Source organism: Vigna umbellata, chromosome 6 (genome assembly GCF_029865625.1).
Source record: "Vigna umbellata cultivar VRB3 chromosome 6, Vumbellata_1.0, whole genome shotgun sequence".
Taxonomy (NCBI): Eukaryota; Viridiplantae; Streptophyta; class Magnoliopsida; order Fabales; family Fabaceae; genus Vigna; species Vigna umbellata.
The window spans coordinates 34,818,893-34,890,981 of record NC_142170.1 but is presented as its reverse complement, the minus strand read 5'-3'; the positions used below and the strand labels follow the sequence as shown (position 1 = coordinate 34,890,981).

Here is a 72,089-nt window from a genome sequence, read left to right as displayed (position 1 = left end):
CTTGTGGTTCACCCATTTCTTCAAGTATTCTTCTTAGCCATATTGCTTGACTTGTGGTTTCAGCAGCTGCTACATACTCTGCTTCTGCTGTTGATTGTGCCACGGTTGCTTGCTTCTTTGATGCCCAAGATAAAATACCCGATCCTAGTGAGAAAGCATATCCTGACGTACTTTTCATGTCATCCATTGATCCTGCCCAATCACTATCTGTGTAGCCAATCATCCTTGAGTTACTCATGGTTTTGTACCATATACCAAACTCCTTTGTGCCTTGTAGATATCTTAAAATTCTTTTTCCTACTCCATAATGAATTTGACTTGGCTTTTGCATGAATCTTGATAGAAGACTTGTAGCATACATAATGTCTGGTCGTGTGGCTGTGAGATAGAGAAGACTTCCAATTAAGCTTCTGTAGCATGATGCATCTACCTCTTGTGCTCCATCATCTTTTTGTAGCTTCTCGTTTACCACCAATGGAGTAGTGACAGGTTTACAACCATTCATCTTGAACTTCTTTAATAGAGCTTCAATATATTTCTTTTGAGAGATAAATATACCTTCCTTTTCTTGTTTCACCTCTATACCGAGGAAATAGTTCATGAAGCCAAGGTCAGTCATTTCAAATGTCTTCATCATGTCTTCTTTAAATTCTATCATCATCTCTATATTGTTTCCTGTATAGATAAGATCATCGACATATATAGAGACAATGAGATGGTACTGACCTTGTGCCTTAATATATAGTGTTGGCTCACTCTTGCTCCTCCTGAATCCATGATCGATGAAGTATTTATCAATCTTGCTATACCATGCTCGAGGAGCTTGCTTCAGGCCATATAATGCTTTTTTAAGTCTTAGTACTTTGCCTTCATTGCCTTCGTTGATGAAGCCCTGTGGTTGTTCAACATAAATCTCTTCTTCGAGCACCCCATTTAGAAAGGCTGACTTGACATCCAATTGATAGATGTTCCATCCTTTTTGTGCTGCAAGAGCTATTAAAACTCTAATTGTATCTAAGCGAGCAACTGGAGCAAATGTCTCATTGTAGTCTATTCCTGGTTGCTGTGAGTAGCCTTTGGCAACCAATCTTGCTTTATGCTTTTGTATAGTTCCATCAGGATTGAGCTTTGTTTTATATATCCATTTGACTCCAATGATGTCTTTTCCATGAGGGCAATTTACGAGTTCCCAAGTGTTATTCTTCTCAATCATTTTAATCTCTTCTTCCATAGCCTTGACCCATACTTCTTGCTTTGATGCTTCTTCATAACAGTTAGGCTCAATCACGGCCATATTGCAAGTTTCATATATGTCTACCAAAGATCTTACTCTTCTTGGACTAGATTCAGGTGAAGAATCTTGTTGTGGAGGTGAAGAAAGCGTACCTAAATTTTCTTCCTCTTCTTGAGTTTCTTCTTGAGATTGATGCACTGGAAGTAGAATGTTGCTTTTAACAACTTTTTCTTCTTCCCAATTCCAAGAAGCATTTTCATCAACTTCAACATCTCGACTGATGATGAGCTTTTTAGTTTGTAGGTTGTAAACTCGATAGCCTTTTGACTGTGTGCTATATCCCAAAAATATTCCTCGTATAGTTTTGTCTTCAAGCTTGTGCCTCCTTTGATCAGGAACATGTATGTAGCAGATAGATCCAAATACTCGTAGGTGTTTAGCCGATGGCTTTCTCCCACTCCAAGCTTCAATAGGAGTCTTGTCTTGGACTGCTTTAGTTGGACATCTGTTTAGAATATAAACTGCAGTGTAAACTGCTTCAGCCCAAAAAGTGTTAGGCATACTTTTCTCTTTCAGCATTGATCTTGCCATCTCCATAACTGTGCGATTCTTTCTCTCTGACACGCCATTTTGTTGTGGAGTATATGCAACTGTAAGTTGTCGCTCTATGCCTTCATCTTCACAGAATTTGTCAAACTCGTGAGATGTGTACTCCTTGCCACGATCACTTCTAAGTACTTTTAGCTGTTTTCCACTTTGCTTCTCAACAAGGGCCTTGAATTTCTTGAATACTCCAAAAACTTCTGACTTTGCCTTTAAGAAATATACCCATGTCATTCTAGAGAAGTCATCAATGAAGAGGATGAAATACCTGTTGTTATGATGTGAAGGTGTTCTCATCGGTCCGCAAACATCGGTATGAATTAACTCCAATAAGTCTTTTGCTCTCCATGCTTTGTCTGTCGAGAATGGTAATCGATGTTGTTTTCCGAGGAGACATCCTTCACATGATTCATTATTCTCCTTCAAGCATGGAAGATCTCTCATCATGTTTTTCGTATATAGAAGTTTTAAGGCATGTGTGTTGAAGTGGCCAAATCTCCTATGCCAAAGCCATGAGTCATCAACTTCTACCTTCATGGCAATATTAGTTCCAGGTTTGAAGCTTATAGGAAAGCTTCTATTTCTCTTCTCCATTTTTACTTGGCCAATTTCTATCATTTTATTGTCATAAATTTTGCATGTATCTTTCTCAAAATGAAGAGAATATCCATTCTCCATCATTTGGCCAATACTTAAAAGATTTTCTTTAAGATTTGGAACTAGTAAAACATCCTTGATGAATTTTGTACCTTTCTTTGTCTCCACCATGACAGTTCCTTTGCCTCGAGACTCCACTGTGGTGCCATTTCCTAGCCGAACTTTGACATTGACAGATTTATCAATGTCTTTGAAGATACTTTGATCTTTTGCCATGTGATTACTGCATCCACTATCCAAGTACCAACTTTCTTCTCTACCAGAAGATTCTTGATTGGCGTAGAATAAGAGTTTCTCTTGATTATCTTCTTCTACAAAGTTTGCTTTATGCTTATTTTTATTACGACAATACTTTTCTATGTGACCAAATTTCTTGCAATAGTGGCATTGAGGTTTTCCATGATGCCAACAATCTTTTTCCAAGTGACTTGTCTTTTTACATATGTCACATGGAGGATATTTTTCTTGACGAGTCTTCGAGAAGCTTCTAGGATTTTCTTTATTTCTAGAAATTTCTTCTCTACTTTTATTTCCTTCATATTCTTTATTCTGAGACCGTAATTTTAGTTTTGATTGAAAGGCATTTTCAACCGAGTCTTCTTCATGCCTTTTCAATCTTTGTTCATAAGCTTCAAGAGAGCCCATTAGTTGTGTGACTGACAATGTAGCCAAATCTTTTGTTTGTTCAATCGCGGTTGCGATTGCATCATACTTTTGGGGAATAGAAATTAAAATTTTCTCAACGATCTTTTTGTCAAGAATATTTTCCCCATAGGCTCTCATCTGACTAACTATTTCTTTTATTCTAGAATAGTAGTCTTTAATGGTCTCAGATTCTTTCATTCTTAATAATTCAAACTCTCGTCTTAGAGAATGAAGTTTAATATTGCGTACCTCGTCACTTCCTTGAAACTCCTCTTGTATTGTGTTCCAAGCTTGTTTTGCACTTGTAGCACCAATTATCCTTGGAAAAATTGTGTCATCAACTGCTTGTTGAAGAACAAATAAAGCCCTTGAATCTTTCTGCTTGTTTTCTTTCAACTCCTTCTTTTGAGCTGTAGTAAGAGTGGAAGTGTCTTCTGGAATAGGGAATCCTTCTTCTATGATGTCCCATAAATCTTGAGAACGGAAGAATGTCTTCATTTTGACACTCCAGAAATCATAACTTTCTCCTTTGAAAATAGGTACTGGAATTGATGATGTTTGATTAGTAGTAGCCATTGTTGAGAATATATTTGGGAGTAGTAGAATGAGTTATAGCTTTGTTTGAGGTAGTTGAAAATTTTATCTACGCCCAGTAGATGACCGAACGTAGCTCTGGTACCACTGTTAGTATTTTGAAGGTTGTGAAAGGAGTAGTTGATGTGGTAGAGAAAATGTAGAGATAGTAGAATGTAGAAGTAGTAGTTGAAAGAAGTGTTGTAGTTGTCTTTAGTTGTAGTAGATGTTAGCTCATACAAATGGTAGATGTTGGCTTCATACAAAATGATAGATGTTGGCTACATCTTTAAATGGTAGAGTTCATGGGTATTTATAGACCCATAGATTATTCTAGAACATACTAGCCACAACTTATGTGGAATGTTCTAGATTTTTACCTATGTAGAATATTCTTAATTTTTCTTCCTATCTTAGGTTTTTCTAAAATATTCTAGAACTTGTATTACATTTCAATTCTTCTATTTAAGGAGCTTCTATATTCTTCTAGAATTTGCATTACACTTTAATAATGATGGAGGATGTAGCAACCATGTGATGCTCGTTGAAGCAACGATGAAGATGTCCGTCATTGTGGAGGATGTTTGTACGATGCAACGGCCAGTGAACCACTACAGGAAGGCCATTGAAGCACCGGATGAAGCTGGAGGTTGCAGGGTTGTAGATTAGGACCAAGAAGGAGCGTGTGTATCGTAAATGAGAATGAAGATGAAGAACAAAGTGGTTGAAAGATGAAAACAAGTTTTGAAGCTGAAGAAGATGAAAACAAGTTTTGAAGTTGAAGAAGATGAAAAACAGTGATTTGTTGGAGACGTATTTGGTTCTCACAATACCCATATTCGGTTCCAATCTTAAGAGGAATTTACATACAAGCTGTATTCGGTTCTCACTTGGTTTTATTGGATTCCATCATTACTCAGAACCTGCATATTCGGTTCCCAACCATGGACCACTTTATGCACAGTAAAAACAACACAGTGGGATCTTATTTCAGCTATTGCAAATTATGCCATGGCATGGTCTTAATTGACGTGGGAAAGGGTCGCTTTCACTGTGTGTTCTTGTGTTGTGAGAGTGATGCAAGGCAAGGAGATCCATTTGAGATGAGCTGACAGAGACACCTTTCTCTTTACCGTTCACACTTTTCTCTGCCAATCTCCTAACAAATCCTCTTTCCATGATTATTTTTGAGTTTGTGTGTTTCTATCCTTCAATGCCTTGTTGTTTATTATTTGGAAGGAGTTATCTTTCTTTGCCCTTTTGAAAAGGAATAAAAACAGAGCGAGAATCATCTCTTCCAGATTCATGCAGTGGCTCCAATTAATCCTTCACCACCAGGGTTTTGTTTTTGTTTCTTTATGGATTGTTGTTTTCTTTTCTTTTCTTTTTTTATTTTATTATCTATCTTGTTGTAAATATTTCGTATGTTTAATGTTTAGATGAAGGAAAGTAGAGGATTGAAAGAAATAAAAATGAAATTATTTAAATATATGAGTCTTGTAAGTTATCCATACAGGGGTGGATGTCATCTTACTACAATTTTTTTAATAACATTGATTTTAAAGCAACATATTTTTTTATAAAAATTATAAATATTAAATTTAACTTCAATAACAAATAAAAACATACTACTTACTCATAAATTATACTACAAAAATAATAAATAAATTCATACTACTTGGTATAAACTTATATTACAAAGAAATACTACATTTAAAAATAAATTCATTTTACTAAATTATAATTTTGTTATTTTTTAAAAATTATTTTTAATTAATATTTTTAATTTTTTACTCTTTATAAACATTTTTACAATTAAATATAACATTAACAAATAACATTTTATATTACTAGGGGCATTTTGGTAATCTTAAATTTCTACTAATTAAACAATTTTTTTAAATCTGTCACATCAATCAAATCCTACACTAATTCTCACAAAACTTACTTTCAAATCTACTCTCAATTACTCACAAATCCACTCAAAAAAACAACAAAAATATTACCCTCAAATCCATTCAAATCATCTCCCCCAAATCATCTTCTCCAAATCACCTCTAAAGAACAAAGCCTTAAAGCTCTTTATCATAGGAACTAGAGTGAGCCTGAGACTTTGTCAATATGTTAATTGATTTTTTTTTTGCTTGTTTCTACTTATTCTTTATAATAGATGATGGTGTGTTTGCAAAAAACACTTTCACGTCCAAGTTCTTTTGGTGTTTTAGATAATAATTAATGATGTAATAATGAATGTAAATTATTTATCTCGATGACATTGTATTATTTATAAGGTAATTATGATGTTTATGGACCCTCACCTATATGGACCAAGGTGAGTCTAGTGACCCATTTATCTTTGATGTAGATTATGCCAAGTTAAGTAATAGCCTGCTAGTATAAAGTAGAATAGACTGGCTTGTGGCAGAGTACAAATAGTGCGACTTATGACTAGGTAGGAAGAAGTCGACTTGTGGACAGGTAAGAACAAACCGACTTGTGGCCAGATAGGAATAGGCCGACATGTGGTCGGGCATGAAGAGGTTGGCTTGTGGCTGGGTATAAAGAGATAGACTTATGGCCAGATACAAAGAGGTCGACTTGTGGTCGAGTATGAAGAAGTCGACTTGTGTTCAGGTATGAAGAGGTCGACTTGTGACCAGGTATGAAGAGGTCGAGAGTTGGACGGGTAGGAAGAAGCTGACTTATGGATGAGTAACATAGCCCGTGCATAGTATACCAGTTCCCTAGTCTTCTCATGATTGGAAGACATGTGAAGAACTTCAGTAAATTCAGTAAAATAATTGTAGTTGGTCGTTAGTTGACTTATGAAACATGATACCAATAGTAGGTACAACCATCCTATATAACAGATAAAATGCAAAGAAAAGCAAAGAAAATTGTATCTTTACACGGTCTATGGTAGCCAATCACAAGGCAACCTCTTCCTACTCGACCACAAGCCGCCCTCTTCATACCCTGCCACAAGCCGACCTTTTTTTGTCCTGTCACAAGTCAAACTCTTCATAACTGGCCAAGAGTCGACTTCTTCATATTTGGCCACAACCTCTTCCCATATGGCCACAAGCCGACCTATCCTACCCGAGTACAAGTCGACTTGTTTGTACCCAGCCCCAAGTCAACGTGTTATACTTTAGTAGTATGTTATTTTTTAACTTTGTATAATTTGCATTAAAGATAAATGGACCACTAGGCCCACTCTAACCCATAAGATGAGAGCCTGCAAACGTCATAATGATTAGTGCTCTCAAAATGGGTTGTAACCCGTGAGCCGACCGGGCTCACCATGGGTTTGAGCCGGATTGGGTTTGAAAAAAATGTAATGTTTTTATGCGGGTTAGTTCCAACCCGGCTCACTTAGAACTCGACTAACTCGGGTTGAACCCGTGGTGAGCCGGGTTGGCTCACCAATCCACCTAATTTAATTTAATTATTTATTATTTTGTGTTTCAATATTATTAGTTAACATTTTTTTTATTATATTGTAGATGAGGATAAAAAAGAAGATGTTTCAAGAGAGAAAAATATTATAGATTTAACTATTCAAGACTCTAATATTATAAATGGACATATGATACAAAAATTATTGATCTTAAAAACTTATTTGTTCGCCTTTTGTGCTTGTTTTTGGATTACACTTAGATGATATGATATATATATATATATATATATATATATATATATATATATATATATATATATTTTGAATTGTCTTTTGAATTGAATATCATTTTAGAGTGAAATTTATTTAGATTTAAATTAAAAAAAATTAAAAAAATTTTATTTTAAAAAAAACTTATAATTAAGTGAGTCGATGAGCTAACCCGTTTAATCTACCAACCTGTGGTGGGTCGAGCCGGATTCGAATTTTTTCAGCTCGCTAATAAATGAGTCGAGTTGGGTTGACTCACTAAGTGACCAACCCGTGGTGGGTCGGGTTGGATCGGACTGGATTACCCGTTTTGACCACTCTAATAATGATCCTATAAATAGTACAACAATCAAAGTAAGTAATTTACATTCATTAATAAAACATTAATTGCTATTTGATGTACTCAACTAACTTGGGCGTTAAAGTATCTTTTGATAAACACACCTTGGCTTATAAGATTATTACTAAAGATATTAATTTTCTTTGTTTTTCTTTGTATTTAGTCTGTTGCATAAGATGATTGTCTAGTACCTACTACCAGTATTATGTTTCATAAGTTAACTGACAATCAACTATAACTATTTTATTAAATTTACCGAAATTCTTCCCCTGCCTTCTAGTCATTAGAAGACTGAAGACTGGTATAGATTTTAGAATATTTCTAATCAACTTTTAATTCCACGTATACCTACTACACTTAAAAGGTTTTAGTTGTTCAAAATTAAAATATAATAAATATCTTGTTAATTATTATAATAATTTCTAATCTAAGAACATTATTATTATTATTATTATTATTATTATTATTATTATTATTATTATTATTATTATTATTATTATTATTATTATTATTAAATTTTTTATAAAAAAGTTCTATTGACAATTCTAAAATAAGAGCATTAGAAATGTGTTATTTTTAAGTAAGTTGAATAATCATATTCTTATATAGATAATTTATATATGTAATTTAATAAACAATATATATAATAATCTTTATTCAATAAAGACCATTATACATATATTTATTTTTCTGGTGTCTTATCTTAATAATAATTATTTGGATAACATTATGAAAGATTTTTGTCACATTTCATAAAAGACAATAATTATATGATTTTAATTAACGAGGGGCCTTATCACATTAATTTACTTTTCACAAACATAAAATATGGCAATGAAAGAATAAAACACAATCTTATCGATGCAAACATGATAGATTGGATCCTAGGGATTCCTCATATTCCTAATGGCATTAATATTGTACCAAATATTTCAGGAATTATACATTTTCCCTCTGATTATTTTCTCAAACATGTTGTATAACTTCCTTTATTTACAATTCAACCTACTCAAATTTTGACTTTTAAGTGGTTATTTTAATGGCGGTTGTTTTCAACCAAGCCTTTCATTTGCAATTTTAATTCTACTAAAATTTCTTGCAAGATCAATAATGTAGGTGATAATTATTTCACATTGTAGATTTGGACACCTTTCTTTTGAAGAACTTACTATAATGCAAAACAATTTCCTTTCATTTCTTGAAATAATAATTTAATTTGTAACAATTTGTATATGGAAAAAAGACCATAAAATACAATCATTCAACAAGTCACTAAAATAAACTTTTATATTTGTAAAGAAAAAAAAAAGAATGAATGACAATATAAAGAATAATATTAAATGAGTCACTAGTAAAAAAAAGCCCTTTTTAACACGTTATATATACCCCGGTTTTACTAAAACCGAAGCATATAAAAACGCGGTGGTATTTTTGTAAATATTGTGTAGCTATATGCCCCGGTTGTATATTAACCGATGCCTATAAACTTTACTGTCTCGAGTAAAAGGCGAACCGAGGTAATTTCCTGTGACTGAAAGACTTTAGGCACCGGTTAAAATTTGACCGAGGTAATACTCTGAAATTAGGCACCGGTTTAAATTTAACCGAGGCAATACCCTAGGTTAAAAAACCAATTTCTCTTTGGCACTCTGCACTCTCGCCCTCTGCCTCTCACCCTCTCGCCCTCTTCCCTCTTCCCTCTTCCCTCTCGTCCTCTCCCCTCTCGGCCTCTCGCCTCTCGCCCCTCGCCACTCGCCCTCTCGCCCTCTCCCCTCTCGCCCTCTCGCCTCTCGCCCTCTCGCCTCTCGCCTCTCGCCTCTCGCCCATCGCCCTCTCGCCCTTTCCCCTCTCGCCCTCTCGCCTCTTGCTCTCTAGCCTCCAGTTTCTCTTCTCCACCAAACCCCAACCTCAGGGCACGCCGCAAGCCGTCGTTCAACCCTTGCCGCAAGCCGCGTTCATCCCTTGCCGCAAGTCGCCGTTCATCGTCACGGTAAGCCTTCTGCCCTCAAACATTCATAGATCTAAACCCTCTATTAGGGTTTCTTCTCCTTTTCACCATTTCCCTTCGATTCCACCGATTAAAACCTTGTTTTCACCGTTAGAAACATTTTCCACCGATTAAACTTTGATTTACACCGATCAATGGGTCCAGAATAAGTTTCCTTTTTCTTCTAGGGTTTCTAGGGCGGAAGAGGGCTTTAAGGGCGGCGACGGCGGCAGTGGATGGAGGCTGTTGTTGTTGGGGTCGAGGAGGACGAGGCGTTTGCAGAGGCATGCGGGACAGAAGCTGGTGAAGGCTTCGTCGGGGTGGCGGGGCAGAGGCGTTTGCAGAGAAACTTGGCTTTCTGTTTCACCATGTGCGAAGAGGAAAAAATTTGGCTTCTCTGACTTTCTGTTTCATCCATCTCTGAGTTTTTTCTGAGTTTTTCTGAGTTTTTTCTGTTGCTGTAATATTGCATCTGAGAATGTAATTCTACTGCATCTGTAGAGACAATTTTCACATTATGTTGTAATATTGTTTCTTGTTTGATTCTGTTATGAAATTCTTGATTGTTTTGTTTTAGATTTTTGAATGAATGAATGAATCAAGTTTGGCGTGACAGAGTGAATGAATTTTGTTATCTAACTTCTTTCATTTTTAACGTTTTCAATCTGGGATTCTGGGTTTGAAAATAGAATTAAAAAAAAATCCTACTACCTCGGTTTAGGTTCTAACCGAGGCCATAGAGACCGAAAAAATAACCCGGTTTAGAACCGAGGTAAAAAGGTTATCACTTTTTACCTCGTCTGAATATGCCTCGGTTCAAAAACCGGTGTCTATCAGTGAAATTAACCGGTGCCGTATCGTTTACCTGTACTAGTGAGTGTAAAAAGTTTTTGGTTGTGAAAATATTATTTTCTTTTTTATGTTGTCAAACCAAGAAAACTTCCTTATCCTTGATTAACAATAATTCTAAACATATATATTTATTTATTTAATACATGTCTAAGTGGAGTAAATAGTCTGAACTAAGTCACACCTATTGTATTATTAAAGATGTATTTTAAAAGGTAAATATGAGTCTTGATATACATATGTTACAAAACTTATTAATTACGCATGAAGAACATTGGTCCTCCGATCTAAATACAACTTTAGTCAAAGGCTTCATAGAGATGTTATCCTATGCAAGTACATCCCTGTGTTCAATTTTCAAAACATCATGGAGCACTTCTTGAAGATGTAATCTCTTATCTCACTTCACTTACTCCGTATAACATTCAAGTTGCTCATCGTGTTCTCATATTAAAGGTTCTCCAAGGAAACTTCTCTTTTTTAGCTAAACATTAAACTTCACCACTTAGATTCGACTAAATGCATTCATCTAAGAGTTTGGTTATGAGTCTTAAATATTATTTAATAAATACTATATTTTATAATGTTTAATGATAATAAAAACATAACATCTAGGTGGCATATGAAGTTGAATAGTTTTTTTTCTAATGATACAATTAATTATTAAATATTTTTAGATGGTAATAATTAAATTTTATTTTTTTATACATAATATATATTTTCTGACATTTAATCAATTATTGTGAATCATATTTCCATTTGCCATTATAAAACGAGTTTTTTCTTATGACAATTAATTTCTTGCTGTAAGTTAATTTATCTTTTCTAACATTTAATTTAATTAATTTGTACTATATCCATTCCATGAATCAAATATGAATATATCTAATTAAAAACAGCATTAAATGCGAAATATATCTACAAAACCAACCAAAAAATAAAAATTAATGAAGCTTGTGAATTTTGAAACAAATTTTAACACTTTTTCAACAACTCTTAACAAATTCATGATATATTAATAAAATTCAGTTGTGATATGTTGACTTTGTTAGAATTTTATTGTTATTTAAGAGTAGTTATTTCTTTATTATTTCCTTGATTGTAGCCATAATTAAATCATGGGCAGTTTTTTAGTTTCTTTGTCTTTATAAATAGCCAAGTTATTTCATTTAATAATATAAAAATAAGCTTTTATAGCTAATTGCATACCTCATTTGTCTAACATTTAACATTGGTACCAGAGCTCAAGGCGTAATACTTAAACACTTAAAGAGCTAAAACAATATCCAACCATGACATTATATTCCAAATTTAATGGAGATTATGATCATTGGTTTATGCTTATGGAAAATTTGATTAGATTAAAAGAAAACTAGAACGTGGTGAAGCAAGGCTGTGAGGAGATTAAGCCCTCTTGAAATCCCTTATAGACACAAAACAAAGATCGTTGGAGGAGAAAAATTAAAAGACTTGAGAGTAAAGAATTAAAATTTCCAATCTATTGATAAAAATATTTTGAAAATGATAACCAACAAAGTCATTTCCAAAGCTTTATGGGATTCAATGAAACAAAAATATCAAAGTAACGCTCTTGTTCAAAATGCTCAACTTTATGGAATGAGTGTGTCATGACTACATTTCTAGAGTTATGATAACTACAAATGATATAAGAAGTGTCAGGAAATCATAGAGGATGGACAGATTGTGGAAAAAATCCTACGTACCTTGTTTGATAAATACAATTATATTGTAGTTTCATTGAAGAATCAAAAGATATCAACAAGATGATCGTGGATGAGTTACATAGCTCGTTACTGGTGGATGAACACAAAGTGAAACAAAAGGAGGTGACTGAACAAGCCTTGAAGGTTGTCGGAAAAAGCTTCAATCCCTAAGTTGATGATCGTCGTAGTAGTAGAGGGCATGGTGGATATAGGGGTAGAGGTAGACGATGCGGTAGAGGAAGAACATTTGATAAATTCATAATTGAATGCTATCGGTGTCATAAGTTGGGACATTTCCAATATGAATGTCCTAGCTATGCCAATTATGCAGAACACACAAAGTTAGTCGAGGGCTAAGAGATGTTGCTTATGTCATATGTGGAAATGCAACATTTCAATCAAGATCACGTGTGGTTCCTGGATTCGAGATGTAGCAATCGTGTGAGTGGAGATAGAAAATGGTTCAACGAGTTAAATCAATCCTTCAGACACGTGTTAAGCTAGGAAACGACTCCAAATAGGAGGTGATGGGAAAATGATATGTTGAAATGAAAATAAATGGACAAATTGTTGTGATCACTTATGTATTTTATATCCCTGATCTCAAATCCAATATTCTTAGTATTGGTAAACTTCTAGAGAGAAATTTGTCAATATTAATTCAGGATGGTTGTTATAGTATCTATCATGAAAACAAAGGCCTAATCATGCAAACTATGATATCTACGAATCGTATGTTTGTGCTTTTAGTATTAATTTCTCTTGTATCTATTAATACATCATTAGCTCTTAATGTGATATCTAAGTATGGTGTTTGGAGGCTCTTAGAGAGATAAGGCCAACACTAGAGGAAGGCTACTAGAGGGACCTCATTAGATGCTATAGTATTGTGATCTAAGTTAAGTATTATGGCTCAAAATGGGTAGCATAACATTACTCATAACACCTCTATTTATAGGCTAAGAGTGTCTCCTAAAACCCCTAAAATACAAAAACTTTGCATGCTTTCTCTTCCAAGGCTCACTATGCCAAGAAAGTGACCCTCTAAAGAGTGGACAAGTGTCCACAAATCCTCTCCACTTAGGGAAGGACATATGGCCACTAACTAAGGAGAATCTTCTTCATTCCTAGAGTGTCATGTGACTACTACTAAAGTCAAATCCTCTCTAATGAAAATATGACACATGGCACATACATACCACATGGTTTGGACGACCAAGCTAAGGAAAAACCTTACACTACTTAAGCCTTAATACAAGCCTAAAGATACCTACACTACTTGGCCAAAATACATGGCCTAAATTATTCTTCAACCTCCTTGATGGTCCAAGTGAATAAGAGCTTGACTTCACCTTCTAATGGTGGCTCTTCTTGCAAAATCTTGGTCATGCTTCTTGTGATAGGACCATTAGCTAGGAGTTTGCCATCAGTAAAGGTATATGTTTTGCTTCATGCATGTTAATAAACATCTGGAGTTGTTTAATGCAATTAAGATAGCTTAACATGACACTTGCTTTTACTTTTGCAAAACATTGATGTGGGGCTTAATGTTTCTGTTTCAAGACTGATGTTCCAATAGTCATTTGAAAATTTTCTATTTTAGGGTTGTTCGTAACCTAACAATGATTTAAAGCTGTGAACTCTTTTTTTTGGATAAATAACCTAACTTTTGGGATCAAGTGACATTAATATTTAATAGGAGATTTTAACAATCATGTCACTAGTGCATAAAAACTTTTTTATATCTATTAAAAAGGGTTTTTTATACTTATTTTGGAACCGATATATAAGTAGGGGATATAGAAAATATTGACTTTTTATACCGGTTCCAGAATCAGTATATAAAGTCTCTTTTATACCAGTTAAAGGTATGAGTGACATAGAAAAATTCGTCCATAGTTCTTTTTCCTCTCTCACTAGCCAAAATCAAAGCAACCACATTTAAACCACCATTAGCCATCGTAATCCACCATGCTAGTGACCTTGTGCCTTGCCTCAACGCAACCACCACTACGACGCAAATTGTCGAACCTCCTTGTTGCCTCGTTAGAGAAGAAAATTTAAAGATTTGCCACCAAAAAACATCACTGAACATGCATCGTGAGCCAACAAACACGAGCATCCCCTCTATAGATTGCGCAAACCATGGTGACCCTAAATCGCATCTCCATCACAACGCATATAAGATTTCCAAGATGTAAAACATCATGTAGGTGTAAATTGTGTCTCTCTCCATTGCATATATGAAACTACAATCAATCATGAACACCATCGCATACGTTACCTGAAAAAGCAAAACCACACTAGAAAAGATTCATATTCAAATAGTTTTGGCGACGACATGTGCGAAAGATGGTCAAACGTGGCAGAAGAAAGGAGAGAAACAATCGTCAGTAGTGATGTCGCCAACATGTTGGAGTTTTGAATGAAGAGCACATAATTACAATGGTTGTCCAGGTCATGGTGGGCAGCGTTAGTGAAAGCGAAGCTAGAGCGGCAACAGGGATGGGATCGTTCTATCTCATGGAAGAAGAAAGTCGAAGAGCAGCAATTGGGATGTGGTTGTTTTGTCTCATGAAAGCTAGAGTGCACCTGATGAGTGCATATTTATGCCTTCCTTTAGCCTTTAATATTGGATTCTTAATTGATTTTTGTACTTTAATAGAATATTTTAATTAGGATTTGTTATAATTGGGTTTATTTAGCATGTGATACAAAAATCATGTTAAAAATAATTTTTTAGTTGCAAAAATGTTCTTTGGATATTTTGATGTGTTAGTGCAGCTGCAACTAAGTTGAGCTCATTGAGGTGTGAAAATAAATTGACTAAAGTTTCATGACACTATAAAGATAAATCCAAGAATGGCAAATAATAAAAACCATAAGAAGTCAATCCAAGCATAACATGAGAAAGTGAAGAAATTTGGCTAAGCCAAGAAAAAGAAACATGCAACAAAAATTGGATCTTGCGATTTTCTCTATTTTTTCTATTAAAAGAGCTTTGATAATTGATAAATTCTTAAGAAATTTTATTCGATATTGTTAAATAATTACTTTATTTAACTATATCAATAAATATCAAAAGATAATATTTACCAAATCTTTTCTAATCTAGCATATATCTTCTCGAATATTTTTAGATCTCCACGACAATCAAATATCTTTTAAAGATATTAGATTATTTAGAAGATAATTGGAGGAGATTACATTATCATAAAGAAGATTACAACAACAAAAAAGCCTAAAACAAAGCCCAATCCAATTTCTATGTAAAGAGACTTAGGGAAACAAATTAGGGGAGGTGAGGAACCCTTTGGGGGTTGAAATTTCGTCCACCCTCTCTTCTCTCATGTTCTCCACCCTCTCTTCTTCTATTTTCATGTTATTTCAACATTCCATGGAGTGCTAAGTCTCTAGGGTTGACTGTGCTGTAATTTCTTAATTAGATTATGAGGTTAGATGAATAAATTTGTTTGTTCTTTTGGTTCTTGTTGTGATTTACTTTTATTTATGTCTTTTGCTTCTTAATCAAGTAAAAATAATCATTTTTACATTATTGTTAGAATCGCTGCAACGGAATTATTAGCGTGGAACAAACCAAGAGGGGGGGTGAATTGGTTATATACTTTTATTGTGCCTTTTATTATTTTTCTCTTAATTTTTCTTACTGGGCAGATAATTAAATATAAATGACAGAGTAAGGGAAAGAGAAAAATTGCACAGGTGATTTTATCCTGGTTCAGATCACTCGGATCCTACGTCCAGTCGCTTATCTCAAACAAGATAAACCTTTTTCACTAACACAAAACAGTTACAAATATTAATCACAAAGAAAAACAATTTGTAAGAGTTTAGAAATACCACCTCTCTTGAAACCACAAGAGACGAACTTACACTTCCTTTGAATCTTCACAAAGGATGACCACCTCCTTCGAATGCTTCACGAAGGATGATTCTCTTCCAGGCACTTCCTCGGATACACCAAGGATGAACAAGCTATTCCTCTGTCACCGCAGTAGCACTTCAGGACTTTGCAGACAAGAGTTTCCTTAGCTTCAACAATCTCACAGAGTTCTCAAAGAGTTCAGAGATGTTTTTCACAAGGGAAGAGTTGTTTTTGAGATAAAGAGTGAGCCATCTTATAGACTCAGCCTAATACCCTTCCATTCTTCGAAAACGGGCCATCTAACGCATTTAATCGATTAACACAAGTATTAATCGATTAAAATGAGTACAACGGCTAGTTTTTCAAATCTGAAACCCCCAACGGCTAGTGTTAATCGATTATTCTCAGGAATAATCGATTAACTAATCGATTATTATTAGCTTTAATCGATTATTACAGGGGCAATTGGGTTTTCAGTGCCAGCCTCGTTTTAATCGATTAAAACTGGGTTTAATCGATTAAAACAGCTTGTGGATGATTCTCAACAGTAAATAAATCAAATATAAATTACAAGAATCAACCCTAATACATATTTGAGCACAATTACATCAACTTTGATTATTATAAAAGCTTTATAAAATACAGAGATCTTCAATTTGTCTTTATGGATCTTGACTTGTGCAAATCTGTTCATCATCAAAACTTCATCTTTGATTTTTGCTAACAATTATAGCAATTTAGCATGGTGTCAAATCTACCTAACATATCAGTCACATAAGTCCAAGGGTTTTTAACTTTAATTGAGAATTTAGTTTGATTAAAGTTAGAAACTTTCATATAATTAAATGTGTGTTTTCCAATAATTGAGAATGTACTTTGATTAATGGTAAATTTTTTAACAAGAATTAATCAAGAATGTACTTTGGTTAATTATCTTTTTACTTGATATAAGAGGTAAAAGAATAGAAATGATTAATATTTAATTGAGAATATACTTTGGTTAAATTTACTATGATTAATCTACAAAGTTCTTACTTTTAATGGAGAATGTACTTTGGTTAAGAGTGAGAACGCCAACAAATTAATTAAGAATTTACATTGATTAATTTGAAAATCTAAAATAATATTTAATTGAACAATAATCTTTAGATAACCAATGATAAATCCTATTTTGAAAAAGGAGTGAAATCAACCTATTTTCTTTATCATTGTTTTTTTTTATCTTTTTAAATCTCTTTATAAATTTCTTTCTTTCTATCTTTTGTTACTTCGTTCTTTAATCTTTTCTTTATCTTTATCTTCTTTATTATTTTACTAACCTTTTTGTATAGTTTTTATAAGAACTAATTTGTTAAGAATCAATTTCGTATTTGTTGGGAGATGACTTATGGTTGAATTTACCCTTTCTATTTTGTTGGCTACTATCTTAGCAATATTGAAATTGCTATAGTTTAGTAGTATTAATTTGATCGCGTTATTAGCACCACTACAAAGGATGAATTGGAAAACACTTTTTATACCATTTATAATTAAAATCGGTATAGAAATTTTTCTTGTTTATTACAAAGATGTGGTCGCGTCAACTTTTTATACAAGTTATAATTAGAATCAATATAGAAAGTTTTCTTATTTATTACAAAAATGTCACCACATCCACTTTCTATATTGGTTATAATTATAGTTGGTATAAAATATTTTCTTCTTATTACGAAAATGTGACTGCATCCACTTTTTATACCTATTATAACTACAAAGAGTATAAAAAGTGCTATCTTATTGAAAGTTATGTCATCTATACCTGATAGATTATAACAAATATATGTTAAAAAACGTGACTTAACGCTCTAAAAAAATTGGCATTGCACACACGGTCACTACACACATAATGCAAAATATTTCTCCCTAATAAAAAAAACTTGATGCACTCACATGCTAAAATATATTTCTCGGATAAACCTACGGAGGTACTTTTCATTAATCCAAGAGTGGCTTTAAATAGCCTTAACTCTAACAGGGGTCGTGGGCCTTTTACAAAGTAATATTAATAACTTTCAGCAAATATAATATCCTATGAATTCTAAACTGCCCAGAGTTTTCCTAATAAAAGCAAAAGATAGATTTCACTACTAGAATAATAACCAAAATATTAAATGCACAATATAATTAAAAACTAACAAAATTACATTTATATCCCTAAATTTTTAAAGTTTATCTAACAAAACTCCCCATAAACTTTAAAATCATCCTTTCTTCATCCCGATCAACTTTTTTAATTTATGAAACGATGTTGGCAACTTTAAATTCTTCATCTTCTGCACCTGTCAACATACATATTATATGTACCTCATTAGTGGAATTATAAAGGTCATTTAGACTCCGAAATTTTGGTCTTATAGGATCGTCTTCTTCTTCATGATGTTCATCCACCCTTTCATCCTTGATCTCCGGACACTCGGTATTGTCATTCGAGTCCTCTCCCCTAGAAATCATGCTTTCTGAAGGCTTTTCCTTCAAGTCAACCCACTTCTATTCATTATTTTTATTTACTTGGACATCTCAGCTTACCAGAATTTTGCATGAGACTGGGTTATACAACTTGTAAGCTTTTGCCTGTTCATCACAGCCAATGAAAACACACCTCTTGCTTTTGTCATCAAGTTTCGTTTTGAGTTGACTTGGGACATGTCCATAAGCTATGCTTCCGAAAACTCTAAAATGTTTGACACTTGGCTTTCTTCCACTCCATGTTTCCCGTGGTGTCATTCCATCCAACTTTGAATGTGGGCACCTATTTTGTACATATATAACACACTGCACAGCCTTTTCTCGAAACTCTTTTGGCAAATTTTTCCCTTTAAGCATGGTTCGAACCATATCAAGAATAGTCTATTCTTCCTCTCTACAACACTATTTTGTTGACGTGAATATGGAGTTGTAAGAAAACGCCTTATCCCCTGCTCTTCACAATACTCCTTAAAGTTTGCTTATGTGAATTCACCTCCCCTGTCAGATCTTAACGGTTTAATTTTCTTATTAGTTTCCTTTTCCACCATTAGTCTGAACATCTTAAATGCCCCTAGTGCTTCTGACTTCTCCTGTAAAAAATACACTCAAGCTTTTCTAGAGAAAACATTTATAAATGAGATGAAATACCTTTTACCACTGAATGAGCTAAGAGTAATAGGTCCACATAGGTTAGTGTGTACCAATTCGAGTTGCTCTTTTGCCTTTTACATGGTCGAGTTTGGAAACTTCGTTCTTGACTGTTTTCCAAGCAAGCATTCTTCACAAAACTTCTTCTCAAATTCTATAACAGGTCCTTGAGAGCTCAGCCAAGCTTCCAAAGTTAAGGTGTCCAAACCGAAAGCACCATATCATTGCTTCATCTTTCATGTCTACCTTCAAACACATCTCCTACAAAATCTGCAACTCCAATTTAAACATTCGATTTTTCTTCCTTCTTACCCTGGTTACAAGATGACCATTTTTCTCCTTCGAATACTTGGTCCTTTATTAAAATTGAGTTACCTTTTTCCAACAATTGACCCACACTTAAAATATTATTCTTCAGCTTAGGAACATAGTAAACATCTCTAATCTCTCCAACTCTTTCATCCTTCTACATATGTCGGATTGTTCCACGCCCCTTCACGACCACTCTGGAGTCATCTCCGAAAGACACAAATTCGACCTCCACCTTGGTGAGTTCATTAAAGAGAGATTCATCTCCACACATGTGATTGGTTGTTCCAGTATCTATATACCATACTGAGTGGGTAGAAATCTCCTCACCTTTTTTATTTCAAGCATGGTCCAACATCCGAACTCTGAGATCTTTGACATCAACAAAATTCCCATCTTTTCTTCATCTTATTCTTTGTAAGAAGGTTTCTCTCACTTTTCTTCTCGGCTCGACAAAATTTTGTAATGTGACCGAGCTTACCACAGTTGTAGCCCTTCCTTGATCTACATTCATTTGCATAGTGACCGTGATTGCCACAGTTAAAACACTCCACTTCTAACTGATATCCTCGATCTTTCCCTTGTCCTCGGTAATGCCAATTCTACTGACGAGTTTGCTCTTAATTGCCTCGACCACGTCCACCTCGTCCTCGTCCTCCTCGTCCTCTGCCTCTAGGACCTCCACTCTGATTATTCCAAGTTTCGTTCGATCGTTCTTGATCGTCGGATTCCCTCTTTTTCTTCCTCAATTCGTGGGCTTTTAATGATCTAACTAACTCCTCCACAGTGAGAGTTGATAAATCCTTTGTTTCTTCAATAGTGACCACAATACTTTCAAAATCATCCGTCAAATTTCTCAAGATCTTTTTCACAACCCGGTTAGGAGGAACCTCTTCTCCGTTCATTCCGAGTTGGTTGGCCATCTTCTGCACTCGAGTTATAAACTCGACAACTTCCTCCTTTTCATCCATCTCCACATGTTCAAACTCTCTTCTGAGAGCTTGTACTCGGATATGCTTCACGCGAGTATCTCCTTTGTATGCCACCTTCAGAATTTCCCATGCTTCTTTTGCTGACTTTGCATTAGCTATTTTCTCGAATCCATATTCATCCACTACATTATACAGAAAGTACAAAGTCGATCTGTCTTTCACTCGTGTCCTTTTCAATGCAATAATCTGGTTCACTATCTGATACTCATCATCTACGGATTCATTGTACCCCTCCTCCACTATGTCCCATACATCTTGGGATCCAAGAAGAACCTTCATCTGCAAAGACCAATTGTCGTAATTGATCTTTTCCGACAATTGTGGCATACTCATTCCGTTGAATACATTTGTCATCTCTCTCACAAAAAAAACTCAAACACTCACTTTTTCCCTCACGGTGTTTGACTTTCATCTCTCTATTTTTTTCTCTCTCGGTACTCAAAAAGTTGGTACTACACACACGACCACTACACACATAGTGCAAAATATTTCTCTCTAATAAAAAAAAACCTGATGCACTGACACGCTAAAATATATTTCTCGGATAAACTTGCGGTGATACTTTTCATTAATCCAAGAGTGACTTTAAATAGCCTTAACTCTAAGGCTTTGTTCACTTGGAGGAGATGATTTAGGGGGAGTGAGTGGATGGATTTGAGGATATTTGAGGGCAAATTTTTTGTTGTTTATTTGAATGGATTTGGAGGTAAGTAAGAGTGAATTTAGAAGTAAAGTTTGTGAGAATTAGTGTAGGATTTGATTGATGTGACAGATAAAAAAAATATTCAATTGATAGAAATTAAAGATTACTAAAATGTCCCTAGTTATAAAATTAATATAAAATTATAATTATTAATGTTATATATAATTATAAAAATATTTAAAAAGAAAAAAGAAAAAAAATAATTTTAAAATGTAAAAAATGAGTATTTTTGTAAATTGAAATAATTATTTTTAAAATATAATATTTTTTAATATAATTTACCACCTCAAAAGAAAATATAGGTTAAAAATTCAAAGACCAACGAGTCAAAAGCATACAACAAAGTAGGAGGCAAAGAAAAGATGTATAGAATCATTGATTCTATATGCAGTTTTTCCCTGTTAATGGAGAAGAATGGGTCCTCGAGAGTGATCGAGAGGGACCTTGAACTGGTGATCACGTAATTGGAGTTCGGCATGGAGTACCAGTCGCCGGTAAAGTGCTCCGGTGAGAATCCCACGCTCTCTCAAACCTAGAAAGGCCCGTACAAAATTATTAAAAAAAAATGAATTGAAGATAGTTTTAAAACACAAGGTAATAATGCTTACAAATAGTGCAACCGAAATTGCATCCTCTAGCTTCGTCACATATGATGGCGCCTCCACCAAGAAGTTTGCAACACAAATGTGCTATAAGAAAACCGAAAACATACCACTCTAGGACGAAATACAGCGTGTAACGTGAAGCCAAACTGTAAGGGAATCGAATACAGAAAAAATAGAACCGAATACATAATGTTTTTACTCTAGGGAATCGAATACAAACACAGGGAACCGAATACAAATCCCTTTGTATTTGTTTGTACCGTAGGAACTGAATATAGATGTTGTGTAATCGAATACGCCTCTGTTTTTCTTCATCTTCAACCACTCCTCTTCATCTTCTGTTCAAGCACTTTGGAATTAGTTATTTTTACATTAGAATTGAATATGTTATTTGCACATTATATTTGGACGTGGTATTATAAGATAAGTCAAGGAAAAATGTGACTTTTTAAACACAATCCCTCTAAATCTCAGCACATTAGCGAGTGATGAAAAAGTTATTCATCCCGCAAATCACTTCAAATCAGTCTGCACATATCTTTTAAAACGAACATGCAAATCAGTTTAAATCTTCGCTCGTAAAACTGATTGAACAGTTAAATCTCTTCATGTGAACACAATCAACAAGACCGTAGGCCTTTCATAAAGTAATATTAACAACTTTTAGCAAATATAATATCCTATGAATTCTAAACTGCATACAACTTTTCTAATAAAAACTAAAGATAGATTTGACTACTATAATAATAAGGTTTAATGTTTCGGTAGGTCCCTATTTTCGTCCAGAATCTCAAATAGATCCATTCTTATTCGGTGTCTCAATTGGGTCCTTATTTTTGTAAAATTGAAGCAATTAAAGGCTTGCCGTCAAATTGGAGAAATGACCGTTTAAGATTGGGTTACGTGGCATGGTCAGTGTATTGTTTAATCAGACGTGGCATTTGTTTAATCAGATGTGGCATTAAAAAGAAGTTTGAATTGTATTTTGTATTAAAAAATGGATTGCAAAGAGGGAAAATCAGATTTACATAAGGGCAAACTGGGCAAACCCCTTTTCTTCTTCGATTGGAAGTGCAATTTCTTCAACACCATCAACCTGCGCAACAAAAAAATCTGCAGTCTCTAGTATGGCTAGAGCCACATGACTCTGGAAGCAAGGTTCAGTTTTCTTCTAAATACCCCAATGAGTGGCATAAATCCTATCCAACATACACAATCCATGAAATTCGTCCTCAATTGCTTTCAATACCAACACTGAACTGAATTCAATCTTCCATGGTTCCATATCTTCTACAAGTGAGGTACCAACTCACCCTCTTCATCACTCTCAAGCTCATTTTTCACCTGCATCAAAAACCCCGAAGCTACCATTGTTATCTCATGCAGACACCATCGAATTGAAGCTGGTTCTTCACCGCAACCCTCATAAAGAAAAGGCTATCTCCAGTAGTAGGAAGATGAGGTGTGACAGATTGAGGCGGAGAATTGTGGTGGGAGGTGGTGGCGTGGTGTGTCGAACATCCTGAGTGAAGAGAGCAATTCGACAATGACTAACGGTGGGAGAGGAGACTAGTCCTCACGACTTCGACCGGTTATTGAGGATGGTGCCGGCGGTGTCGATCCTAGTTCGTGCCGGTGACGTTGCAGGGAGAGACAAGATTTCTCTCTCGCGTGGAAAAAGGAGGACGAAGTTTGGGCTGCTCCGTCCAGCGTGGGTGGCATCATCGGTGACGCTCTTGGCCAGTAAAAGGAAGGCGCGATGGAGGGTAGGGGCTGCCGCGTTGGAGGTTGAAGGAAGATGCCTTCCTTTCTTTCCCTTTTCGTGCATATCCCTTAGGATTTTAGGGTTTTGAAGAAGAAAAGGGGTTTTCCCTTAAGAAAATCTTATTTCCCCCCTTTGTAATCCATTTTTTAATACAAAATACAATTCAAACTTCTTTTTAATGTCACGTCTGATTAAATAATACACTAACCATGCCATGTAACCCAATCTTAAATGACCGTTTTTCCAATTTAATGGCAAACCTCTAATTGTTTAAATTTTACAAAAATAAAGACTCAATTGATACACCAAAGAAGAAAGGACCTATTTGAGATTCTTGATAAAAATAGGACCTACCGAAACATTAAACATAATAATAATAACCAAAACATTAGACGCAAAGTATAACTAAAAACTAACAAAATTACAATTATATCCCTAAATTTTTAAAGTTTATCTAACAATATAAATATAAACAGTTCTTAAATGTTTTCTAAATTTAAATAACAATTTGTTTCTGTTCTTGGCTTACCATACAACACCAGATTTGGTATTGTTCATGCATTTTGCTTAGGAAAATGACACTTGAACAACCATTTTTGACAACATTTAGACACGCGCACACGTGTCAAGATCTGAGTGGTCCATTTTCATTTAATTTTTCCAACTGGACCACTCAGATTTTGACACGTGTGCGCGTATCTAAATGTTGTCAAAAATGGTTGTTCAAGTATCATTTTCCTTTTGCTTATGGCTGAGGTTCCCGTTCTCGTGGATTGTGGTATGATTAATCACATGTACTGAAACTGTAAAAATATAACTCAGGTTTATGGAAGATCGTGACAGAAAGTTGTACCAATTACAATCTTTATTTTCTAAATGATTTTGAATCTTTGATGTTTTTAAATTTATTTATGGTCTATTAAACTTTAGATTTAATATTCATCTAAATTTATTCTTTTCATTTGTAATTTCAATACATGGTCCTGTACTCAGGTTAAATATGGAAGCTTTATTTTAGGACCAATTTTTTCACAAGTGCTTCATCAGTTACCCAAATGGGGTTGCTTTTATTATATGATACTCTTTTGTTATTTTTATTGTTATACATGCTTTGTGTTGATCCTAATTTTTGTGTCTTGTTCTCTCATTATCATTGACAGGAATATGATTTCTGAGAAGGCAAAACTATTCTTTTTGTGTGTTTAGTTGATTGATGAAGGGTAAAAAGTTTGTGTGATAAATAGAGCAATGTAATTAGAACATGAAACTATACAAAATTGTTTACTGTAATAGTTGATGTAATAAGATAATATTTTGTGGTTAGGAAAAGCAATGTAATTAGAACATGAAAATTAGATTTTTTGTCATAAGGGTGTAATTGTAAATTACCGAACTGAATATTTTGTGTGGGTGTTTTTATTACTATTTTATACCGTAGGTATATTTTTTTATCATTTGTATTTTATTTTATCTATTATTTTATTTATTACTAATTATTTATTACAGTTACGTATAAATATATATTTTTAATTTCAGTAATTATTTAATTTTAATATTTTTATTACATATATGTGTTTACTAGAGTTTTATATAGTAGATATATTTTTAATTTCAACAAACTACTACCGTTTTAATTAATTTTAATTATATTTTCTATTATTTGTAATTTTTTATTTTAATATGAAATATACAATTAATTACTTTTATTACAATTTTACATCATAAATATATTTTAAATTTTAATAACTGTTACACTTTTCTTTAAATACAATACTATTTTATTATAAATATATTATCATCAAAACAAATTCAAACTTATTTCTTCAAGTTTAATTATATTATTTTTCTTAAAAAAATGAAAATAAAATTAGGAAAAAGAACACCCTATGTGTATGCAAGGGTTAGAAGAGTTTATCGCTAGACAAATTAATTAAAAAACATTATACATCGTTTATACAATATTTAATATAAAAAAATATAAGAAGTCATTCTATCCACTTATTAGATTAATACATTATAAATATATATATATATATATATATATATATATATATATATATATATAATAATAATAATAATAAAGGAATATAGTAATATCTCATATATAATTAAGTTAGTCTAATTAGACGAGTGTGTTATTAGCTCAGTATGACAACATTAACTATACAAATTTATTTATATATTGATTGAACGAATGTTAGACAAATTATTTTATATATTAAGTAAATAAATCTAACAATGCATAAGTCTAACATTACTCATTACTCTATTCTATATAATATTTTTTAAAATTATTTTGCATAATCTATCTATGAATTTTTAAATTAATTATTCTTTTATACTTTTCTGCATCTTCTAATCTTTCTATTTTTTTAAATAGTGTACTAATTTTATATATTTTACTCTTTACATTTTTTTAATCGTCTAACTTTTTGTACTTTTTCTAGCATTCTCTAATATTTTTATTATTAAAATATTTATTATTTTTTTCTTTACTTTAAATCTCTTTTAATATCATTATTAAAAAAGCTCACAATCACACGAGCATGCCCGAGTTTTGTTAGATTTGGTTGGATGTATAATGTTAAATTTTAAGGAGGTAGTCATTGAACAATTTATTTGTTAGAGAATAAATGTTTTTTTTATTTGGTTATTATTCATCCTAATATTAGATTATAATTAATATGATCGATTGTATGATTAAATATATATTCTCCAATACATATTTTCTGACAATGTCAACAGTTTAAGGATAACAGATACATTTAACTCTAAATTTTACTATCCACAAATCTATTTATAACAATAAAATTGATTTTTTTTTTCATATTATAAAAATCTTAATCTAAATACTATATCTATAATTATACATAATTACCCCCGCATCATCATAAACTATTAACATTATATTAAATGTAAACTTGTAGAAAAATCTCAATTATTTTGACAGTGTCCATAATTAAAATTGAAGCCTGTAATAAGGGAGGGATAAGGAAGCAAGGAAAGATATGTTAGTAGTAGCAGGGGAGGTGGGACATATTTTCACTAGTCGTTTTGCTTAGGTGCCAATGCGTTTTGGTGTGTGATTGCTTTGTGATCCGATCAGAGCAGCGGAAGGAAAGAAGGAAGGTAACAATGGCGAGTAGGTACTGGGCAGTGTCTCTTCCCGTCCACAACTCCGCATCTCAACTGTGGAACCAAATTCAAGAACGAATCTCCAAACATTCCTTCGACACTCCTCTCTACCGAGTAATATACATACTCTCTCTCTCTCTCTCTCTCTCTCTCTCGTTCTCTCGCGATTTTTTAGCATCTTATATTCTTTGTTCGCAGTTCAATATCCCTAACCTCCGCGTTGGAACCCTAGATTCTCTGCTCTCTCTCAGTGATGACCTCGCCAAGGTAACTCAACAATCTGCCGAAACTCTATTTTTGCTCTGATCTCGCTTCTCGATTTGCTCAACTGCTTCATCTGGTATGTTTAAGTCGAACAATTTCGTGGAAGGAGTGACGCACAAGATCAGGCGCCAGATTGAGGAGCTCGAGAGAGTTTCTGGTGTGGACAGTGGCGGCCTCACCGTTGACGGTGTCCCCGTGGATTCCTACTTGACTAGGTTTTGCTTCCCTTTTGTTGCACCATTTGCAATCAATCTCTGATTTGTGATTGTTCTTGTTTGTTCGAGTCGCATTTGTTTATTTTTGTGTTTTTTTATTGGTCCAGGTTTGTTTGGGATGAAGCCAAGTACCCCACCATGTCGCCTTTGAAGGAGATCGTGGATGGTATTCACAGTCAAGTGGCAAAGATTGAGGATGATCTCAAGGTTTGTTAGATTTGTGCCCTTTTTTGGAAGCAGTTATATAGACCTTATTTTGACTTATAGTGTGAGCACTTGTATAATATTTGGTAGAGCACTTGAAAATAGCTTATGATGTTACACGATAGCTTGTAAAATCATCCTATAGCCTACATATAAAGCAGTTTAACCTCTTTTGTTCTTCAATTATAATACGACCTTAGGATATGGGCAATTTAGCACATGGTGGCTCTTTTTTTTTTTTTTTTTTTTTTTTGTTGTTATTGCTGGCCTTTGTATCGCTGAATCATTCCATGTTTATAGTGGCATAGCGACTAGTGAGTTATAATAACTTTTTTGCTTAACTTACGGATAACTTGGGTTTTGGAGATTGGTTGGTATGTTTGTGGTTGTTCTCCATGTATACGGTAGTTAATAGCGTGCCTTCGGAAAGCTTGTTATTAGTGCAGGATTGTTTTTCCTATTTAAATTTGTGCTTAGGGAGAGGGGAGGAGGGGTTCTCTTTGCTTAAATTAAGAATTGGTGTTAAGGCAGGACAAACTTGACTACTCTGAATTAAAAGGTCTTTGTTATAATTGTACAAATAAGGTGCACATTCTTTGTAACCACGACTATCTAGATTATGTATGTATTAGTCGGAACATATTTATTTATTTCCGTATCATATTTATCAAAGGATATCAAATCTTCTTTATTTTTTATATTAATTCTATTTTATCAATATAAATAATTTTAGTTCGATGTCTTTATCTTTCCTATAGCTTAAATATCTAAGCTTTTTCAAAATTGTATTGGCTCGCAAACCCATTATCTCTTGAGGATTTTATTTGGTGAACCTTTCACATGTTTGTGCACACTATTCTAGCATCGTAGTCGACGATTTTTCTTGTAACCTCCATCTTCTCACTCTCATAACTCTGCAACTCCCATTGAAGTGTGTGACCATGCCTGATGGTCGATCAACTTGGGCCAAGTTCACCTCCTTTGTGACTTTGGCCCTATGGTGGTGACTTCATTGGAGTTCATTCAGTGGTTTGATCTAATTCTCTCTCCTTGGTTTAATTTATTGCTTCTTTCTATACAATCACTTTCCCACCATTGTCAATCTTTCTTCATCAATACTATATAACTCTACCATAACTTTGAATGCTTCTCCAACACCATTTCAGGTATATCAATGTCACCCATAGCCTATTAACACTCTAGTGTGAAACCCATCTCCGATGCACAATGATATACTGGAGGTCATGCTTAATTCTTCTCAGACACTATCTTTGTACTAAACCTGGTCTCCTCATTTGAAAATAATTAGTCTATTGCAATTTCAAAAGGTATACATTCTATTGCAACCTTTTTCTGCACCATATTAACCTTAGTTATAATTGATATTCCACCACACATTATGCTATTTTGTCCTTATTATCTATTTTTTTCCTATTCTTACATTTCCATTTGGAGCTTTATCTCACCCCTAGTGACAACTATGGCAATCAAAATTGCAATCCAGAGTGTAAGATTGTACAAGTCTACAATCTTCTTCTCCCTCTTTGATCTCGTGTCACCTGAAAGTCACAATTTTGGTTGGATTGCATTGAATTGCCGTTGTAAATTGCAACGCTCGTGGGAGCGGTGATTCTCACGATGTTGTCCCCCCAATGGTGCCTCTTGTGAGCTTGAAACTCCCCATGATGATGCCTCTTGCAGCCTTGATGTTTGGAAGATGGAGACATCATCACTAGGTTTGTTAGCTCTAGTGAACAATTCATTGACATATTCACCAAATTACTTAGGGACCAAGGATGAATCATATTTGTAGCAAGTTAAGCACATACAAGTTATATGTTCGAACTTGAACATGAGTGTTATAATAATAGAAATAAGGTGTAAATCCTCTATAATTAGGAATATCTAGATTATATTTGTATAATTAGGAACAATTTTATTCATTGGCGTATCATATTTTTATTATTAAAGAATAACAAATCTTCTCCTTTTATTGTAATGATTCCATTTTCTCAATATAGATGAAACACCTGTGTTGTCTAAGAAATGTATGGTTTCACCTAAATGTCTCGTATAGTTTAACAGTGTTCAATTAAGAAGGAAAAGTGACGGACTCAACCATTCATATATCAATATTTAGATTCCTCACATTTCCTCCCAACGTGAACCCCATATTTTAGATGGTTGAATCCACGAGGAATATGCAATTTAATCAATTGTGTGTTTTTTGTTTACATTAGTATGCTGTGTGCTTTTGGCTTACCTGGACTTTAATTAAAAGTTCAAACTTGACATCTGATTGGGCAACCTTTTCTATGGTGCTGCTATCAAACTATCAACTATGGTGAGTGTTAGATCCTAGAAATTTTAATAATTAGAAACATATACAAAAATGGTTAAATATTTTAAGTAAAAAGATGAAACTATTTATTAGTTATAATTTAAAGGATTTATTTTACTTTAAAGATATTTTCTAAGAGATAGGATTTAGTGAATAATCATTCAATTAGAAAAAAATATTATTAGATATTAGTTTATATTCTTGGATATTGTTATATTGTTACTGTTAGATAATAATAAGTGAGAATGAAATATAGTATTTTCCTTAGAGATATTAGGCTTATAAATATATGATAGAACAAGGTTAAGGGGAAAAGTTTTAATAGAAATGGTGGCAAGTCAAGGAAGAAGGGAGAAAATTTTAAAGATTGATTTTTGAAGGGGCTAAAGGAAGAAGTGAAGAGTAAGCGACAGGGGGGAGCTTACATTCTTATTTTTTTGTTTTCTTTCTTGCCTTCTTGTTTGTATGTGATGTAGTATTTTATGAGTCTAAGTTGTGGAGTAAATGTTATTTATTATGATTGTGATGATATGTTAATATGTGCTTGTTTGAAAACATAAATGTATGCTTGTGTGTGGTGGCTCAACAAAAGGTAGGTGACTTCCCGTAAGACTTATAGGAGAGCGGTGGAAAGTGGAACCTGAGGACTCTGCCCTGGGAGAGAGGGGGAAGTGGATGTCGTCCATAAGACTCTTAGTGAATAGGAGGGGTTTTAGCTCCACAAGAGCGAATAACTGGTAAACTTTGTGTGGTGGTAGAACTCGTGAACTTTGTCATTATGTCTCTTTGAGAGCGCAGTGGGAAGTGAACTCCATCCGTACGACTTCGAGAGCAGTGAGGTGTTCTAGCTCTTGTGGTGAGTGAATGGCTAGTTCGCTACGTTTGTGAGTTGTAGTTGAGAACTTGATATTTGCTTAGTTCTCAAAGAACAGGAAGGTTGAAAACTCTGAGAGGGTGTAACAACTGATAAAGTAGTTTATTAAGTGACTTTGTTAGCTGATGCCTTGCGTTGAGATCATTTGTGGGTTGAACTAGTATGTGAGGTCACGAGTGGTTGCATGTTTTGAGTCAAGATATGATCATGGGTTGGGTTAGAATGTTGGTTGAGGTTTTATATTGTTTAGTTGTGAATTGTGATTGTAAGGTTGGGTTTTTGTATGTTAGTTCATCCTTTTATTTTGGTGGTTGTGGTTTCCACTAGCGAAGATCGTATTTTATATGGGAGCAGATGATAGTCAAGTGTTAACGAAGATGCATAGTGCTAGAGAGGGAGGGTGGTTAATAATGGGAGACGTTTGGAAAAATCTTTTAGTCTTATATTTTCCCTTTTCAATAGAGTTTGTCTATAAAACAATATATTACAAAAAAAATTGTTTATTGAGATTTCAAATAAGAGAGAGAGAAATAAAGTTTTATTTTAAATTATGTAAGTTGTGTTAATTATAGATTTTAGTAAGTGGAAAAATGGGGTGTTAGAGTGAGTTTCTCAATTGTGTAACACGATAGGTTGGTTTTGTAGTCAATGCAAGGAAAAGGAAAAAGTCTTAACCTGTCAATCACACTTGTGATGATGGTTCATCATAATATAAATGACTAAGTATTCACCTATATCTGTTTTAGCTTGCAGAGTCGCAGATAGATAATCATTGTTCTCATGTCTATCACCTTCCTTGTCGACCTCTATCAGAGTTATAGACCCTTCATACTTTATGTGACTTGTATTTTGAGGACCTTAGTTTGTCCAGTATCATACGGTAGGCTCATTGCTAAAATATTGCATGAGGTAAGCAGGATACGCTTTTATTGTGTCTAATTCTCAAATACCGTCTGGCCACTTTATGTGGTGTATTTTACTTTGATACTGTCCTGGTCATCATTTGTGATATTGATTAGAGCGTGGTCTCTCACTTATAAATAACTTCATTATAGATCCTCAAGTCCCATGACAATTTATTTTAATCCATGCCCACCTTGCCCATTAATTACAAGAGACACCACTAAAGTTGTTTCTGTCGAACCAGCTGTTAGTTTGGTTCTTATCTGAATATAGTTCATTAAAGAAAAATATCCTTGCTTATTTTGCGTGTTGTAAATTTTATTTTATTTGGCCCTTGAAATTTTGTCTTTCATTCCAGGTTCGTGTTTCTGAGTATAACAATATTCGTAGTCAGCTTAATGCTATCAACCGAAAGCAAACTGGAAGGTGTGTGGATGTTGTTACGACTGATGTTGCTTTCAAATGTAGTACTGTCTTTGGTGCTTAATACAAGACACTTTAGACTAAATCACAAATAAAATTTTAGTTTACTTTGTCCATTTCTTAAAATAATGTTTCAAATGCACCATATTTACCCTTGTTTCTAGTGATTTTAGAATCCTCTTCTCACTTTTTATTAATAAAATCACACACACTAATGATAAAATGTCTTTTATTAAGGACTGGTGGGAGTGTGTTCTATTTCTTTACTGACCTACTTGACTCTTTCAGCTTAGCAGTCCGTGATCTTTCCAACTTGGTTAAGCCGGAGGACATTATAACTTCAGAAAATTTAACTACCCTCCTTGCAATTGTTTCCAAGTATTCACAGAAGGACTGGCTTTCAAGCTACGAAACATTGACAAATTATGTGGTAAGCGGTACAGTATTCTCTCACAAATTTGAATTTCTTTTGCTATTTCCCTTGAATTATTGTTGATGGATCTTAGTGCAAAATCCCTGTAATTAATCTAAGTACTCCAATTATGTTTTTGACACTGTTAATAATTTTGAGCTTCTTTCTTTGCATTTTTCCTTATTCTGATTCTGTTTAGGATAAATATTTTAGGTCCCCAGGTCTTCTAAGAAGTTGTACGAGGACAACGAATATGCTCTGTATACTGTAACACTCTTTAGTCGAGTTGCAGATAATTTTAGAACTAGTGCACGGGAAAAAGGGTTCCAAGTAAGTATTTTTATTGATATAGATATATACTGTCTTAAATTTGTTAAAATTGACAATATCTGTGTTCTCTCTTGGATTTTAATCCTGCCACTTTCTAATGGAAATTTCTGGTATGAAAGAATGAATGATACCTAATGCCAAGTGTTAGGATCAATTCATGAGTTGATAAAAGGTGCGTAATTTAACTTCATGCCATTGTATTTAGATTCGTGACTTTGAATACAGTCAAGAAACACACGAGAACCGAAAGCAAGAGTTAGATAAATTGGTACAAGATCAGGAAAGACTGAAGGCTTCTCTGTTGCAATGGTGCTTTACCAGTTATGGAGAGGTATTAATTTCTTTTACCTCATTTAATTTGTGGAAACACCTTAGAATATTATACGACAGGATTTACTGGTAGTGGTACAAAATAGAGGATGCTATAGAAACATGCTTAGTTAAAGTACTATTTTCAAGGTGGACTTCTTATACTTTGGTGTATCTTTTTCTGTACTATACTATCTGGGACTGGCATTTGCAGTATGGTCCTAAGTTTCTCTCCTAATTTAGTAGAGCATTTGTTGACCTTAATTTTTTTATCTTGTTTTAGCTTTTTTCCACTAAACAATTATTCTTTCCTTTTGATTCTAAATTGTCATGGTTCTTTCTCACTACCTTTTACCATATATTTTCCCATAGGTTTTCAGTTCCTGGATGCACTTTTGTGCTGTGCGTTTATTTGCCGAGAGCATTCTGAGATATGGTCTGCCACCATCTTTCTTGGTAATATATACTCTATTGAAATCAAAGTTCCATCTAATACCCCCTCCTCCCTATTTTCAAATACTGGTCACTGAGCATTTGGTATTCCAGGCATGCGTTTTGGCTCCGTCTGTGAAATCTGAGAAGAAAGTGCGCTCTATCCTTGAAACGTTGAGTGATAGTACAAACAGGCAAGTGGCTTATCAATGGCTATGGTGTATTAACATTTTAGAATTTACAGCCCTTGGTAAATTTACACTCTGCCAGAGCTAATTTACAGAGGCACACAGCAGATGGATTCAAGATCTATGTTCTTTTTTTGGTTTTGCTATGGGTCATCTCAATCCTTGAAGTAAATAAAACATATTGTTTGTGTTTTGTTCAATATATATTAAACTTGTTCAAATAGACAAAAAATATGGTACTGGTCTGTTTGCAGTTTCCAATGAACAACAGCTGTTTAAAACATAGGAAGTTGTTGATAGTAGCTTGTTATTTGAAATATTGAAGCTTTTATGTTCTCTCTTGAGATTCTCTAAATAAAAATAAGAAAAAATGTAGATTGAGATGGTAGAAAATGTTACGAATGCGAATTAAATATCTGATCTTTCTTTTTCATTGTGAGTGGTGACAAAGTCAATCGTGTGTGTGAAATGAAAGGAGTGGATTTCTATCGTTGTTAGTACGAATGATTAAGATTCAAATGTCGAGTCAAATTAAGCAGATGGTTTCATTAACAAAGTATGTGGCATGTCTATAAGAGAGTATCCCAACTTGAAAACTTTTACACTATTCTTTCGGATCTTACCATGAAGATTCATTCCTTGTATATGTGCATATTCTGATGTCTCAATTTGAGTGCTTCTGTTCCTGTACTTTGACGAACTTGCTTTCCTCTCACTTTTATACATACAATATTTATTTGTTTAATTTAATGCACACTATTGCCTCTTAATTTGTTTGACAACTTTACATGCTGATATTGTATCTTTGAAATTGTGTGCAGTGCATACTGGAAGATTGAGGATGACGTAGGTACTGGGATGGTTGGCCTTGCAGGTGATTCCGATGCTCACCCTTATGTTTCTTTCACTATCAATCTTGCTTGAACACTCAGAAACCTGCCCTGGCTCATAATTTAAAGCTCGCTAAGGTCTCCTTTGGTCAGCAATAATGCCAATGCAGAAAGAATTTGAAGATATTGTACATTACGATCATTTTTCATTCTTTGTTATTTATCTATACTATAACTGAAGCAATCAAAGTTTGAAGAGGGTCGTATGAATTATAAGGGTGGCGTCTAGTGCCTGAATTGACCATTAGCAATTTGTATTGTTTGGTGTAAGTTTTATTGTATGCGATTATGTGAACTTGGATAGGTGACACTATTGCTCATCCCTTTAGAGAATAATACAGCCCTTCGGAGTGTAATAATAAACTGTTGTTCCTACGCAATAATGTTGTTTGTTGTTGTACTTCTCAAATTTAAACTTCTTTTACTACCAGCAGTTACATTATTTGATTTTTAAAATTGACATTTTATGTTCGGTTTTGACATTTATAGATGTTTTTTCCTATTTATGCCAGCTGAATGCGGTTAGTTATAGCAGTTTTCTTAATCAAGTATAGACGTATATTTTACAATCAATTATTCTAGCGTGCCAGTGGATGTTTAGATATTACTTGGGAGAGTATGATATTACTTTTGCTATAATAATTTGTTTTACATTGTCTTGAAATTCAAGAATACACTTTTGAGAAATTGTTGATTTAATTATTCTTTTTTTTAAAACCTATTTATGTCTTTTTGGTATTTTGAATTATTTGGACGTGAGTGTCACATGTAGCGAGCGGTTGGACATACATCAAAAGAAAATAAAAAACACTTTTCTTTTTATTTTTGAAAATTTTTATTTAATTTATTTATTTTTCTTTTGCAAAAAAGTTGAAAATGAATGTCAAGTGTGCGAGCAATCAAACTGACCTCAAAAAATAAAGAAAAATATTTTTTTATGATTTTAAAACAATATTTGTGAAAAGTGAAAATAATGTCTATAAAAAAAATGCAAAATTAAGTGTAAAAGAAAAATACAAATAATATTAAAACATAATAAAATGAAAATTGGAAATATATAAATAAATAAATATGGCACAGTATCTTTCAAACTTTTCAATTCTCATTTTTCTATAATCTTGCTCGTTCGTTTTCCTTACATTACAGTTACCTTTTCTTTCTTTTTTCTTGCCTCCTTTTATAAGTTTTTTTTTTTCAAAAGAGATAAAAATGAGTCTGTGTGAATGGTTATAGGAAAAGAAAAAGAGAAGTGTAGAGAATTCTCTTGTATCTCTACGTGTCTATGCTTTGATTGGGTTTGTTTGTACCCTATTGAACGTGCAAGTGATTTTCGTGATTGAAATTATAGATGTATAGGACTGAAGTAGGGATTGAATGATATGATGGTGATGAAGGTACCGTGGGATGCATGTGAAGATGGTGGATGCTAGGAAGGATGTGGAAGATGAATATGTTTTCTTTCTAGTTCTCTGTGTAAGATGATTACTCTATGTGGTGTCTTCTATTGCTGGAAGTGATGAATGAATGTTGATGAAGATGTTGTGCGTGTTAGGTAATGTCTGTGAGAAAATTGGATGATGAAAATCTATTGATGGAGAGGTTGTGTTGAGCCCGTGAAAGGTGAAGGGGTTGTGGTGGTTACTGGTGTGAAGTGTATGTGATTTCAGGGTTTTGCTTTGGGTTTGGAAGTTCTACTTTTTGGGTGAAAAAAAGAGGGATGGCGATTTGAACGTGAGTGAAGAGAGTGGCTGGATGATGAATGCAATGTCTTCTGGATATGAAAGTATTAGGAAGCATAACACAGTCAGATATGACTAAAACATGATGACACAAGATTTTGGGATGTAGTACTTACCTCTTGGAGTTCTTCTTCAACAGTGTTACTCCTTCAAAACATTTGGTGCTCCAATGATTTCCTCTGTAATTGTTGTTAGTATAACACTTTTTATGTGAACTTATTCCCCTTCTCTGTATTTTTCTCTAATATCCATTCCTTTTTTATATGTTAGGTTGTGTATTTATATACACATTAGAATTCTAGTCTTAGTTATAAATGAACAATATAAAAAAGAAATTGGCCTTGGTTGTAATACATTACAAACATCGAATCATAATATAGTATTTTATATTTATTCTAGTTATTATATTGTTTCAAATTATTAGAATCATATATTTCTCTAACTAAAAAATCTAATGTAGTAAATCATAGCATAATATAAAGATATTGATTCTAATTATTATATTACTTTAAATTATTATAAGCATGTTTTTCTAGAGCTGTCAAAATGGGTCACAATCAGCTGGCCAATCTGGTTCACCATGGGTTTGAGTCGAGTTCAGTTTGAAAAAATTGTATTTTTTTATGCGGGTCAGATTTTAACCGGGCTCATTTAAACCCAGCTCATCCGGGTTGAACCCGTGGTGGACCGGGTTGGCCCACCAACCCACTTACCTAATTTTATTTTACTAAAATTTAATTTTAATTTTATTAAAAAATATTTATTATTTTATTTTTGTTTGAAAAAATTATTTAAGGTTCTTATTTTTAAAATTAATTAAACACCCATGTTGGGAGTGAAATTTGTTTATATTTAAATTACAAAAAGTTTACCCATTTACCCACCAACCCGTGATGGACCGGTCCGAATGACCCGTTTTGACAACTCTAGTCGTTCTCTAACAAAAAAAATCTGATACAGCAAATCGTGACATGATTTCAAGATCTTGATTATCGTGACATAATTTCAAGATATTGATTCTAATTATTATTAGAAATGTCACTTCTAATTATCAAAATCATATATTCATCCAAAACTAGATATTTCAAAATATTTCCTTCTTGATACGTCTCGTAGTGAGAGGTATAAAAAAAAGCAAAGAGTGAAGTTAAGGATATGTATAAAACCCTTCGATTGTTAGACTCATGAAAGAGATTAAAAAATATTAGACCATCCATTTCCTCTTTTTTCTTTAGTTTTATTTTATTATATATTTTTATTCCTTTTGTGCTAAAATTAAAATTTGAACATATGAATAATTTATTTTCTCTTAAAAACATATTTTTATTTTTTATTTTTCGAAAATAAATATATTTACTCAGACGAAATTAGGCGTTGATAATTAGGTTGGTAATCAATTATTTTATGTAAAATTTGAAAATAAGTTAAAACACTATTTGATTTAATCACTCACTGTACACACTTATTAGTGGATTATTCTTGCTTTTCATTTATTTCAAAATATAAATTAAACTATGTTAATTAATTATTAAATAAATTAATGAATTATTTTCTTAAACATGTTTTTCTATATGTTTTAATTGATTATAATCAATCATCCTATAATCAAATCTATGAAGAACAATTTAATCAACTTCGTAAAACCTTAATCAATTAAAACAAACTTAAAATCTTTATAACGTATTTTAACCGTTTTAAAAAGTTCTATTGATTAATTTTAAGATTGGTTGTATGCTAAATTAAAATTCTTATGAATACCTTCTAGATAAGACTATGAAGCATATGCAATAAAATTTATAATATTTAATACATCACATCAAAATCTTCAAACATCATCATCAAAATTGGTTCCCTTGATGCTTGACTTTATTCTTCAAGTCTAACAATACATTGTTTTAAATAAGAGAAGAAGTTTTTAAATTTTTACATGGAGGTTGCATAGGGTTACTCTTCCAATGTCAAGGACCTTGTAACCATGAAACTACTTTGGTTAAGGTATCATGATTTTCATAGATGCAACAACCTCAATATGTGGTTATTTGTGGAATATTTGCCTAAGAATATAAGATAGCATTAATAAGATTATGCCTTCTTTTTTAATGCAATATGAAGTTATGAATCCAAGGAAGTTGGATCAATCAAAAAATTAAGTTGTAGTTATATTATGTCAATTAGAGATGTATTTACTCCATTATTTTTCGATATCATGATACACTTGAGTGTACATTTAGTAAAAGAAGTTACACTTTATGGTCCATTATTCTTATGATGGATGTACTAAGTTAATTGATACATGAAGATATTAAAAAAATATGTAACAAATCAATACTATCCTAGAACATATTATTGAAAGATATATTGCAAAGGAAGGTATCGAGTTTTATACATAATACTTATCAGATGTTGAAGTTGTGGGGCTATTCAAGTCTCATCACCATGGAAGGTGCTAATAAGGGTACTCAAAATGAAAAAGTGATGGCATTGTCCAAGATGAAGTTCTCCAAGCATAATTGTATACATTTATTAACAATGATATTGGCATCCCCTACTTAAGGACAAACATCATGTTGTACATCAATGTGTTACTTTGGTATAATTGAAGACATTTGGATGATCAATGACATAAGATTTAAAGTACCTATTTTTAAATGTAATAGATTGATAATAATAGTAGTGTCAAGATTGGTGATATGGATTTTACATTGGATGAACTTGAAAAGGTTGATTGTAATGAAGAGTCATTCACCATGGTATCTCAAGCAAAACAAGTTTTGTTATGTCATTGATCCCATAAACAAAAAAATATAATCGATGGTTCTTTAAGAAAAATTCACAAATGATATTCATGAGAATGGGGATTCAACACTTGATATCAATGAGGCTTCAACTTCCTCCACAAATATTCCAACCTTGGATGTTGATAATGAAGTGGATGATGTTCACGCTACACAAGATGACCATCATGAAAGATTATGGAAGAATAATCTAACCTTACAATGTAAATAATTTACTTATGTTTCCTTTATAGTGTAATATTTCTATGTTTATTTTTATTTAGTATATTTCATTTACATATAATAATTGTTTCAATAGGTGTATGATTAATCCATAGTGTACACCTCTTCGCTTAGAAAGGGAGGGACCAAAGTCAATTTCCTACCCAAGAAAGGTAGGTGTGTGACTATGTTGAGAGAGGTGATTATCAGTAGTCATGTTGATCAAAGATTGTCCATCAAGTTTGATATTCATACAAGCAAAGCTTTGGAAATGAAAAAAAAAAAAACACAATTTGCCTATTATGTTACCTTTCTTGGTAGGAGCAAGGTAAGTATTTTTATTAGTGTTCATGACCATGTTTTAAAGACATTGAAGAAGTAAATATGCTAGAATATCTTGGTATAAAATTTTTAACCTAAGTAATTTAATAATAAACAAACTTGCAAAAGTAACACATAAATGTGTATATATTATGCAATTAACATATTATGTCTAAAATAGTATTATGTTAAGGGCAAAAGGAATTTCACATGATGGCAAGTGATGAAGGAGTTTTAAGAGTGACCTTACTAGTCATTATATTTGTGATGAACTGAGTAACAAAGACCCCTGAGAGACATACCATTTCCTCCATGAAGATATGTGGCAGACGTTTTGGGCAAGATGATTAGACGTTGGCGTTTAGATAAATTGAATTATAATTTATGGAATAGTATCTTAATTATTTTGTAACATATATTCTTCTTAATTATTTATACATATGATGTAAAAACAAAGAAGGAGAAAAGTTGAACAAGAAATTTAGAAAAGGACTGCTCACTCTCACATATTACCTTGTTGGAGATATATAGGCTAGAACAAACTATGATTCGTAAGTCGTCTTTCTCGGCTAAGATGTTTAGACGCTGGTTTTTATGCAGTGTGTAAATGGAAAACATTTTAAAGAGCAAGGTAGTAAAACACATATTTTATACTGGTTCACTCAACCTAAGCTACGTCCAGTTCTCCTTTAATAACTCTCAAAGGGTTCTACTAATCTTTAACAAGATTACATGATTTTTACCTCTCCAGATTTACAACGAGTATTCTCGCTACCTGGTTCACATAGTCAACACAACTAGTCTGAGTTTAACCACTCTTGGTATACAAGTATTCTAACTACTCATGGTCTCAACCCTAGACAACAAGTCTATAATATTTAACTCAACTAAGCTAAACACCAAGTGTTTTAATTCTTTTTAGAATGTACAACACAATCAGTTTTATGAGAAAAGACATATTGATAACTCTCAAAGAGATGATAGAAACAATACAAAGAAATATGAGATATTACTAAGGTTTTTCTTTCTTAGACAAAATTAGGTTCAGACGATGTATGAGCACAATAAGTTTGTTTGAGCGTTCATGAATTCACTATTTTATCCTTATCTTCTCTTCAAGTTGTCATCACTTTATATCTTTTTTTAAGAGATGACCGTTATATAGAGAAGTTGACTTCAGGTATAATAGGTAGCCTTTAGGTGAGAAGTCAGACTCAAGTCTACTTTCCAGAGGTATAATGCCAAGTCATAGCCTTTATCAAAACATAGCTTGTACAATGTGACAAAGTAGAAGGTTTCAAGGAAAATATTCCCATAATGTTCTTTATATATCTCAATGTCCTTTTCTTTGGTGTAGTGATTCATATAATATATTTCTACTTTAGTGATATGCACAAATATTAAGAACATAGTACACAAGCATCGAGGCACTTTATGGTACATGCATTAAATACTTTTAACATTGATAAGCGTTAGCTCGCATGGCATGTTAAATTTTTTTATCATTTGTCATTTTATTAATAAATGCATTGTTTGGTAAAGAATGATTATCAGATGATGTAAGACATTAGATGCTTGAAAAGGTGTTTGTACATGTAGTGTTTAGCGGTATTTTGTTAGATGATATATTTCGTAAGACGCTTTGCTTGAACTTAACACTGTTTTGAATAACATACATTTTAAGGTTTAGTGTTATCATGAGATAGATGTTTAATGTTCATAAAACTCTTACTTTATAAAATGTTGTTTGCTTAGGAATTTAGGTGTTGTATATAAAATGTTGTTTGTTGTCTGTATCGTCTATTAGATGATTCATTAAGAGATATGCTTACTTTTAGTAAACGTTGTTTGTAAACTTTTTTTATCAACCAACATAATTTAAAAAAAGTTATTGTAAGTTTGGCTTTGTCTATAAGGATGTTACAAAATGTTTTTATCTTAGATGTTATTTCTTTAAACCGTTCAGTCTCTAAACGATATTGTCTTAATATCACTATATATGGAAGAGAATTCGCCAAAAAAACTTTAGGAGAGTACATATTTAAACAAAATCATATCATAGTTGGGTGGATTATAAGTAACTCATGCTAGAAATTATTTTAATGTATTGATTATTGTGGGACATTTTTCATAAAAATATGTATTAAAATATTGTTTTAAGATGACTTGGGCTGCTTTTTGTTTGTATTTGGTTTATTCTCGTCTATTTTTGTAACTTTAGGTAAGGTTTATAAGTTGGGGTTAACCATTCGCCACCAGATGATTTAGGATGATATGATGTTAGTGATGATTGTATACATTCGAGATGTTGTCGCTCAAATCCATGTACCCACTAAGGAAGTTTGAGGTGGAACAAGCCCCAATAAATTTTATTAGTTGGCTAACTAGACTGGAAAAGCCAATTGCAGTTGGAGTAACTCTCTTGTTTTGATTATATACTTATCTTTGCAACATCTTAACATGAGTTATATTTGTATATTAATTTTATTTAAATGTTGGATGATTCTAAAATGAGTGTTGCTCCCTGAACCTCACTTGTTTCACCTTACACCTTCCAATGTACTAGAAGTTTGTGCATGCACCCCCATCTCATTTTTTCATTGTTCCATTTCTTCCTTCCTTGTTTCATTGACATTTATTTGTGAGAGATTATATTGTGAAGGTAGTGATGCATTGGTGGTGATCGTGGTGACCGTTTTGCGGTGGTTCTTGGAGGAGAAATGTGTTGGAAGAGATTTGATGGTTTGAGAGTCTTTCACGAGGTTAGTAGAGAGTAATACATATAATCACCCTTAACTAGCGTTGGAACGCCGATTTTTGTAGTGCCACAATTGGAAATGCGGCTGCCGAACTTCGAATTTCGGCTTGTTTTATCTTTTATATATATTATATTTTTTTTGTTTGATGTTTTTATATTTATTTATTTAAATTGCATTATTTATCTATTAATCATATTTATTTTTATTATTTTGTTTTATAACTTTTTTGTTATTTATTGTGTATTAGTTAATTTTGTAGAATTTTTTATTATATAGTAGTTAGTTTTCTGTTGTTATTAAATATTTTATATTTGTTATTAAAATTTTTGTTAATTTTTAAGTGTTAATTTTTTTAACTTTTGATTTAATTTATAAGATGTTTCTATTTATATAATATGTTATATGCTGTTTTTTAAATTTAGTTTTATGTTGTTTTAGTTTTATGCTTTTATTTAGGTGTTTTAGTTTTATGTTGTTTTTTATTTCGTTATATATATTTTTACAATAAATATATTTAAAATATTTTGTATTTAAATTATAATATGTTAATGTTTTATGTCATTATTTAAATTGTAATAATTTTCGTTGTATTTTATTTTTTATGTTTTATTTATTAGGTGATTTTTATGTGTTATTCTTTTTCAATAATTGTTATGATTTTTTAACTATTCTGTATTAATTAATTGTGTTATGATTTTTTATATATATTATATACTGTTTTACTTGTGTTATGATTTTTTTTATATATTATACTATTAATGAATATTTATTTATTTTTAATTAATTTTTTATTTAGTATTTAGTTTAATATATTTTATGTTATTTTGTATTTATTATATACATTTTGTTATGTGTTAATTTTTTAATTTTGATTTATTTTAAAATATTTTATGTTATTTATGATGTATTAGCTAATTAATTATATGTTATTTTTTACGTAGTAGTTAATATTTTGTTATGAAATTTTTTTTATTTGTTATTAAGTTTTTAATGTTTTATATGTGTTAATGATTTGAAGTTTTATTTAATTTTGAATGAGTTTTAATTTTTTTTATTTAGTATTTAGTTTAGAATATTTTTTGTTATTTTGTATCTATTATATATATTTTTTTTGGGTTAATCTTTTAAAATTTTGATTCAATGATGTTTATATTTGGTAATTTGTAATTTAATTTTAAAATTTTTCTTTAATTTGTTATTTTTTATTTGTTAAATTTTAATATTCTAATGTTTACTATAGGTTGTATTTAATTTTGTAATCGATTCACAAATAAATTCTGGTTTTATGACGGAATTTTCTTCTTTCCTAAATGAAGTTGGTGAGGGTGATTACACAGATAAATTTTCCATTGATCAAATCTTCCTATCACGTGCCAATTTAATTGAATTTGAAAGCTTGCATTCGACTTTGGATTTGTTGTCGTGATTATAAGATCTGACACAACAACTGGTGAAGCTAAAAGAAAGACATTGTGTTAAGCTGCGAAAGGAGTGGAAAGTATAGAAAGTATAAGCTAGATGTTCAGCCTAGTGTATTTGACACAAGAAAATATGAGTGTCTATTTAGGTTGAGGGGTAAACCTAAAGGACACTTCTGGGTGTTAAAGGTTATGTGCGGCTATCACAACCATGAATTAGCATAGACTTCGGTCGGTCATCCTTTCACGGGAAGGTTAAATGCTATTGAACAGTTAATTCTTGTCGACATGACTAAGACTCAAGTAAAACCCTAAAATAATCTTTTGACTCGTAAAGAACATAATGAAGATAACGTGACCACGATAAAGTAAATATAAACGCGAGGTAAACTTTCAAACGATCTTTGAGAGAGTCGAGAACTGAAATGCAGCAGTTGATGATGTTTTGGACGATTCTAACGTGGTAAGTGACCTGTTTTGGACATATCCTGATTCAGTGCACTTGTTGAATTCATTTAATATTGTCTTCTTAATGGATACGACATACAAGATGAACAAATATCGTCTTTCGTTGCTTGAGATTGTTGGAGCCACATCAACTGGTTTGACATTCACAGCCGCCTTTGCATTGCTTTCAAGTGAACGCCAAAATAATTTCACTTGGGCATTAGAAAGGTTCAAAGGATTACTATTGAAATCAGAGGGCAGTCCACACGTTGTTGTCACTGACAAGGACCTTTCTTTGATAAATGTCACTAGCAATGTCTTTCTTGAGACGTATCAGATGCTTTGTACATTCCATATTATGAAAAATGTGAAAGCAAAATGCAAGATGTTAGTGGATAATGTTGAGGCATGAGATTTTATGGAAGTGTGACAAAATGTGATGAAATGTGACGACTAGTCGATGTGTTATGTTTATGTTCATTGTCTTGAGTATGCCTCTGCCTCATGGCCTCTATTTTTTTATTATGTGAACCGTACTTGGATCATTTTGTACAAGGAAAACTTCGTCAAGACGTGGACAAACATAGTCATGCATTTAGACAACACTACAACAAACAGGTAATTGTTATTGTTAATTTGTTTACTTATGTGTTTCATATTTGTTGTGATAATATTAATGTGTTTTGTATATGGGTTGAGTCTGCGCACCGGAACCTCAAGAGATTATTGGGGTCTAGTATAGGAGACATATGATCGTGTTGGGATGCTATGCATAATGTTATTGTCCTACAACATAATAAGATAAAAGCGTCCTTTGAAATGGATGCAACACAACATCGGATCCTAACATTGGATTTGTTAATGGATGTCATTTTGTACAGGTAAACTTCCATTTCTATTGTACCATTACTCATTATGATTCATTTACTAATATTAAGTTTCCAGGTTCACTTACAAGACGGTTGTCCGTTACCCATGGTAGACATAATTCCTCAAACCATTGTTACCCAAAGGTGCAAGCATGGTCTTCATTTTATACACATAGGATGCAATCATTTATGGAGTTAATGAGAGTTAATGCGACTTATATAGATCTTGGAAAAGACTGAAATTAAGTTTGTTACGTAGTAATTTTTTTTTCAATTGTAAATACTTTTTGTAGTAATTCATTGTTTTCAATTGGTTATCGTATTAATTGAATTATTTTAATTGTGTCTCGTTATATAATTTGATTCAAGGAAAGTGATTCATATTAACGCGTTAAATAAATTATAATTAGTCAAAGTATGAAAGCCATACATAATTATGCATTATAAATACTTAAAGTATAAATAAACGTTGCATAAATAACCATTAAAAAATAAACATATATAACAATGTCCTTTCAAGAAAATGATGCTCGTCCACGCACATGATGAGCAACTCTACTAGTACTAGCCTCATACTCCTCAACGAACTTACGAGCTACCTGTAGTGTCTCAATAATACGCTGATAACCTAAAATGCTCTCTATGGGTCTCGACAGGTTAACATGCCCTACATCATCCTGATCACACGCGTCATACTACCATGAAATTAGTATAACAAAAAAAAATTTACTATGTAAACAATAACAAAAATTGATAAAAAAACCGTAAGAGTTAGTTTCATTACATACCAACAATCCTAGCTCAGCCGACCGTCAATGAATGGGCAAGTACGTCCGTGCGAAATGTATGGATGTCAAATGATCGCACAATAAGTGAGGGCATCCATATATGTTCGCCCCTCCATCAAACTTCAACCCTGCCTCAAAGGTATGTATCATGAAGCCCGTGGATCGAGGTTTGTGTACCTTCCTGATACTTGCCTCCTTCCCATGCCAGGAAGATGCTCATATATCCACTCTACAAAAAACATTATTTAAATTGTTTTATTCATTCCTACAATATATTAAAATAAATTTCTAAAACTAAAATGTACTTGTAGAATAGTAGAATATCCAACTATCTAACTATCTGCCTGACCTAGTGAAGCTAGTATCTCATAACTCTCATAAGTATGTGCTAGTGTTGTTACTCCCCAAGCATATCTCACACAGGCATTCAAGCCTCGCAAGAGAAGGAGGTACGAGACTCGAATCAGAGTGTCACTCTTATTTGTAAAAATTGTGCATCCAAGCAGATGCAACAAGTAGGCCCGAGTAGCGCACTCCCAAAGCTCCTGCTCAATGCACTCCTGATAGACCTCCTGAAGCCAGCCCAGCCTAACTTTTGGACTGCATGACTATTTCATCTTAGCCTAACAAAATTGACCCATGATAGGTAGGTGGAGCAGATTGAGAACGTCATCTAATGTGGCGCTTATCTCACCTACCGGGAGGTGGAAAGTATTCGTCTCCAAGCGCCACCTCTCTGAAAGGGCAACGATCAATCCATGATCGGCATATTCGTATGATAGGTTCACTAAGGAAGCCAACCCCGACATGGAGATATAAGGCTCAATAGCCTCATGGTACATTCCAAAATGTTTTAGTTTTTTCCCAAGGGAGATCACCTTGATCTCCCTTCGATCCTACATAAAAATACAAAATTATATAACAAAAGTAAATTAACAATTAGTGAACAATTAACATTTAGGTTAATGACTAACCTGGCCTTGGCATATGACAAATGCAACATGATGGGTATAATGGGTAAGCAAGGAGGTGTGATGTTGATCTCTTAGGAATCCACCATCTTCATCTTCATCTTCTTCCTCACTATAGTCATCCCGGTGCTGAACATCCTTTTACTCAACATAGTCATCCCCACCATATCCCTACTATACAAACATGTCCTACTCCTCATGCTCATGCTCATGCTCATGAATGATGTCCTTCTACACGTCTTCTATGAGCAGATGTCGTAGGTTGTCTCCTTTCATCATGTGATGAAGATGAAGGCTCACTAGGAGAAGATGAATTCTCATGACAAGAAGATGATGCACCTCTAGTTCTGACCGTTTCTATCAACCAATTATATATATAAAAAAGAAATAATTACATAATAATAAAAATTGAAACAAATAATAAATAATCAAAAATAAAAAATTAATAATAAAATAATAAAAAAATAACAACAAAAATTACTTAATAAATAATACTTAAATAATTACAGATTATAACACAAACATTAAAAATTATAAAAAAAATTAAGAAACAAAATAATAGGTGAAAACCAAAAATTTAGAAATAATAATTATTATTTAATTAAATAAATAATTTAGTCAAAATTACAAATTCAAAAACAAATAAATAAAATTAAACAAAAAAATATACATAATAAATAATATATAAAAAATTTAAAATTATAAAAAAACAACAAATTCAAAAAAAATTAACAAACAAATAAAAAAAATCAAAAGATACTCCGAAAACATATTAAATATTATTTAACAATAAAAAATAACATAAAAATTAAAATTACATAATATATAAATATAAAATATTAAACAAAAAATATATAAAATATTAACAAAAATAAATTTAATATACTAACATAATAAAGCAAAAAAAGAAAGCAATAAAAAGAAAGCCTAAACCGCAATTCCAACTACGGTAAACACCAACCGAAGCTCCAAGTGCGCCTCCCATCATCCCCATCTCCAACTGCGGCACCCCCCTCAAGCGCACTTCCAAGTGCGGCGGGGCCTTAACTACAATTCCAATGCGGTTAAGGCCTCCGACTTCGTCTCATGCACAAGCCCAGATCAAGCATTTTTTCACACTACAATCATCCATCATGCATCATATACTATATCATACAAAAGGAAATCACAACCAAGAACCAACTTGGACGCCAAACAAAGCTTGATGTGAAATGTGTGAGAAGAAGAACTACCCCTACTACAGCTTACCACGACACCAACACCACACAACCACCGAACCAGGGAGGACGAGAGGAGGGAAGGAGCACTCAGTGTGAAGACCTTAAAAAGAAATGGTCAAAAATGAGGGAAGAGGGGAGGAGCGCTAGAAGAGAGGAGAAAGAAAGGGGTGTAGACTTTTATATATGAAATGCGGCAAAGAGGAGGAAGGGAGGAGAAATGGGGTGTAAGATTTGCAAATCTGAAATGCGGCAGAGGAGGAAGGGTTGTTGGTTAATTTTTAGGGTTAAATATGTTTTTAGTCCCTAAACTATTGGTCGTTTCTGGTTTTCGTCCCTCTTTCAAAATAAGGTACAATTTGGTCCTCATTCTTTTCAAAATTTTGGTTTTAGTCCTCGAAAACTAACATCGTTAAAAATGTGGTAGTTTTCGAGGTTAGTTTTCGAGGACTAAAATCAAAGTTTCGAGGACTAAAACTAAAGTTTCGAGGACTAAAATTAAAGTTTCGAGGACTAAAATTAAAGTTTCGAAAAGAATGAGGACCAAATTGTACCTTATTTTGAAAGAGGGACGAAAACCAGAAACGGCCAATAGTTTAGGGACTAAAAACATATTTAACCCTAATTTTTATTATTGAATGGGTCAGCTTTTTTAAAAACAATAGATTCTCTGACAGAAGTACAGTTGGAAATATAAAAAAGAAAGGTGTAGGAAGAAATACTCTTCTAAAATAGTAAAAGTTATCCATTCAAAATATTTTCTCTTCAATGACTTTAAGTAAGTATTAGTGATTACAAGATAACAACCTATACAATTATATATTCCTCCAAAAGTCATAAGCATGACTAGTAGAGTCTGTCATATAGAATCTTTTGAAATTGTTACTAGTATTGATCTACAATGTTTATCAATTCTACAACTCCAACTGTTCTAAGTATATTTTCATTAACCTCTACAAATTTAATATATTCAATAGTTTTTGTAAGATTTAAATTTATTCTAATTCAATATTTTTTATGTCATAATTAAATAGTTTTTTTTATAAAAAATTATGATTAATGGACCTACAAAATAATGTTTACCATAAAAGCTTTTTGAAAAGAAAATTTGATGATGTGAGATTTTTAGGAAAAATATTTAACTTATCAATTTAAATATATATTTTTGTTAATGTTTTGAAAGATTATTTATATGACTAAAAACACTTTAAAAGTTTCCTGTCAAATTATATTCTATGCATATTAGGAGGAACACCATACACACTACTCCTTACAACGACACTACAATCCCCACGTTCTTAGATAGCACACTACCTAAACATATCCCACCATCACATCAAATCATGGATAATAGAGTTAATTGATATTTTTTTGAGTTCGTAATTGGCTTTAGACCATTCATTGGATTAGGTTCCTGGGTTGGAAACCTAACTATCAACGCTCTCAGTCAACAAAAGAACAAAGAAAGAATGGATTTATGTATTGAAATTGAGAACAAAGTACATTGATAGTGTTAATGGAGGCCTAATCCACCTTTTCTGGCCAATGTCCAGATTTACAAAATAATCTTCAATAATCCTCCAACAGAATTACCAAAAGTCTTATTTATACTCTATTTCTCCCCCTAACAGCCTAACAAATTTTTCCGCTCTTTACTTTTATCCTAAATCAATTACCCATTATACCCTTCCACCCCATATCCTAACAGTTCTCTAACATGAATAATATATTTTCTACATAATGTCATCAAAATTACTTTGAAAACCCAACAAGTCAAAAGTCCAGGTTCTTTTAGAAAATAAATGTACATTTGAGAAGTGCATAATTGTATCAATAAGTTCACACAAACCTTTCAATTTAGAATTCAATTAATGATTTTCCTTATGAAGTGTACTAAAGGAATTGAAATGCAAATTATCCATTCATTAAGATGCTGAAAAGAAAAGATTTTTTGTTAATATTTTTTTTTTTGGTCTTATGCTTATGAGAAGGAATTCAACCCGATTATGCACACCAAAAAGAATGGTCTAACTTTCCATAAATACCGATTTAATCTCTAGTTTATGGTCGTGGAGTTACAATGATGGTTACAAGTGATTAAGACGAGTCTACATAGTTTTGAAGGAATGAGTTTCTTTAATGCTTAATTTTCGAAGGCATATAACACAGTGGTCGATGTTCATCAATTTTAACCTAACGTTCATAAGATTAACTTAGTTTTTGCAATATATTAACTTTGACGTGTAATTTTGTTTTTGAGGTCATATCGTCATTTCTTTAAGACAATAATGTTGCAGACACAATAAATTAGTTAAGTACTAAATGTTGACAAGTCTTCCAGTAAAATTTACACCTTCAGTTACTATGTTGTGAAAAACTAGCTTCTTTACTTAGAATATCTATTCAAATTCATAATAAATGTAGAAGTCGACCACTACTTGTGAAATGGACGGACCCTGAACATTGTTGAAATATACGTGAGCATTTCCTTGGTGATTCTAATATAATTTATCAATGCGTTGCAATTAAACCTTTTTGTTATAGGAAAAAAAGAATTATTGATTATTTAGATTTGAAAAATAAATAACAAAATTTTACGTAATCGTTTCACCTCTAAAATTAAAAGGTATTTTAAAGTTGTTGCAATAAAAATTTAACAAAACCTTAAAACTACTTACTATAATAGTAAAAACATGAAAAATAATAATGAAAGCCAACAACCCCAACGAATTTCTTTTGTTCAACCATCTTCCCAACCAGACAAATTTGACCAATTACTTTTCCATGTTTTTACCAAAAAATTAGGCTTGACGGCCCTAGATATAATAAATCTAGCACTAGCCAACAGAACCAGTCAACAAAGTACTGTTTCAGGATCTAGTTTGGAAACGATCATTGCAAGAGTTTATGTATGGTATGGAATTAATATAAAACGTAATTTGACAATTTCCAGGCAACAAACAATAAAAATTATCTCAATCTCGGCATTGCATAGGCGTCTGTGCTTATTGCACTGACAACAAAACAAATGTGTATTCCCGGTTGGCAATGGCATGTGGCGAACCAAACATGCTATAAATTATATCATTCCTAGCTACAAAGTTCTCAAAACGGGAAGGATGCGAGCAAAACCATCCTCCCAAAAACTTGACATACTCATACAATAAAATGGAAACAATGTCTGAACTTGAAAAGAATATTTATCCAACGAAGCTTGAGTTCCACCCAAGCAACTTCAGTCATCTGTTTATTTATGGTCCCTATTCACTGCCTTCTAACTTTCGTAAACAAACTATTAAGTGGTCATCACTGGACATTTTACGCCTTTGCTAGGTCAGAACCAGGAGCTGGAGCTGGAGCAGCGGCAGGAGCAGGACCACCCGTTGTTGGCCTGGGAAGTTGAGGAAATGATCATCAGCACATCATATAAATAACGAAACATATAACAAAGTGTAGAACCCTATCATATAATAGCAATTGTGTAAACTTACAGCCCAACAAAGACTTTGAAAGCATCATATATTCCCCATTGGGCACCAGTAAGAGTTCCAATCATCACAATACGGAGGGGAAGACCACGGGTGAAGAGACCCCACAAACCAAGCTTACTCACCGCCTGCATTACATGGTACATAGCATTTAAAGAAACTTGACATAAACAGATGAACAGATATTGTTAGAAACAACTACACAACAATGGCTCCAAGTCTGACACTCACATCACCAACTGTTGCTCCTTTAGCATTGTTCAGGAAAGAGACAAGATTATCAGCAGGATGAGACACGATTGCACAAAGCACACCAGCAACATATCCACCAGCAAAACTGACACCGAGTTGCAGGCTTTTGGTGCACTCATTCTTTGGAGTAGGAATGGCATGCTTATAGATCAGCTCCACTATGGTCTCAAATGAAGCAAACTTCATCATTGTGTCTGCAGGAAAGAACTTTTTATGTCATACAAGTTCAGGTACCGGGACCTTTAATATACCACCAAGTTCCCAAGTTAACGTATATAAAACAAAGGTCAAACAATACAGCACAAAATTTCTAACTTCAACACCAATATTCACATTGGTGTTGAAAACCAAAAACTTGCAACCACCCAGAATAGGGCATAACTCTTGAAGTACAAATAAAAACCAGTAGTCCAGCATCTCAAGAAATACTGAACAATGCACAAACAGCAAATTTAGGGGCACTAAAAACTATAATGCAAATTATATAATGGCCAACTTACATGGAATTTGTCGTCCCCACAGAGGCACTATTCCCTTGTACAGCCTGAAATCACAAGACATTCAATAGATCACATCCTAATCTTAAATCCAATCATAGACCAACATACTATGATTTCAAACGCATCCTCTACCAAACAATTATAGGAGTTAACAGTATTTGTAAGCATACCCCAAAGTTCCTTCAGATTTCACAAATTTTGGGAGCCCATCAGCCAACCCCCTAGCAAAACCAGGCTGTGTTTGGACACGGACCTTCACAGCCTCGAAGGGGCAAAGAGCAACATCAGCAATAACCTCGGCAGAAGCGGAACCAGCAAGGTAAATCAAGGTCTTGTACTTGCTAGCATACTCTGGACCAGCAATATCAGAGTAATACTTCTTAAAGAACTCGTAAAATCCGAATTTGCAAGCACCCTGGGCACTGTAACCAAGCAAGGTAGGCACCCAACCACGGAAAAAGCCCCTGAAGCCCTGCTCCTTAAGCAAAACCCCAAATCCAGATGTGATGTTCTTGTACTTAGCAGGGTCGATCTGAAATCAACAAGTAAACATTAAAACACAAATACTAGTAAAAAGAAGTAAGCAATTCCAATTTCAATTCCACTGGTATGCACATAATCAAGATATTGACTTTAAGCCCAGTCTCCTCTAAAGTAAACAAAGACAATAAACATCAATTGTTTATGAGAAAACTAACTCCTGATATTCCAACAAATCCATAATATGCTATTCATGTGCAGTGCAAGCAATATCAGCAATTAAATTTTATTATCAACCACCGAGATTGCCTACTCTAGAGAACCTGGATCCTTAACGTCACAACACAATCACAATACTAATAACAGATTCCGCACTTCATAATGTACCAACTTCTATGTCCTTCACCCAATTATCCGCACTTCATAAGAGGCTAACGATTGTTCAACTAAACAAACAGCCAGACCTAGCAGATCTAATTAACTAAGACACAACAATCACGACTTGATACCGGAAAATACTTCAAAGAAAACTGCAGATCTAACAAGAACGAAGACAAGTGGCAAAAACACCACACAATCGAGCGAAAACGGTTAAATCTAAGGACAACAAGTCAGATCGAGATAAACAAATATATAGAGATAGAGAGACCTGCATATTACACTTGACAAGGTCAAGAGGAGTGACGGCCATGTGAGTGAGGCCACAGCTGAGGATTCCACCGGCAGTACAGGCGGCGTAGAAGGCGGGAGAGTACAGCTCGATTTTACGTGACTCGCTGGGAGAGTGAATCATGAAGCCGCGCGATCCAGAATCGAGGTTTGCCGGCGGTGCCGAGGGTGGGGCGGCGGCGGCGGTGGAGTGGAGCATACGGTGGAGAGGAAGCGTCTTGGAGGACGAGGAGTATAGGAAGGAGGGGATGAGAGAGTTGCGGCCAGAAGAAGAGTCGGAGAAAGCCATTAGGTCAGAGAAGAGAACAGAAAGGCGTTTTGGAAGGGAAAAGGGTCAGAAGCGTCAAAGGAAAGCAAGAGAGAAGGAAAGGATCTCTCTCTATATTTTTCCAATGCCTCTGCTGCTTTTGGTTCCAAGTTTTCGGCTTCTCTACTTTATATTGGTGGTGACGTTTTTGTTCAGAGAGAATGGCCCCACCAACCTATGTGAATTACCGTCTTGACACTCTGGGAAATGGAACAGTAATAGTTTAGAAATGAGAGAATATAGGGGAATGAAATCAAGAGAAAATGAGTGCGCTAAGATTTTGAGCCACATATATAATATTTTTAATTTTTATAATTATTATTTTTAGTTTTTATAATTATTATTATTTTTAATAAATTGATATATTAGAAAAGCGTTTTTTTATTAACAATAGAAATAGAAAAGTTAAAGCTTTAATAATTAGATTTATGATTAGATAATGATATCAAATTGTTTTTTATTTATCTTTTCTCTAGAAAGATAAATTGAAGTGAAGTTGGTATCTTCTAAACTTAAAAAATATTATTGTAAAAATAACAAATTATTAAAATTTGTATAGTTTTAAAATATTATGGAATTAGTTCAAAAATTCATTTATTAGATATAGGAAAACATTATGGAGTTAGTTCAAAAATTTATTTATTACAGAATAGGTGACAAAACAGATTGATTCGATTTATTTGAGTCTAATTTGACTTTGGTTCGAAAAAAATGAGTCAGATCGGCTAGCCTATCATTTAAAAATAGGTTGATTTTTATAACCTGGTTCGCCAAGTTATTCTCATGGTCCACTACATTTTGTAACTTTAATTCCAATATTCAAGTTTTCCTTATTTATGTTTTATTGGATTGAAGATAGGTTAGTCAATTTGCTCAGTTCATTCTAGAGGTTTAGAATAGGGAAAAATACATAATTGGTAATTGGATTTTGTTTGAGAGTCTTAAAGGAAAACATAAATAGTTTGCATCTCATTTAGATGTCAAAAGACCTCAAAGTGGACCTAGATTTTCAAGAGGCCTTCTTGAGATATGTTAAATTTTGTGTTGTTAGACCAAGTCTAGTTTCAGCTTTGTATTTTCATTTCTTGTTAAATTTGCATTTACCATTCTTACAGCTAGTTCATGTGCAAATTGTAATATATTAGGTGATGTATCTAGGAAATGCTTGGTTAGTAAAAAATTAGGATTTACTCTACATTCGAAACTTAATAAGAATCAAGTCCTTTGATTGATCCGAGGTTATTCCCTATACTACATTGGTGCGAGATACACATTTCATTTCAACACAAATATCATATTCATTTGTATTATTTCTATCCTCTCATTAATAGTTATCAATTTGTACCTTTGCTCATAACACTGTCTACATTGTAAATTCTGAAAAGAATTAAAACATTTGGTGTTTAGCTCAATTGAGTTAAATAGTCTAGATGTGTTGCTAGAGTTGAGATTAGAAGTAGTTAGAATGCTTGTAAACCAGGAGTGGTTAAATTCGGAGTATTCGTGTTGACTAGGTGAACTAGGAGTGATGAGAATACTCATTGTAAACCTGGAGAGGTAAAACCTGTGTAAACTTGTTAAAGATTAGTCGAACCTCTTAAGAGATCTTAAGGGAGAACTGAACGTAGTTTAAGTTGAGTGAACCAATATAAAATTTATGCTTTATCACTTTTCTTCTTAAAACATTTTCATAAATCCCTTTTGAAACATCATTGTGTGAACATATCTTTTGTTTATTAATCTTTTGAAAACTTATGTCATTTGCGAAAAGTTTTCACTCTAGTGTTTTCATGTGTTTTTCACTTTTATGCTTGTTACTTTTATAAGACACTTCAATTTTTTTTATACTTGCGTTTGGTGAAAATATCTTGGTGTTTCATATGCATTTATTATATTATGACTCATTATTTCTTGATAATAAAGGCCTTAATCTCTTTTCTCTAAAAACATGTCTCACTCACTCATTCTTTGTTTTGTGTTTCTCATTCCTCTTTTGTGTTCTTCTTTATTTCTTGCAAAGCACAACACAGAGTACTCCATTCACAGCTCTTCTCGTTTCACAACAACACATCCACATAGTGATCCCAACCACTTCATGCATGACTATTAAGTTTGATGAAAATGTAATATTATAGAGTTTCAATCACTTCATTTTGCTAATTATTGAACCAGGTATGAAAAAAATATTAACCCTAATACTCGTTATATTTTAGCGTAGAAAATTATATAGTTGTTATTCTTTTATTCTATCTTTCATTTTTTTTAATTTGTTAATTGTATAATTTTGGTTCATATTTAATTATTTTTTAACATGAAGTTTTTCATTTATTTTTTTTCAAAATACAATATTTTCTCTAAAATGTTGTATCAAATAAGAAAATTTCTGACTTTGAAGATACGGAGGGATATGTATAAATAAAACATAAGAGTAAGATGATTTCACGGAATTTATAAAGTAATAAATAATTTCATTATAATTAGGAATTAAATTTGAAATAAAATTTAGTGGAGTGATTATTAAAGATAATTTGTATTTGATAAAAATAGAGGTTTCAAAAGAGTTGGTACTCACAAATGTAAAACAGTATTTTCTTTTTCAACATGAGAAGTAGTTTTTTAACTCTAACAGCTAATGAAGATTTCTTTTTTTCTACCTTTAAAAAGAATGGAAACGTTCTAATGTTATGGAGAACTCCAAATATAACAAACAAAGAGATGACAATTTTGAACAATTGTTTTTATCATTAATAATAAGAATCATACTTATTTAGAATCTTATTAAATTTTTATGATCTATAATCTTGAAAAAATCTAAAGATTTTGCTCACATAACTATGAAAAATCATTTGGTGATATAAAATGTTTTACCGAGGTCTCATTTGAGAGAGAGAAAAATAGAAGATGAAAATTTTCATTTTCTTATAAATAAAAATGTACTACAGCATATACGGAACTATTTTTCTAAACATAATTAATTAAATAATAAAATTATGAATATTCAGCAAAAAATTAATTGGGTCTCAATACATTATTTCTATTTTCTCCTCCCATGTCCTTTTTTGCTACGTTTATTAATTTTTTATTTTATAGATATTTTTCCTTTATTCATATATAATTTAACACAAAGATGTTTTTTTTAGAAAAAGTATATTAATTTATTAATTAAAGCTAAAAATGATGAAAATTTTTTATATGTAAAAAATAAATTTAAAACTGAAAAAAATAAAATTTATGAAATTATTATATGTTAAAAACTTCGTTAAGTTTAGATTTCATTAATTTGTGAAAAATATTAAATAATACACTTTTAATTTTCACTCTAACATTCAAACCGGTGTAACAAGTCTAAATTTTATAATAAAAATCTTAATATTTTAGTAATTTTTATTATAAGTTTACATTTACAACATTCCAATATATAAGAGAAGTATTGGCGGCATGTACAGTTATATATTATTTGTAATATATTTCCTTTTATTTATTCAAATCATTAAAAAATATTGAAAGTTACACTTATTAAATAAGAAATGAGTTCCACACGATTTATAATTTTCAATCAATTTAGACAAAAAATAAAAACTTATCTTTTGAAATCTAATGATTATTCCTGCCTTTGATTTATTTTTCTTTCAAGAAAATATCATTATAAAGAAAAAATGTTTTTTTAAAAAAAGTTCTTGCTATATTTCGTGCTAAATAATCTCCATGAAAATTAAAATTAAAATATAACTTCTACGAATTAACAAAAAAGTATTAAACGGTGGAAATATCACATTAGTTTCATTAAATCGTTTAATTTCTCGTAAAATCATAACAAATATGCTTTGTTCTGAGTTTAGAAAAACATTAATATAGTAAAAATATCATACTAATTTTATTAAATAATTTAACATGATAAAGGATTAAAGCTTTTATCAAATATACAAAGTAATTTTGACTAAATATTTTATAAATATTTCCAAAATTATTTATGACAAATCAAAAAAAAAAATTTAATCATGCCTAAAGCTTATGGTTTAGAGCATGTGGGATCTCATGTATCTTAAAATAGCCTACCAAATAAAAATCACTATTCATATGATATGATTTTTAAAATAGTTATTTTGGATGGCATGTTAGTGTATTTCACAGTTATTACGTTGCCTATTATTTTATTAAAAGAACTTGAAATAAATTACATATTAGGTACGATTAATTATGACCAAAGATTACTCCATTGTTTATTATGCTGCAAACTAACACAGCTGAACTGTCAATATTATAGTCATTACAAAATAACGTGTGCTTTAAATAAATGAATATTATTGAAATGGTTTATAAAAAGTCAACCAAATTTTTTGAGTTAAAATAGGAAATTGGAAACTATAGAACTCTGCCACAGGATGCTTTCTAATTTGTTAAAGAATCTGCTTAACTTTGGTCTGCTGCAATATACAAAGTCCATCATGGCATAAATCTTCCTCTTCAAATTCTATACTTTACTTGTTTCCTTACACTTTACCCTGTTGTCACCGTTTCTCCTCTAATAAATTATCTTGCTCGGAGTTGAAGAAGACACATTTGACCATGGAGAATAAAGATCCTGAATCATGGAGTTCTGCTCCTATCTATCAGTCTCAATGGCTTCAAACAACCATATCAGGTTCTCTCTATCTTAGTCACTCATACTCATACAGATATACATACACATGCATGCTTGCTGAGGTGTAAAAGTTCTATTTTGCAGACTAAATATATGTGCAACTAGTATTTCCATAATTTAACTTGTTAGCGTTCTTTGACTCAACTCTGCATTAAAAGCATATTATAAAGTTGTAGAAAGTGAAGTTGACTACTGAAAGAGGGAGGGGGTGACATGAACTGAGGCTAGAAAAAGGCATGTTTGAAGCGATTTCATATACTAGATTAGAAACTGTCCTCTCAGAAAAGGTTCAATAGGAGCACCTGGAATATATATTGCACATTAATTATCAAGTAGTAATATTTTTAGTCCTCAAAATCCCTTATCCTTCTTCACAGGGACATCCCTCTTAACCAAAATTCCAGGTTTAAAATCTGGGATTTCTGGCTTATTTATTGCCTGTAGGAGTTGCTCAAAGTCAAACAAACATTATTGGAATATACATAAGGTCTTAACCTAGTTATGCTGCAGTATATACTCACAAACACCTGAATTTTAATAACTTTTTAGACTTGGATGAGAAATTGGATGCTATGAAGACCATTTTAGATGGTGACAATTCTCCAAAAGAACTCATGCATTGCGAATGGAGAGAAGATCTCATAGAGATGCTTGAAGATTTTGGCCAATCTTACCGTGTGTTAGCCATAGCATATAACCAACTTAAGTTAAAAACCTCTCAGGGTACCTTCCAATCTGGATCTTTATCATCTTCTGGTACATCAAGAACCATTTGTTCTATCTGCAATAAAAGAGCAACAGGTAAATTGAGAGATAAAAATAACCAAGGAGATGAATGTTCCTTGGAGCACTCCAATATCAAAATTGACCGTAGTATCCTTGGTTTTGATCTTTCAAACGAGCAAGGAGATGAATGCCATGAACTGTTATCAGCAGGCACATGCAGCACGAAATTAAAACCAGAACGCAGAAATATTCAAATGGAGGACAGAATGACAAAATTTTCAACCACTGAAGAGAAGATTGACGATTCGGAATTACATCAGAGAACTGAAGATCCTCCAATGATCAGTTTCAAATGTGACAATTTGTGGTCGACACTAAAGTATCAAACAAAACTTATACAGGACAATCTGCACCAGTTGCTACTGCTGGTCCAAAGAAATGATGAAAAGAGAGAAACCATCAGAAGGCTTAGACTAAAGGTGGAAACTTTGAAGACTGAGAACAGGGCCCTGCAGATTTCTTTAACCCACTCCAATGCTGATTCAGAATGTGATCAACCACAGACTTCAAGAGCAGGAGGAAGATCTACAGGCAAGCTCTTCAAAATCTAGTATTCTATGCAAGCAATCGACACTCAGAATTTTTTTTTGCAGAACGTTGTTATGATATACTTTTTCCTTTAGTAACTAAGTGAGCACCTGTACCGACGATACTATAGGTGCGACTTTACATGTCTTGAGGCATGTAGTAAAAAACAGTCATCATATGTTATTTGCAGTTGGTTCTACGGTGATCTCATGTGTACTATAACATTGTACATTCAAACTGAGTATTAGTCACTAAAAGATCAGTGCCTTTTTTTCCATTATCCTAATAACTGGATCTAATGGATCCACTGTTCACTCCAAAATCAAATTAAACAGTTTATTTAAGATAGATATGCACTTTCATAGCTCCATGTCTGGCTAGTAAGATGAATAAATAATGCACAACCTACACCATAGATTTTGGCTACCATTATTTCAATTGCTGTCACCAGTAGTCTCCACATGAACACATACCATCCTTAAAATGATGAAACCGCTTAGAATCTCTGACAACAATTTCTCGATTTACTGCTTTGGAAATAAATTTAATTGCAATGTGGCAGTCACCACAAATTCTAAGATTTTTTATGATATGGATCACTGACCCAGGAACTGAATTCATGATTCCAAAGCAAACTGCTAGTTTCTCACTATGAACTCTTAGAACCATTCCTTTCTCTTCCTCATCAACATCATGAAGAACTGAGGTCAAATTTGGCATATACCCAAGTGCTTGCAGCTTGACATTTAATTTGTCTAGGTACTCATAAATCTTCTCATGTTGAGGATGTTCTTTGTCTCCAACTAAGAATACATGTACCCTACCCTTGAGCTCTACTATACTATATCCAGGGGTTTTAAGCAACCCACGACTCTTCATCAATATCCTCATCCTCTCAACTTCATCCCACCTTCCAGCATCAGCATAAATATTAGAGAGTAGAACATAGTACCCACAACTACTTGGATCTAACTGAAATAGTTTTTTAGCAGAGATCTCCCCAAGTTCCACATTTTTATGAATCCTACAAGCCCCAAGAAGGGAACCCCAGATTATAAAATCAGGTTTCACCTTCATTTCCAGGATCAAACGATAAGCCTCATTAAGATAGCCAGCACGCCCGAGGAGATCAACCATGCAAGAATAGTGCTCAATACCAGGTTCAACATTAAATTCACTTTTCATTCTATTAAACCAATGCCGGCCTTCTTTTAACAAACCAGCATGGCTGCATGCAGCTAAAACTGACACAAAAGTAATGTAATTTGGCTTGTCTCCAGATCTTATCATCTCGTAGAAGACTTCCATAGCCTCTTTTGCACGGCCATGCATTCCGTAACCAGCAACCATAGCAGTCCATGACTTAACATTCTTCATGTTCATGCGGTCAAATGCCTTCCTAGCCATCTCAACTCTCCCACATTTGCAGTACATATCCACTATAGATGTACCTACAACCACACTATCCTCCATATCCATCTTTATAACCTATAGTACAAGAAAACGAGCCGGTGAGACCAACAAAAATCTAGGCACTCGCTAATTATTCCATACATAAATACAATTTTAGGACCAAAAATTGGAACAAAAATAAATTAAAATTTGGAACCTAAACTTGGACAGTTTACACCATGTTTCCGTTTTGGTCCTTATTAAATGAAGAAAAACTCATAACTTTGGTTTATACAAAAAAGGCATAAATCCTCTCTTACTCATCATAGTTTCAAGGATGTACAATTTTAGTTTCTATAAAAATTTAATTGCTCATTTGAACTTTCAAATTTTCAAAATAAACCATTCTAGTTTACTATTAATGTTATCTAATTGTTAAAAAAAAATCTGACGCATGGTTGGTGAAAAAGCGTAGTTAGTTATCCAAATAGGATATCAACGGTAAGGTTTAAAACCTGTTATCGCTAACAGACACATCACTATTTTTTGTTAGAATTAGATGACATATTAACTTTAGACAAAAATTGTTCAATTTTAAAAACTGAAAGATCGAACTAGCAATCAAAATTTTATAAGAACTAAAATTTCACATTCATAAAACTATGGAGACCAAGAGTGAATTTAAGCCAAAAAAAAAATATTACAACAAATTTGCCGCCCCCGTCCTTTGCCACAGTTACAATGCTATTAGATGTTTGCAGTGTTTGACAAACACTGGTCAATTAAATATTTAATTTCGTCATAAAATGTTTACAAACTCAGAAAACATCGAACATCATGATAACTTCAACAAGCAGTTAGGACCAATGTATAAACAATTTCATCAGGTAGGAACCAAAATATAAAATTTTCAAGTAACCACCAAATGTAAATCGGTGTCTAAAGACCAAATGAACCGGTGCATTAAGTAACACACCTGGTCATGTATGCACTTTCCCAGCTGCAAAGCTCCTGAATTCGCGCAGGCCAACAACACCGCAGACAATGTCACCTCGTTATATTTAACCTTGCCACTCTTCACCATGTCAGCAAAAACACAGAAAGCCTCAGCTGACAACCCATTCTGCGCATACTGAGAAATTATAGAGTTCCAAGAGCAGACATCACTCTCATGCATTCCATCAAACACTTTCCTCGCCACCCCCATTTCTCCACACTTGGCATAAGCATCCATCAAAGTATTCCCAACACCCACACACCCCTCAAACCCCCTCTTGACCACCAACCCATGAACCCCTTCAGTCGCACTCCTCCACCCCACCCGCGAACACGCCGAAAGAACACACCCCACAAGCATGGAATCCACGAAAGCCTCATACTCAGATTCCGCACTCCCACTGTCCTCCGCCAACAACTCCTTAAAGAGGCAAACGGCTTCCTGGGCGCGGTCGTTTCGGATGTAGCCTGCAATCATGGATGTCCACGAAACGACGTTTCGGCTGGGAATTTCGTCGAAAAGGTAGCGCGCGAGGTCAGGGAAGCCGCATTTGGAGTACATGTCGACGAGCGCGGCGGAGACGAAGAGGTCGTGGCCGAACCCAAATGCGAACGCCTGCTGGTGGGTCTGCACGCCGGCGCGGAGATCGGAGAGTGCGGCACAGGCCTTGATGGCGCATGGGAAGGTGGAGCGGTTGGGATGTAGAGAGAGCTTGCGCATGGAGGAAAATGCGCTGAGAGCTTCCATGAAATCGCCGCTTCGAGCGAGGTCAGCGATGACGGTGTTCCAGCTAGAGACGCTGGTTTTGTCCACGTATTTGCCGAACATGCTCGTAAGGTTCGCGGTATTGGTCTGCCATGTGGAATAAGCACGTTTGCGACGTGCGGTTGATGGTGTTGTTCTGAACACTAACCGAGTCATCGTCAGTGTTGTTGTTTCCATGCAATGTGATTTGAACTTGCTTCACGTCCCAGGCATTGATAATCGAAGGTGATTTACTTACAGTTCAGAATGCGTGTTCTGCGTATTGCATTTGAATCTCCAAATTATTGAGTGGGAAAATATACAAATATTTTTGGTGTTTTATGTAATTATTATAAACTGTCATGATTTTATAGTCTAAACTGCGTTTGGAATTTATGAGATGTCAGCTTAGGAGTGATGACCATAAGTATATAACTTAAATTCACTCGCAAATTAATGTGTAGAATCTAACTTGAAGTTTTAGGAAAATCAAAAGTAATTTACTTGCAAATTACGAGAGTATTCACCTCTTGAAGGATCAATATATTTTACTAGGGCAATATGAAATCAGCATACAAACACATCTATTGACACCTTTTAATTTCCTTATTTTTTTAATATTGCTCTTTAGAGCATAATATTGTTTTTATTATCTCAATTCCCACACTTCAAATTTAGTTTGGTTTGACATATTTATCTTGTAAATGTATTAGTTTATAATAGGGAATCAATTAATAATATGTTGCATATGTTCTTTTATATCGAGAACTAATCAATAAAGTATTTTATGGGGAAGTCAAATAATTGTTACGGTGAGTTTTACACTATGTTTTGAGTGATGTATTATTTTGTCCATAGATGTTTGAAATGGTGACAGTTTTTTATCATCTTTATCATTTACACTTTGAATTAGGATGTCATCTTTGTCTTCTCTAAAAGAGTAGAAGATTTTTGGTTGAAAGATCAATAATTGCATGTTCTTTTAAGTGTCATTGGTGGATTGATTGAAATTCCTCTTTATTAAGATTTTATGTGAAAATCAATAAGAAAATAGGTGTAGGATAGCATAATATCTTTTGAAGTCTCAAAGTTTGTTATCATGAATAAGTTTAAATTTAAGGTTGTTAAAGATAAGATCATCTAGAGAGACTAGACCGTCTAACAACTCATATTTTGATGTTTAATATACAATACTTAACGAAATATCGGTTATTGACTAAAGCATCTAAAGGATGTGTTTACTAAAAATAACATTGAAGATATGTAATCAAATTATCCATGACGTATCCATAGAAGAAGTTATAAAAGTTTAAAACAGTGTTTGATAAATATGGCTTGATCAAACTCAGGTATACGTTGTAGGCCAGTAGGGCTTTTTCACGAAGATAGCTTGTACGATTCTTCTAGGTTAGTAGCTTTGAATATGTATTCTTGTTTTTTAACGTCTCTATGTTTAGAGCTCTTAGATAAAACTTAGTGTTGTTATTTTCTACACAGATAACGAGAACAAGGCATGCAAGCACAAAGACACTTTTTTGTATAGTATTAAATATTTTATCTGTTGATGATTGTAAAGTATATAATGTGTTTAGAGCATTCTCATATGTCAATATCATTTAATTAATGCATGTTTAACGATCATTTTAATATAAATGGTGTATATGACATATTTATTAGATGCTTGTCTTATAAAGTTTTTCATGTGATATCAAGTACTAGCTTTTAAACATTTTATCTTTTGAATACGCATACGTGATACGCTGTCGTTGAAGCTATCAAATTAATACTACTTTTCAAGGCAACTTCAATATTGCCATGTCAGTAGTCAAGAAAGTAGATAGGGTTAAAGTAACCCTGAGTCGTCTCTCAACAAATACGAAATTGCTTTTCAATATTTGAATCTTATGAATGTTACGCAATGCTCAAGAATGAAAGTGAGAAACTATGCTAATGAAATTAATGTTTGAAGAATGTTTAAAGAACAATGAGAAAACTTAGAAACAATTATGATGAAATAGGCTAATTCCACTGCTTTTCCAAGATAGATTCATCATCGGTTATCCACAGATCATTGTTCAATTGATTATTGTTCAAGTTTCAAATTAATTAAAGTACATTCCTAATTAATTGGAGGGCGATCATGCAATTAACCAAAGTAGATTCTCAATCAAAGGCAAGACCTTTCTAGATTATTCATAATGAATTCAACCAAAGTACATTCTTAATCAAATTCTATTGTGTTTAATCATGTCCATTCTTAAATCTCCTAACCAAATATTAAAAGCTAATTAATCAAAGTAAATTCTCAATTAATTATAGTTGAAATTATTACCACCAATCAAAGTACATTCTCAATTGATAGCAAAAACCCGTTTAATCATATGAAAGTTCCTAAATTTAATCAAAGTAGATTATCAATCAAACCTAGAAACCCTTGGACTCATATGATTAATATGCATGTAGATTCAAACACCTTATGATGCAAAAATCATTACTTTTAATATGATTGAGAGATGAAAGACTTAGAAGAAGAATAACTCAAATCAATAATCAAAAGAAACAGATTCATAAATTCAACTTAACCTCATAATCCATAATGAAATTACAGTGGAATAGCCCTAGAAGCTTAGCCCTCCATGAATGGAGTAGAATACATGATGAAATAAAATGAAAGGAGTGGTGGATGAATGCTTCCAAGTGGAGGAGTCTGAGAGAATGAATGAGTTGTGATTTCTGCCTCCCCTGGGTCTCTTTATATAAGCTTGATTGGGCTTGCACTCTAAATCTTCTGTTGATAAAATCTTTTATTTTATATCTAATATCTTCCAAATATTCAACAGTTTAATCGGTTTTTGAGAATATTTGATAATATCTTTTCTAGATTCAAAAAGATTTGACAAATATTATCTTTTGATATTTATTGATATAGTTAAATAAGGTAATTGTTTACCAATATCAAATAAAATATCTTAGGATATATTTTCTCCATATTATCTTTTAAAATATCTAACAAATTTGAACTTGCCCAAAATTACAATTCAACCCATTTTATTTTATTCAAAATTGCCCAGAAGTCTAGAAATTTCTTCTAATTGCACTTTAGCCTTTTCTTTCTTTTCAAAATTGCAATTCAAACTTTAATTCCATCTGCATCAATAAACATTAGACTCTCCAAAATAATTTATGCAACTAAAATCACATTTTAAGCCTCTTTAATTCCTAAACTTGATAAAGTCAATCATCACAAATTCACTTTAAATCAATTATTTAAGCACAAGAATCTCATCAAAAAATTGAATTTTAAAACATAAATGTGGGCATAAATATGCACTCATCAATATGTCATTGTAGTTCTGACAGAAAAATGTTTGGATGCTTTTTTTTAGGAACTTTCTATCGTTTAGCGTTGGTCTGAGTTTAGTTTATTGATTAGACACTTACATATGTTTTTTAGTATTGTTTATGACTTTCGTTTCATAAGATATTTGCTTGATAAAACGTTAGTTTTAGAAAAACGCTTCACTTTGTAAGGTGTTTTTTATAACATGTTAACTTTTTAGACGTTCAGACGTTGTTTGTTACACATATCATCTATTAGATTATTCTTTAAAGAAAAAGTTTTCTTTCATTAGACGTTATTTTACAAAGGCAATATTTCATTGAATATTTTTTGATAAACTTTAAAACTTAAGTTGCTAGACATTATGATTTTGTTTCAACAACCCTCTATCATAATAGCTCACATAAAGTCAACCCTAGAGTATACAATTACTTATAAGAAGGCTTGACTCATAAAATAATTAGCCATAGAAAAGGTTTATGACAATTGGGAAGAGTCATACCAAAATTTGTCATCCCTTCAAAAGCTAAAGCAAGTTTACTTGAGTTTATTTGAAAAATGAATACCCAACCAACATATCAAGGTAACCAGTTAGATGAGGACCACATCCTCTTTAAGAGGATGTTTTGGACATTTAAACCATGGATTGATGGCTTTAATGAAATCTTTCTAATGCTTTAATGAAATCTTAGCTTATTCAGTAAGTCTAGTAACAAGTTTGACTTAATCATATTTTATGTATTAACTATTGTGAAAACATCGGTGGAGTCCTATGCTACACAATATCCTAAAGATAATGGTTAGAATTCTTTCATCGATTAGAGATAAGATAATTTCATAGTATATAAGTGAGTGCAAATTTTACCTTACAACCTAGTTTTGTGTAGTTGAGTTAGACTTTCTTAACATGATATCAAAGTCATGCATTAAAACCCATCCTAACGAGATTTCTTGTTTGTTTGGTCTATTGTACCACCTACTATCATAATATTTATTGTTTGTTGAGCATATTATTCCACCTACTATTGGGCCGCTATCGGACTACTCATTAATGTCTAGTCTCATGCTCGAGATGTATATGGGAGGTGTGTTGGAAGTCTCATGTCGCCTAGAAATAAGACGATTTCATATTATATAAGTGGAAGTTAAAACTTCATCTACACAAACCGATTTTATAGAGTTGAGTTAGGGTTAAAGTCCACTTTTTAACAACAATTTTTATAAAATTCTTGCACAATAACTCCACTAAAAGACTTAATCAAATCACATATTTCATGATAATAATGTGTAAGCTAATTGTTAGCTTATGAACAACACAAGAACTATCAAATTAGTCATTTTGTATTTTTTTTTTTATAGTATAATGGAAGCCTATGAATGTAGATCTTCAATAACTCCGAAAAAAAATATATTCAATTAACTTTTGTGTGTCTTTCACTATTATAGAATAAGTTAATTAACTTTTGTGTGTCTTTCACTATTATAGAATAAGTTTTACAATATTACTGGCTTTGATGCACCATAATCACTATATTATTCACCACTTGATGTCATCAATATTTGTGGTGGAATTATTAGATGCCTTGAAATGAATGAGTTCATGACACTATAAACCCTTAAAGAAGTCATTTTACATTTGCTATGATAAATTAAGTATTGTTTGTGGCAATTTGATATATATATATATATATATATATATATATATATATATATATATATATATATATATATATATACTTTTTTAAAAAAACCAAATTTTGTAAACAGACAGAGAAAATAAGTTTACATATTATATTTTGAGTAAGTGTTACAATTTCTTAAAAAAAATTAAATTTTTTGTATTTTTTACTTTGTGAACTCACCAATAAACTTAAATCAATCTTTCTCTTTGAGAGTTTTTTTTTTAATTATCTTTTGAGATTTTAATCTCAAGAGAAAATTGAAACAAAATAACCGGTTTGTGCACTTCTTATAATTAGAAGTGATTTGTTTATTCATTTATAATCGGTATTTTAATTAGTGAAACATCTTGTCTTAAGAAAAAACTAAACGTAACACTAGTTGAGATAAATCAATATAAAACTAAGTTGTTGCGTAGTTTAATGTTTAAATAAGTTATTATTCGTGATAAATAGTCTAAAACTTTATTCTACTATGTTTAAATATTACCAATTTCATAAAAATACCAAACACATTACCAAATAATGAGTCACACGCCAACATTTAATCAAATACAATACGAGAATCTCGAGTTTAATTTTCTAGACAGAAAAAAAAAAAATAGTTGCTAATACTGAATCTGATTTTACTACAAACATCAGTCGCTTAGCAGTCCATAAATACTCTGCTTTGACTTTTAAAAATAAAAAAACACTAAAACCAGAAAATTCTTACTAATTTTTCCTGTAGCAAGATCTCACCAGGAAATTGGAACAAAGTTCATGAGAATCAACGAATTGGGCAGAAGTGAATGTATAAAGTACATAATAAGGTAGGAAGAAGAGTGAAAAAGCCTTGAAGAGAAGACAATTATATAGTAAATACTCAAACAATAACCATGTTACTACTTATGACTGCAAAAGATAGGAGAAGAGCAACAATGAGAGCAGCAGAATGGAACCTAGCTGAAGCAGAAGAGATTTTGCCCTGAAATTCCCCTGAAGAGGGTGCAGGAGCTGGTGCCTCAGAAGAAGTATCATAACTCAGTGGTTGATAGCCACTTGGAGTGGGAAAAAATGATGAAATATCAGGAGCAGACACATAAGGCAAAACTCCTGGAGAAGCTGAAATTGTAGGCTCAGTAGTAGTTGAACTCACACCCTTTGAAACCAAGATAACCGAAATGGCAAATGAAAAAAACAGCTTCATCAGAGTGGCCATGAGGGTGCAGAAATTTGTGGAGTGTTGGTAACTGTGAGTGTGTTTTTGAAGGGATAAGATAAAGATGTAATAATATAAGAAGCAAGAATAGAATGTGAGAGTTAAATTTGAGGTGCATTTGGTGAGAATCACGGGGTAAGCAAGGAAGAGGGTGAGGTATAAAATTATGTTTTTTCTTCCCATATTTATGAAACTCCTTTGTTTGTGTTTCTTTGTCGGTTGAGGAGAGTGCAAAAGAGATTCTCTATTTTCTAATATTGGAACAATTCAGCCACTGTGAGATTCATTTAACACAGTTCACATGGTGAAGCCTTTAGATTTTTATAATGAAAAGGGACCCAGTTTCTTTTGGCCTACCATGTGAGTACTAGAACATGCTAAATGATGGTAACATGCATCTCTAGTTTAAAATATAACACAATTCTTCTACCCTGTTGCAGGCACCAAATGAAGCTTTATGTGTTCTTGTTTGGATAATTTTTTTAGAGTAAAAAAAATGTTTTTCTTGTTTATCTTTTTCAGTAATAATAGTATAAAAGTAAAAGTTTATGACATTGACTTTACCAAAAGGTTTAATTTATTTTAACTGCTAATCTGCTAAATATTATCCAAACAAACTAGAGTTCAATTTTATATATGATTAAAAATGCTTTTTGAGAAGCAGAATGCATGAAAAAAAAATTGATATTTAATAGAGATTTATTTTTTAATTTGTCAAGGTTTTTATTCTCCACAAATTAATTTGTGAGAGCTTTTCAAACCTCCACGGTTAGGGTTGTAACTATTAATTTGTGGAAGTTTTTTTTTATGCGGGGTTTTTTTAGAGCAATAACTTCTTCTTATTAATTTATAGAAGTTTGAAACCTTTCTTATTTATAATTATCCACCTACATTTATAGTTTCTCAATTTAATGAAATTTGTCTTTTATAATAAGAAGTAAACAAAATATATAAATTTCTAAAATACACAAAAATTAACCAAAATTAATTTTATTGATGATTTAAGGTAAAATACATTCATTGATAATTACCCTGTAAATATAAAAGAAGAAAATACATAAGGTTGAAAAAAGAAATATTTAAGAGGCAAATCTTATTATCATTATCATAATCTTTGAACTCTCTAAAATGTACTATTATGCCCTAGTCTTCAACTTCATCCATGACGCGATCAACTTCATCTAACATTGTATTTCACATGGTTAACTACCTTCACTTATACACTGAATAGACCCTTTCGTGATTTCTTTTTTGAATTGACTTTAGTGAACCACCACAACAAAAGCAACATCATGATGGCCAACAATCATAATGCATCTTTGGTCTTTTCTTTGATACAGGTGGATCCTAACCTAAATATACCTGCAAAGAAAGTTCAGGAGTCATATCAGTTGATGACAATTATTTCTGCTAACAATTGATACTAATTATTAATCAAACATGTTGAGACAAGACAAGCTCGTCTACAACATCTTTGATTTTGAAGTTTAAACAAACAACATTAAACGAAGCAGTCTTGAGTATAGTCTTAGATTGTAAAACAGTAGAAACAGAGAAATACAAACAAAGAAGAAGTTCACCATAATCAAAATACTAACGTTTAATAGGAACACTAAGTATATAATAAAAGGTGTATACATAACAAATCTATTGGAAAAACTAAGACAAAGAGATGACAACAAATGAAAGAAATAAAATAAAAAAACATAAGAGCTAAAAGCATTTAATTCACAAATATAAACAACAAAACACTAGGAATCCAAAAAATGTTTCGACATGAAAAGCTACAACACAAATAGGTAAACAAGGCTTAAAGAAAACTACTAGGAACGAAGGGCTTTGTAAGAAGTATCCTTAACGACCTCTCCAGGAAGAACAAACAATAAACAAGCCTCACTTAACAATGATCAAACTAATTCTAAGCATAGCTTAAATATAGAAGGATTGAAAAGATGTGTTTGGAAGAACATCTCAAAATCCAAAAACTCATATCAAATGAGAATCTTGCTAAACAAGACACACCACCAAACACGTCAAAAAGAGTCTTATAGAACTAGATGACGATAATATTCTCTCAATATGCCGCAATTGATAAAAGTGTCAAACGATGAAGGCACGCTAAAAAGTCTCAAACGATGTAATGGAAAACATCGTGCTAAACACGTTGGTTAGAAAAACCTAAATGGTTTACCCGAACTAGACAAACTCTCACCATAACATGATGAGTTTGATAGACACACCAAAAGAACAAAACTTGCTTCGAAACACATGATAAAAGACATTTCACTAAACACACTCTTGAAAATAACAACTATCTACCAAACAAAAACTAGCTAAGAAAAAAACATCCTACAAGCTAAATGATACCACGTGCCAAACACACTCTAATTCAATGATAAAACTTTCATGACAAATTTAGTATTCTTAATAGAAAAATTGTCTGTCAAAACCTAACCAAACGGTAGAACACATGAAAACCTAGATTGTTCTAAACAAGCATTGAATGTCATTAAACGCTCAACGTTTAAAAGCAACAAGGTAAATAAGAAAAAGGACATATCTATTATGTAGACATTTATTCTAATTTATGCAGGATATCTAGTACAAGCATTCATCTGTTCTATCCAATGCAAGTCAGAAATGATCGTTAGAAAGAAAAAGACATTAGCGGAATGTTTCGTTCATCAAAAGTCGTGGCAAATGAATAGTCTAATCTACCTTTGATAAAGATCTAAAAAGCAAGTCTGCTCTGACAAGAAGACATCAACCTATGATTGCCACCTACGATAAAAGCTACGAAAATTCAAATCACAAGGACAAGCTTTGTCCAACGGTTACAAATCTCAAGGACAAGCATCATCTACCGACTTTATTATCAAAGGTGTATAAATAGAGGATCAAAGAAGAAGATAAAGATAATGATGGAGAATTAAGAAATACAAAG

General features: G+C 32.7%; 5 protein-coding genes across 5 annotated transcripts; 2 read left to right on the top strand and 3 right to left on the bottom strand.

Moving 5' to 3' along the window:
• The first annotated feature begins 26,718 nt into the window (after window positions 1–26,718).
• LOC124840887 (V-type proton ATPase subunit C-like) lies at window positions 26,719–35,015 on the top strand. Its single transcript, XM_088093042.1, has 11 exons — window positions 26,719–26,944; window positions 27,029–27,097; window positions 27,182–27,309; window positions 27,417–27,516; window positions 31,990–32,057; window positions 32,343–32,484; window positions 32,680–32,796; window positions 33,002–33,127; window positions 33,478–33,561; window positions 33,652–33,731; window positions 34,547–35,015. The coding sequence occupies exons 1-11, from the start codon at window positions 26,831–26,833 to the stop codon at window positions 34,647–34,649; spliced, it is 1,131 nt and encodes a 376-aa protein (XP_087949168.1). The 5' UTR covers window positions 26,719–26,830; the 3' UTR covers window positions 34,650–35,015.
• Window positions 35,016–51,099: 16,084 nt separating this feature from the next.
• Window positions 51,100–53,947, bottom strand: LOC124840878 (mitochondrial phosphate carrier protein 3, mitochondrial-like). The gene is made up of 6 exons (XM_088093123.1): window positions 53,510–53,947; window positions 52,551–52,912; window positions 52,381–52,424; window positions 51,860–52,074; window positions 51,632–51,756; window positions 51,100–51,531 (listed from the first exon to the last, which is right to left on the bottom strand). The coding sequence occupies exons 1-6, from the start codon at window positions 53,816–53,818 to the stop codon at window positions 51,459–51,461; spliced, it is 1,128 nt and encodes a 375-aa protein (XP_087949249.1). The 5' UTR covers window positions 53,819–53,947; the 3' UTR covers window positions 51,100–51,458.
• A 4,128-nt stretch (window positions 53,948–58,075) lies between these two features.
• On the top strand, window positions 58,076–59,978 carry LOC148197323 (protein NETWORKED 3C-like). Its single transcript, XM_088093467.1, has 2 exons — window positions 58,076–58,478; window positions 59,028–59,978. Exons 1-2 carry the CDS (start codon window positions 58,403–58,405, stop codon window positions 59,813–59,815), a joined length of 864 nt encoding a protein of 287 aa, XP_087949593.1. The 5' UTR covers window positions 58,076–58,402; the 3' UTR covers window positions 59,816–59,978.
• A 138-nt stretch (window positions 59,979–60,116) lies between these two features.
• Window positions 60,117–63,281, bottom strand: LOC148197322 (pentatricopeptide repeat-containing protein At3g26782, mitochondrial-like). The gene is made up of 2 exons (XM_088093466.1): window positions 62,161–63,281; window positions 60,117–61,280 (listed from the first exon to the last, which is right to left on the bottom strand). Exons 1-2 carry the CDS (start codon window positions 63,121–63,123, stop codon window positions 60,237–60,239), a joined length of 2,007 nt encoding a protein of 668 aa, XP_087949592.1. The 5' UTR covers window positions 63,124–63,281; the 3' UTR covers window positions 60,117–60,236.
• A 5,347-nt stretch (window positions 63,282–68,628) lies between these two features.
• LOC148197321 (uncharacterized) lies at window positions 68,629–69,385 on the bottom strand. The gene has a single exon (XM_088093359.1). It carries the CDS (start codon window positions 69,326–69,328, stop codon window positions 68,810–68,812), a length of 519 nt encoding a protein of 172 aa, XP_087949485.1. The 5' UTR covers window positions 69,329–69,385; the 3' UTR covers window positions 68,629–68,809.
• Between the last annotated feature and the right edge of the window lie 2,704 nt (window positions 69,386–72,089).

Coding starts and splice junctions, on each gene's coding strand:
- LOC124840878 (XM_088093123.1), bottom strand. CDS start 53,818: ATGGCTTTCTCCGACTCTTCTTCTGGCCGCAACTCTCTCATCCCCTCC. Junction 52,913..53,509: donor TTGTCAAGTGTAATATGCAG/GTCTCTCTATCT, acceptor TGTTGATTTCAG/ATCGACCCTGCTAAGTACAA. Junction 51,757..51,859: donor AAGGAGCAACAGTTGGTGAT/GTGAGTGTCAGA, acceptor CATGTAATGCAG/GCGGTGAGTAAGCTTGGTTT.
- LOC148197321 (XM_088093359.1), bottom strand. CDS start 69,328: ATGGGAAGAAAAAACATAATTTTATACCTCACCCTCTTCCTTGCTTAC.
- LOC148197322 (XM_088093466.1), bottom strand. CDS start 63,123: ATGGAAACAACAACACTGACGATGACTCGGTTAGTGTTCAGAACAACA. Junction 61,281..62,160: donor GAAAGTGCATACATGACCAG/GTGTGTTACTTA, acceptor CTTGTACTATAG/GTTATAAAGATGGATATGGA.
- LOC148197323 (XM_088093467.1), top strand. CDS start 58,403: ATGGAGAATAAAGATCCTGAATCATGGAGTTCTGCTCCTATCTATCAG. Junction 58,479..59,027: donor GCTTCAAACAACCATATCAG/GTTCTCTCTATC, acceptor ATAACTTTTTAG/ACTTGGATGAGAAATTGGAT.
- LOC124840887 (XM_088093042.1), top strand. CDS start 26,831: ATGGCGAGTAGGTACTGGGCAGTGTCTCTTCCCGTCCACAACTCCGCA. Junction 32,485..32,679: donor AAACATTGACAAATTATGTG/GTAAGCGGTACA, acceptor TAAATATTTTAG/GTCCCCAGGTCTTCTAAGAA. Junction 33,562..33,651: donor GTCTGCCACCATCTTTCTTG/GTAATATATACT, acceptor TTGGTATTCCAG/GCATGCGTTTTGGCTCCGTC.